This window comes from Molothrus aeneus, chromosome 5 (assembly GCF_037042795.1).
Source record: "Molothrus aeneus isolate 106 chromosome 5, BPBGC_Maene_1.0, whole genome shotgun sequence".
NCBI classification, from domain to species: Eukaryota; Metazoa; Chordata; class Aves; order Passeriformes; family Icteridae; genus Molothrus; species Molothrus aeneus.
This window is the reverse complement of record NC_089650.1, coordinates 39,610,964-39,683,052: the sequence shown is the minus strand read 5'-3', so window position 1 is coordinate 39,683,052 and position 72,089 is coordinate 39,610,964. Positions and strand designations below refer to the sequence as shown.

The following is a 72,089-nucleotide window of genomic DNA, read 5'->3' as shown; positions in this document are numbered from 1 at the left end:
ATTTCTTTCCAGATGCTAGCATGGTGTGGAAGCACAAGCAAAGCCATATTCATGGCACAGCTCTGAGTATGATCAGAAGCCAGGTGTACCAGAGAAAAACTGGAAAACATGCAGGGAGAACAGTGTGAGTGAGGGTATGGTCATCTGGAGAGGGGAGCAACGGGATTGTGATCCTAGAAATAAGAGAGGTATTAGGGTGAGGGAGAGGGGGAGATGATGGCAGAACTGACAAAGAGATTTTGACCACAATATGGTAGAGCAAAGGAGGGGAGGTGATGCTTGATGAAAGTAGGCATGAGTCAAGCATGGGACACCTGGAGGACAAAATGGTAGTTATCCGTGAGAGCAGAAACTAGAATTGTCACAGAGCACAGAGGGGAGCATGGAGACAACTGCTTATTTGTGGTGTGAATTTAAATTCTTAACTTGGACGTATTCTGTGCTATCCTACACCATTAGCCATTAACACAACATTGCAGTGAAGGCACAGGTAAATGACTTTATTATTATTATTACTTTTTTCAATGTAATGAGCCTGAAATGGTATTTCTGGGGTCTCGAAGCTGCCAGTACTACATTCTATCTCTGGAAGAGAGGAAGTGAAAAAACTTTAGCATAGTGGATTGTTCTTCCTGCTGTGACACTGTTGGGACTCGTCAGTTAAACCACTGAAATATGCTATACCCAGGGAACAGAAGAACTATTTATGATATAATACTTCTGCTGTCCAATTTCAGATGCTCATTTAATTAATAAAATATTAATCTATTGGGCTCTTGGATTTTGAGCTTTTAAAGAATGTAGATATATGCAAATGGCATAAAAAAGGTGGACTTTGAGAGTTTATTCAGAGCTCATTCACCCTCTCTGCCCCATGCAGGGTCAGTCATGTATATATGATGCTCCTTCACAGTCTATACTTCAAGATCTCTAGTGGTGGACTCTCCTTCCAAAGTCTCCTTTCTCAAGCAGGCCATTTCTCTAGTTTAAAATTTATACTTTTGAAAAGCTGTATTGATTCCTATCTATGATCCTTCCTACTGCATCAGAAGCCCATTCATTTATCCCTGTCCATCATAAGTGCTGGTATCAGATTGTCCCCTTTCTATTTGAAACAGATTTTTACTTGCTTTTACCATTTTTAATTAATTTTCAATCTCTTTTAGGGTAAACAATATTGAAAGGTCAACTAAAATCAAATATATGGTAAGTTCTTTGTCTGCCCTATTCAAGGGGCTTGATATTTTCCTATAAAAGGAAACCAGAGTGATTTGGCAGCAGTTGTTCTTGAAAAATTAGTGTTGGACATTGTCTTCTTAACTTGAAATAATTAAAAATTGTTAGCTTGATAATTTTTTCAGAGAGTTTTTTTTTTTGGGAGTCTGTCCCTCTTTCCAACAATAAATTTTTGTTTCTGTTTTTAATTTGTCTTGTGTTTATATATTATGCAAAAAAAAAAAAAAACAATTAACTGAAAATAAACTAAGTGGATTAGTTCATTGTTCCAATAATGTGGTGTTCTGAAGTGTCTGTCTTTGGTACTGGCATTCTCATTTCTTTTTAGGGAATTCTTAATTTTGAAGTTCTGCTATATATTTTTATATATATATATATATATATCTCCAAGTAAGTAGATTGTATGTTTTCTTGTCAAGATGCCTCAAATACTTGGCTGCACAGAGAACATTATTTCAGTGATAGAGCTTTTAGTTTTTTCTTGTTTTAAAAACTTTGATTCAGAGACTAGTTTTTTATTTACATGGAGTATGTGTTTGCTTGCAAGTCTCATTGTTTAAAATACAGCGTGATAGTCTATAAATAAAAGTAAGTGGGATGAGTTAACACAGACTGGTGAGGAATTTCAGACTTCTTTTTAGCCAAAGGTAATATAAAAGTATGGTCTAACACCTAAAAAAATCTTTTTTGAAAGTATAGTCAGTCGCAGTATAGACAACTGTTCTGTTTCCTTTTTTCTTCTATTTGTTTTAATAAATCACAGAATCACAGAATATTCTGAGTTGGAAGAGATCCACAAGTTATCGTCAAAGTCCAACTCCTGGCCCTACACAGGACAAACCCAAGAGTCACAAGTGCTAGCCACCATGTTGGAAAAAAAGTTATCAAGCCTATCCTTTGATATTTTGGTTGGTTGGTTGGTTTTTGGTGGGTTTTCTTTGTCTTCTAATTAATTCAAAGGTACTGATCAGTTGCTACTGGTTCTACTGTATACATTAAAACTGGCCACGTTTGCCATTTAGTAAAGTATATACAATTGTCTCTGTTGGCCTAATTTTTGAGAAAACCGAGTTTAAAAAGATGGACAGGATCAGATCAGATAAAATTTGACAGCACACAAGAAGAAAAGGCTTCCTGTGTTTAGGGCTCTGAGGAAACAGGATGTGAGATAATTAGCCATAATTTATAATATTTAGCCATATTGTTTCCTCAGCAAGAAATGGGATGGGTGTTATCCTGTCACCATTCTTAATTATTCCAAGAGTTCCCAAGAGCATTTTGCATCCTAGTACTGTGCTGTGACCAACCACATTTATTCACAGTTTTAAGACAAAAAACCCTCAGAGCTTTTAACACTATGATAATACCTAACAGTTTATAATAAAAATCTAACAGTGCACTCCTTAGCAAAAATAGCCACCATACTTTCCTTGTTCCAAATTTTTTGGTCTAGTTTATGGGATGAGGACCTGTCTAACCAATTTAGTCCATTGAACTTAAGCTGAACCATATTACATAACGTTTCTCTTCACCACCCTGAACAGGCTTACTGGTTTCTCTCAAACTTAGTGTAACAACAGGTTGACATAAATATTGTTTAAAATGTTACCTGTAAGTACCACCCTTCATCTTAGAAGAACTGTAGGAGATAGCTAAATAAAAGCAAAGTTAAATTAAAGGCACCCATGATCTTGAACTCATTGGATGAAAAGGTTTTGCTCTGGGACTGTGTATGACAGAGCAAGAGGAGGATGAGAGGGAATGAAGTTAACTGGTGTCATGCTTTAACCCCAGCCAGCAGCCAAGCCCCAGGCAGCTGCAGTCCACAGACTGAGGAACTGCTTTTATTGTGTCCCAACACTCACAGACATCAACAAACTTAGAAAACACTGCTCCTTTCCCATTTTTGTTTGTTTGTTTGTTTGTTTACCTAAAGGGATGAAAACATCTTATCTGTCAAAGAGTTTATGCAATCTGGACTATGCTGGATAACATTATAATACTGCAATCGAATAGCCTTGTTTCATGTGAATCAATATTTTTGTACTCACATGAATATCTAAAAGATTTTTATTTTTTAAACAGATACAAAATGTTCATTAGTCGATTTTTTTACATGACAGATTTGGACAGACTGATTTTTCTGAAATTCCTTATTTAACCTTTAGAGATTAAGAACAATCTTTGGCCTTTGCTGGTTTTACTGTAGAAGAGCTCCTTATATTTAATTTGAAATGCTGAATCTTTAGCACAGATTTACTTTCTCCAGAGTATTGATTAACTACTGCAGTTCAAAGGTGCTTTGAAATCTTCATCTTCCTTAATTGTCCAGCATGTTGAATCCTGCAGTGTCCTTTGCTCTTCCTTGAGATTTTGCATACACCAGACTTCTCAAAGTTTCTTCCACTTGCCACTCCTCTTGTTGAGGAAAACTGTATCCAAAACTTTGTGTTTTAGCAGTGGCAGTAGCAGGATGAACAGGAGTCTCTGAAATCCAACATACATGCCATCAAGTTGTGGTGCAAGAGAAGTTAACAAACATGATGCAGAACCGTGTCTCCAGAAAATGTCTGTCTTTTTATAATGAGAGACATTACCTTCCCCTCCTGCCTATTCTGTCCCTCTCCCAAAGGTTTCCATTTAGAAAAAAAAAATACAAATAAATCACACAATACAAATAAATCACAAACTGACAGTTCTTTACAATAATCTGCCATGCAGTTTGAAACATTGTTTCTGCTCTTTGTTGCAAGGTGGTAACCATGAGCAAAATGGAAAAGCAGATTACCAGAGATGGAAATATCCTCTTTGATTGCTCCACATGAGTCAATCAAGCTTGTCACGAAGTACCCAGAGAGCGCAGAATACAATCCATGTTCACTTCAGGTAATGTTTCGGTGCGACGGTGATGAGAAAAAATTATTTTACTTAATTGTTTTGATTTTGAGATAGTAATTTCATCTTTTCAGCAACTCTGAGTCAGCCAAGTTGATTCCCTGTGATGATTGAGTGGCTCTTTTTCACAGAAGGCAGAAAACAAATGTAATTCAGTGTGTCTCAGGTGGAAAAAAATTGCTCTGAGGCAGCAGCTCTCAGGGGCTGGGAAGCTTCTTGGAGGACTTTCAGGCGGTTTTTTCTGCTAACTACTTTTAGAGTTGTGTGTGTTTCTTTAAATGCATTCAGAAAATGTCACATCCTAAGCATAACAGGCAATAATCCAAGTGACTAAAATAAGAACAAAACTTCGCCATAACTTGTTAAAAAATAATTTCAGGCTTCAGATTATTTGCTGTATAGCTCATATGAATTACATCAGTTGCCAACACCACCACCATCAGCTTTTCCAAACAATCATTTAGTTTTGTATTATTATCAAATACTTTATCTTGACAGCATAATTAGTGATTTACTGCACCCAAACTGGGCTATGTTATTCCAGTCCCTAGACAGTAATCCCCAGCTGATCAGCCAGTGAAGTCAGCTGAGAGGTTGCTAGCTAATGGTCCAATGCAAACTGAAGTGCTGTTCACTATCTAATAAACACATTTGTTCATAGCACACTTGCTAATAAGGGCACCACTAAAAAGAACATCCCTTAATCATGTAAAATACCACTGGAGTATTTTTAGCGCATACTAAACAATCTTTTTACCCAAAAGAAGAACTAAGGATCCACTCTACTAGAAGTATACCCCACTTAATACACTCTGAGAACAGTATGTTCAAAATCATGTTGAAATTAATTATTTCTGACATTTACCCCAAAATAACACTTTAACAAGCCTCTGCTTGTCTGCAGCTGCTCAGGATGACATTATGGAAGAAGGCAGCTAGGTGGAGGAGTTGTTAATGTTATGGTGCTCATATTCATGCAGCCACCATCAAGGCTGGACTAGAGGAGGTGTTTGTTTTATGCAGTGAGTAGAGTTCTGTTGAATTGCTGAGATTATCCACAGGTTATAAAATTTAGGAGAAATATAATTATTTCTTGGGCTCATCATCCCATGCTCTGGGGTTTTTCTAGGTTGTTCTGATTTATTTTGTCCTATAGTTACATTGAAAAATATTCTTGTGACTTAAGCCACAATATTTTGCAGTGAAGCTTTTTCCACCTGAAGTTTGCTTGTCCTTTGTATTTAAAATGCTGAAAGAAAAATTTAGCCAAAACTCAAAGCATTTTCACACTTGTAAATACTAACTAAAAATAGGAAAATAACCTTCCCAATAATAATTCTTGACCACCTTCTGATACTCCCTCTGCTGCACTCTTTGGCACTGCATGCTGTGGGTCCCTGTCCCTGCTGCTCTCAGCTCTGCATGGTAGAATAGTGAAGTTGCCATGGTATTGAACCTGTCACCCAAGGAGGGCTCATGGGACACAGAAGTGGAAGAGAAAATTTGGAGTGGTGTATGAAAGGAAAAGCCATGATCTCTTCAATAGACCCAGAAGATGAAAAGAGGGACTGGATTGTAACTACCATATAATGTCAGAAATCAGAAGGGATTTGACCCATCAAACCCGATTAGCCAGCTGTTGAAGGAAAGAACGTCTTAATTATGTTCTTCCCCCCCACCTTGCTGTTACCATAGACGTGTTTAGGTGGAGTGACTGCAGGTAAATGCTCTTGCTGCCCACAACTCCTTAGTGAGATGTTGCCCTTTGTTGTCTGTGTCTTCTTTTTACATTGGATATATCCTTGTAATATGCCTACACAGAATGGTTATGTATCCATTTGTTTATCAGACAGAATTCACAGAATGGCAGAGTTCTTGTGGTTGCGAGGGACCTCTAGAGATCATCTGGTCCAACCTCACCTTGCTCAGGAAGGGCCACTTAAAGCTGGTTGCCCAGGACCATGTCTAGATGGCTTTTGAATACTCCAGAGATGGAGATCACAGCCTCCATGGGCAATCTGTGCCCTGATATTCAGAGGGAACCAGCTGTGTTTTGGGCTGTGTCTGTTGTAATGGATTCTGTCTCTGGGCACCATTGAAAAGAGCCTGGCTCCATCCTCTTTACACCTTCCCTGCAGGTGTTTGTACACACTGATGAGATCCCCTTGAGCTTCGTCTTCTCCAGGCTGAACAGTCCTAGATCCCTTGGCCTTGCCTCCTATGTGAGGTGCTCCAGTCCCTTCATCGTCTGTGTGGTCCTTAGCTAGACTCTCAAATAGCTCAATATCGCTCTTGTAGTGGGGAGCCCAGAACTGGACACGGCACTCCAAGTGAAGCCTCTCCCCAGTGAAGGATGACATCTCTCAACCTGCTGCCAGTACTTTGCCTAACACTTGCCTTCTTTGCAGCTGGGCTACTTTGCTGGCTCATGGCTCATGTTCAACTGGGTGTCCATCAGGACCCTCATGGCCTTTTCTACTAAGCTGCTTTTCAGGAAAAAAAAAAAAAAAGCTATCAAATAGAATAGTTCTATAAACTTCCAAATTTCCAAAAGAGCTAAGTAGATCCTATTAAGGCCATCTTCCCAGGTTAGTGAAAAGGAAGTGTTATAAAGCGTGAATAAAATAGCCACATTTCTGCTGAGGGAGCACATGATCTATTTTGTAGCTATTTATAACACTGAACTGTTAAGGGGAGTCAGTAATGACCTCCTCAATTCAGCATTAAAGTTGTGGCTGAGTCTATACCTGATCTGTGGCAAACTTTGTGTTTTCAAGTATTGAGGTACACTGCCACTAACATTCTAAGTACATAGTATAAGAGTATGTATTTTTGCCTGCCAACTTCTTTCCAGCTGCTTTAACGTCTATAATACAAGTGGTAAAGAGACTTCAAATGAAATTTTGTACCTTTTTAACAAAACTGAGATGCAGCACTGAGACTGCCCCTGTCCAGCAGCCAACCCCTCCAGAATGTTAGATGTGTTGAACATTCTCTAGCCCTGCAAACTCAGTGTTCCCTTGATGCCATTTTCCCTATCACTGCATCAAAATATTAGTTCGTGTGGGAGGTTGGTGTTGTGGTGGCCTGGAGAGCACTGCTGGCCTTGCATGTGGCAACAAGAAAACTCCTGTCAGCCAGCTTGTACATACTACCCCTCCCTTTCTTCCCCCCAGCTCCTGGGAACGCTTCCTGTGGCAGCAGTTTGTGCAGATTTCTGTGCTAGTTTTTGTAAAGCAGATTTCTAATTTTTAGAGGGAAAATGTGAATTTTCATTTGATTCTGAACTAATAATTCTTGAAAATTTTAAATGGAAATAAAAACTGCATTTGCTAGCTACAGTTGTCCATATTTTCTCAAACTATAGTTACCTAGATAATTGTGGGAAACGATGCAAAGTCCTTTTTGAATAGGACCTCTTCCCCAACTGAGCATCAGGATGAGCAGTTGGAAAACTCCATCGGAGAACCTTCCTGGGGCAGCTCCTGAAAAGCTACTGCAGCAAGCAGCTATTGTGCGCCTGCAGATGCAGAAGATGCCCGTTAACACAAGCAGCCGCATGGTGGAGCTAGGTTTGAGAAGACGGAGGTCAAAGCATCCCAGGAGATGCTCCTTCTGGCTTGGGAGGAGAGGTGCTGCCTCCCAGAGTGCTGGCAGGTTTCCTCTTTGTTGTCTTCCAGACATAAATGATCAGTAGGCTTTCAAAGAGAGAGCAAACACACAGAGAAAAAACAGTTGTCAACAGGGAAGAGGTTTAGCAAGCCTTTCAGCAAAACTAAACAAAGAGATTGAGTGCCAGGGAGCACAGGACCCCAGCTACACCCCTAACTGCTACAATGGAAAAATAAGATTAGGGGAAGAATTTAATTTTCTGAATGTTGAATATCGTGACCAATTTCCACCAAGAAACTGTATTTCATCAGGATCTAAAACACAGCCTATGATTTGGAATAAGGCTGCAGTTGTTTCTGTAGACACTGCTGCTGTGACTGAGAGGTTTAACTGAGCAGTAGCATCCTGCAATTCCAGGGGAAAAAAAAAAAAGAAGAGGATTACTGCAGCAACTCCTTTCAGACAACTTTTCTGTTCATTGCAATGAAATCAGTTCAAAATTAATTGTCATGTTAAGTATCAGTTAGCCACACCATTTGAAGGAGATATGGAGTTTCTCTCTTCGGATGGAGTTTTCCAGCAGCCAAGCAGAAGAAGCTGTAGGTGGCACCATGGCACTCTGCAGGAGGGCAGTCTGTGCTGGGCAGTTCTGACTCATAACTGAGCTGCTGAAAAGAAACCACAGACTCAGTGGAGACACCACTTTTATGTCATGTTGCAATCTCCCTCCCTACAGTAGCCCTCCTGGCCTCTATACATTACCATCCCTGGCTTTCCCCACCAGATATCCACTCATTCACCCTCTTCCTTCCACCCATCACAAACACTTCATTGCACAGCACTGATACCACTGGGTTTTGCTGGAGTTTTATTCTGCTTATCCTTTTTTAGAGAGGGCTAAAATCTGTGATTGAGCACAATGACTCACATAGGGAAAGGGACAACTAGATATTATTAGTTCCTATTAGGTGGCAATGCCAAAAATTCACAGGATCAGCTTTTATATGACCGGATATATGTAGCAATTCAGCAGTACTGTAAGTGAGGATGCGCATCATTTCCTGGGATTGTCAAGCCTTTGATGGAACTCTTGGAATGCAATGAATAATATTATTACAATACTGTACTTTCTTAAACATAGTGGGCATAATTAAAGTCCCACCCACAGAGGTCAGATCCATCTGACTCACTATTGTTAAGAATTAAGAGACTTCCATTTATTTTAACAATGGTTTGTTTAGAATATGAAGTCAGTGGATTTCTTGCCTTTGTGGAAGCTGTCATTTTACTATGTCAGGGACAATGTGGAATTCTGGAGTAAAGCTATAAATAGAGTACAGCTACTATTGGATCTGGTTGTTACTTAACAAAAGTTAAATTTCTTTGATTAAATCAATGAAATAATTATTTGCATCAGGGTATTATCTGGTGTAGTATATTTAGAATGGGTCTACACCTTTAAAGGTAGGATTGCTCAACCAATAACAGTGCATGAAACAATAACACCTTAAAAATCCAGGTTTCTCAGGTATTTTGCTTACTCCTTTCATCACAGTGAACTAGTTTAGAGAAAAAATTATATTTCTCATATTTATGTCAGTTTTACCATCTGGAGCTTTTACAGAAGCACAGAACTGATACACTGTATTTGTATCAAGCATTGCATTGGGGCTTTTAAGGGGATCCTATCAGGAGAAAAATAGTTTAAACTATTATTACCAATAGCAGCAGAATAATTATTAATGAAAGCCATTAGCAAAAAGCAACCTCTATATTTTGGCTGATTAGTCTATGGATTTGATAGCAGTCTGTGTAATATTAGTTTCATGGGTTTGCTGATATGGCCACTTAAATTCAGATCTTCAGAGATATTTCAGATTTCCAAACTGAAATACTCTGAAGATATGAATTTAAGGGCAAGCCTAGTGGTTGTGTTTATTATTAGGAGCCTAAATAACTTTGTGGAGTCAGAGGTCCTGCTAATGGAAACACATTAATGCGTACCTTACTCTGTTACTGTGAACAGTCTGGTTGTCAAGCTTAGAAAGAAAAACAGTGAAAACCAAAACTTCTTTTTTTGCTCTTGAAATAAGGAAAGAGAGCTAAAATGTTCCACCCAGCAATACAGAAGATAACAGCAGGCGAGTGGCTTTCCATTTAGAAGCTCATGCTCCTGCAGATGCTTTTGCAGGGTAACCTACCCAAGGTGCAGGAGGGGACAGGACAGTCGGCAGCTGCAGTGGGGATGTGGGTGGGAAGCCCTCCTCACCCTCTCAGTGAAAGAACCACAAAGTGGCAAAAAAGCAGCAATTCTAGGCAACACATCTTCTGGCTTTCTTAAGGCAAAAAAATGAAGCACACAGAGACCTGACATCTCTGAAGGAGATGTTCTGTAACCCTGCAAACCCAGTCTGCTCCACTGCCCACCACATGCCATCCCATCATTTCACCTGAGGAAGCTTAGGACTGGCAATTCTTGTCCCCATGGCCACCATGTTCTTGGTGGGCAAACCATCACCTTACTCCTGACCATATTTACTGATAACTGAATGAGGAGCAGCTGGGGCTTCAAGTATATGTTGTACTGCTTGTCTTTCACACTTGTATGAGAGAAACACATCAGCACATATTACTGCATGTGATACTGCTGAATGCGTGGATACCAAGGCAGAAGTTGCTGGCAGCATCTGGCGGTATGAACAGCCAAGATGCAGAGGAGTAGAAGGGACAGTGCTTCAAAGCCACTTCTCAAATCATTGTACAGATCTCTGCAATTTTTCTCCTCAAGCTGAAGGCAAGAAGGCAGGGTTCAACACAACACTGGAACGAGTCTAGATTTCATTCATGATTGATTTTGCTGTCTTGCTTACATAAACCACCTAATCCTGCCTCCTAGCTTGGTAAATCACAGCTTGCAGTGCTCTTCTTAGGCATCAACCCAGAGGATCATGATGAAAAGCAAATCTCCTTAGCCATCAGCAGTGTAAGACATAGAAAAAGGAAAGTAAAGAGAATTATAATGTTACCACCTCAGTGGAATCAGTTTTATCTTCATTTTTATCAGATACTACTTCTCAGATACGCAAATGCACTGTGCCAGGGGGGTGGTAAATGAGGTAGGAATTGGAGTACAGGATTTTCCATTTTAGAGGAGCCCAGGTTTCAGGCTGAAGGTGTGGGATTAGTGGGTCAGGGGCCATGCTTATTCCTGTGTCCCCAGTTAAGCCCTCAAGTAAGTAGGCAGGATTTACAAAGAGATATTGAACTTTCCAGAATAGCACTCTCACTCGCATATCTTGGCCAATAATATCAATGTGAGGCACTTAAAAATATGCTCTTATTTATTGATCTAAGCAGGAGATGAACTCTTCTGACAATTTATTCCCAGTGGGAAGAAAAAATATCTGAGACATCTGACCTTGTACACCCTCCCTTGGTACTGGGGAGGTGCAGGTTTGTCTTTCATTCTTTTGTGCAAAAACAAGGACAGTGCTGAAAATATATGGGGCAGGAGAGGAGGAGGAGGCAAGGCTACCCCTAATTCAGTCACTTCAGTCACCAAGTTATACAAGTAACTTTGGTCTTGTTTCTTCAGACAGCTGGGCTTTTTTCTTAGAGTAATTTGCTGAGATTGAAGAAGGATATGGCCAAACAGGCCCACAGGGAGGAAGGGGAAGGGTGAGCAGAAGGAGCACTAGGGAGGCAGTCATTCACAGGAGCCTTTAATCCTCAGAATCTGAGGAAGTGATGCTAGCTAAATATTGGCTGCCCTCCAACAATCTGCAGCTGGAAAACTACCCTGCTGGGGAAGGGCTGAACTAGGTGTTCAAAGCAGCCCCTGCAGGCTTCAAAGATGAAGTAAAGTAGGGTCTCCTAGGGACACAGCACCATCTTTCCTAGGCCCTCTTTCACTGAAAGCTGAATCCAGCCCTTGACAAAGCAGGGACGCAGGATCATTGCTCCAGCCTGCAAATGACGGACGGAAGCAATGCTGTCAGAGTGCACATGACCCATCTCTCTTCGACCAGTTCTGATTAGGAACCTTGCGTTTTGCAGCAGTAGCAGAACAAATGCAATCAGGAAGGCCATGTGAAATCAATTTTTATTGAATTATTCATTGCATATTTCTATGCTGTACTGAGAAAATAATTCCAAATCCTATAGTACCCAGCTACTTTCAGCTGCTTTCCTGAAGGCAAGCATGTGACTCTGGTTTCAATTGCTACTGTAAATATACAATTATTTATAAACTACCTTAGAGGGACCATATGGTCCCCTTTTGAATAAAAATGCACAGACGGAGCTGAAAAAAAATCAGTGAAAGAGAGGCATAGTAAATTGATATGTGGGAAACCATCTGCTTCCATGTGCGAGTGATGTTATAACAAACTGCAGGAGGCACAGTTCAGACAACTGCAGAGAGCCAACTCCTCCTTGATGTTTGCAGACCTGCTGGTCTTCTACCTAGCATCAATTTTGTGTTGTCATTTGCTCCAGCAATATACCAGGAAAGCTGTATTGGCTACCTTCTACGTGCCTGGGACTAACAACCCTCTGTGGTTTCTCTTGCATATGCCTACCCAGTGAACACACTTCAATTTGATTTAAATTGCTCTGATTTTTGCTAAGTCTGTGAAATTCAGTGGGTATCACTAATCGACTGTACTAAAATTAACGTTTTGAACAAGGTTACTTCTGTAAAGCAGTAAGAAAATTGATGTAGACCTAATTTATTAAAATTTTTTCCATAAAGTTTTTCCACAACTTACTATGAATTTGCTTGGATTAAGTCAGAGTAATATTTGTGTTAGGTCTCAGTTATTACAAAGGAGCTGTGAGAGCTGCAGAGATCTGGTTTATGTAATTTCTATCATAATGTTGAGACCGTAACTACCATAAATACAGGTGCCAAATGGGAGCATCATTGATGTCACTTGGGTTACACTGCAGCAATGTGAACCCTTAAATGGGTTGCTGGCTCCTCAGGGAGGGAGTGGCTCAGTACCAGCACAAGAGCAGCGGAGTTGGTTGTGGGTGTGTGTGGGCTGTACCGTGCTTTGCTCCATTCAGTGTTACAGGAGCGAGGCTGCTGACAGTCCCTTGAAAGCACAAGGGCAGTGACTGAAAGCTAAGAGTTTGTTATGGTAAGAAAAGAATGACAGGCAGGACAGCAGGCCTAGCACCGACCCCATGAGTTTGGGAACACTTCAGTGAGCCTGTCTGGCACATGCAGTGAGTTACTTTTGCTCTCCCATGGTTGGTGAACTCATCTAGGGGCCAAGAAGCTGTCTCTGCCCTTCCTGCCCAGCCTCTGAGAGCAGGCAAGCAGAGATTGAGGATCACCTCTGTGCAGGAGGAAAGGAAATCTCAGGTTTGAATTGCCCCCATGAAAATCCAACTGTGGCTACACTGCCTGGGCAAGGGAGAGAGGGGAGACACCTGTGAAAATACTTTGGATCTTTATAAAAACACAACAAAACTATAATTTTCTTTAAAAAGGCAAATGGAATGAACATTTAAAGAATACAAACAATGTGCATTTTCTGAATTATTATAGTTATTATAGTTATTCTAATAATGTAACAATATTATGAATAAGGACCAATATTACTAAAATTAATTCAAATGCCTTGTGGTTTTTTGACATGGAAATTCCATCTATGGGGCAGAGACTGAGTCAGACAGAAAAGGACAGAAGCATTAAGAAGGGAATTATAAATAAACTGATTTGCTTTATTCTCTTCCCCAATCCTCCTCAGGGCTGTCAAACACAAGACCCAGTCAAAACAGCCATCGGGCCAACATCTCCTTGCCTGGCCAGCTCTGAGGAGATGTTGAGTCTCTTGGGGGCACTTTCTTCCTTTGCAGTCTGTTTTGTGCCTCTCTTCAGAGCACATTGAACAGAGACTTCACCATCTTGACTGTGTATTGGGGGGCAGTTGGACACTGTCTCATGAGAACCAGCAGCATAAAATGCTGAGATGAGAGAGCAGCACATTACTAAAAATGAAAGCATGGCTCATCTAGAGACCTACATTTCCACACAAAGCTTTCTGCCCCTCCGTCCATCTTTCCTTACTTCAACCAATAGTAAAATTATGTATGTGCAACCTTGTCTTCCTACTCACCTTCTAGGTTTCCCAGGTGAGGTGCAGCTTGCTGGAGCATCTCTTTACAGGGTTTACCAAACTTCTTTGGCTGTAAGTCAGTCCTTCTAAAAAACATAGTCCTTCTAAAAGCACTATCTTCTGACTTGAAACAGAAAAAGCAGTAGGCATACAGTGTCTTGCAGAGAAGTTAAGGCTGTCACAAGCAATGTCAACTGGGCTGCTAAATTAAATGCACATATTAGTGCAGTGGTATGGCTATTTTTTTTCCAGCTATTGAAGCAAAACATGTGACTGTCTTATCCCAGCCCTAATGGTTTGAAAAATTATTCCCAGTGGGGCTTATGTTTGCCCTTCCATTAACTTGGTTGGGTGAGGTAGATTTGTTTCATGGGTCATCAGAAGCTTGAACATCAGAGTTTACACAAAGACTTCAGTTTCTGTGTTCAGATGTAAAACAATGGTGAAGGAGGAAATACTTTTGATAACCCAGTTTCCCTGCAGGTGAGAACAGATAGATGTATTTTCTGTAGCATGCAGTATTGCTACAAAGTTGTGAAATGCTAAACTGCTCGTGTCTGTGCTGATTTGCCTCCTGACTTGGATAAGAATGACAAATTTGTGGTAGGGATTAGTCTTCATGTGTAGCCTGCAATGACAAATCCTATAGGCAGTGATGGTTTTGCTCTGCTAACTGTGGAGATGAGGAAAAATAGCATCAATAAGTAAGGACAGACTTATAAATATGTATATATGCAAAATAATGTTTACCATAAGAACAGAGAGGATTTTGGTGCTAGTTGTGCAATTCTCAGTTGCCATCACTAGCCAATGTTGACTACCTCCTCACAGCTTGGGCCTTGTGCATTAAATGGTGTTTCACTGGGCTCTATTACCACACTTGCACTTACCTCTATTTTTTTTTTTGTATTCAATAGAGATTTGAAGTAATATTTTCCTAAGAGACCTGGAGTTCATGCAACTCCATTGAATTTTCATCTAAAGATATTCTCCTCAGTAGTACTGTCTGTTTTCCTGGGGTTTTGTTGACCCTCTGCATTGTTTACAGAGTCAGTTTAGATCCTTTTTCATTTCTTACCAAGGTTGAAACAAGTGAAATATAAATCCTTTATCAGTACTAAAAGTTACAAAGGCTTGAAACTTATACAGGATTTCTCCTATCCACTCCAACTCCTCAAAGCAATTAATATATAACTTGGTAGGAATCCATTAAAGTAGTTCTTCAGAAGTCTAAGACATTTTATCAGGTTATATAAATCCAAAGCTGATTCCATTGATTGCAGTGGGCCTCAACCATTTCCCAGCAGGGTATAAACCTTGGAAAGTCTGTGGAAATAGTGCCTGGAAATAGCTCTGTCTATCTAATTAGCAAGCTAGTCTGGTGTGCCTACCACTTAGTAGTGCTTGCTAGTACCCTTTGTGAAATAAGCTCTGTACCAGCTCAAGATGTTTGTGGCTAGATTTCTTTGCTCATAAAACTTGGCACTCGAAATTCTTGAGGGGCAATATTTAATTCTTTAAAAAATGCACAGCATTCATATATGGGTGCTATATAGGTCATCTGGCCTCTTGTAACTAGGCTGTGGATTTTCTGTCTTGGACTCATCCAGATCTTCCTGGAGGGCCTCTGGGATTGAAAATTTGCTGAGATGATCCATAGCAAAGATACATGAAATCTCTTTTTTGGCTTTGAGCCATGGAACATCCCGACGTTGGTACTTCCCCAGCAAGGCAGCAGAGGTGTTACCAGCTGTGTGTTGGGACAATGCTGCCTTTGCCGGAAGTCCATTGATGCAGCACCTATAAAGTCTGGTTGGAAACACTGCCTGTTCTTGGACAGTGGATAGGCAGGTTGGAAACACTGCCTGTTCTTGGACAGTGGGTAGGCAGGTTGGAAACACTGCCTGTTCTTGGACAGTGGGTAGGCAGGTTGGAAACACTGCCTGTTCTTGCAGGTAAATGCCCTCTTCCATAAATGCCCCCTTTCATGTCCCATTATGAAAAGTACCTCTCAGAGCTGGCTTTGATGAATCCTGCCCTTTGTGGGTGTTGTTTTCCTGTCTCAACTGTGCTAACCACGTTGTTTCCTCAAGGGTAAATGGGTAGGTAAAGAGTGTGTTGCAAGACTTATTTTCTAGCTATTAGTTTTGACCTATTTTGTTTTTTGGTATCTGGACTGTTTGCCAGATGTAAGTAAAATAAAAAATATCCCAAAAAAGATGCTTTCCAATTTTAGACAACTGTTTTGAGACCTCAGAGTGATATTCAGTTGTCTGAGAGGAAGTATTGCTTATTTCTGCAGTAAACAGAACTAGTGGTCTCTTGTGCTTGACAGAGGGTTATAATGTAAATATAGAAATGTTCTTGCTTGAATGAACTGATTTATTACTGTGCTCTCTTTTAGGATAGTGAAATTGTCCCCAGAGAGGTTAAGCTGTTGGTGGTGTGCTTGCCTGAAGTGCTGAGGTGAAGCCTGACTTGCTCTGTGCTTTAGCTGCCTATGTGGGGTTTACAGACTGCACAGGGTACATCTGCTCTGGTACACCTACTCATCATGGTCTATCTAAACTCATACTCTGATCATCCACAGGGACAAGCTTTCTCCTCCCAGTTCTCCAGAGCATGAGTCCTACCAAGAGCTGAATTTGCCTTGGTGTAATTTGGAGCAGGCAGGGACATGCCAAAACACAGTATGAAGGACAATAATTAGGTGGTATGCATTTATCTGAGCACATTTCCCACTCCTTAGAGAGCACTCTGCATCTTGGTGGGCACTGGCAGCTTTGTACAAAAGATTTCAGGCTGTTTTTTATTCTTTGGCCCAAAGAAGGGGTGAGAATATCATCCCCTCTCTGGGTGAGACTGGACTGAATGGTACAGCCAGTAATCAATCACATGTTACTTTAGAGCATCAGCATCCCGTGTGAGGATGACATGTCTGCTTTTGTAGTGATAATGAATATGTTTTGAAGCCATCAACACAGCTAGGACTCATTTATTTTGTCTTTTTTGGTCAACTGAGTTTAATTGTTTCACAACCAGAGCTCTTTGAGAAAATAATTTATGCATCTCCTAGTACCTCCATTCCTAGTGTTTATTCCATTAACTACAGGGATTGTGGATTCTGGTTAAAATAATCTGCCTCTGGACAGGGAGAAGTTGACCCTGCTTGTTCTGCACAGAAAGATGCCAATTAGTTCTTTACTCAAGTAAAAATTCAACAAAGACTTGAATGTTCCTGTGCCTGTTGCTTTACAAGATTGTTTATCAGTTTACAGGGAGGCCACGCTGCCTTTTCAAAGTGCTGCTGGAGGGCTGCCAGCAATAGTAACAGAAACTGTGCTCATTGTTTAAGTGCCACTGGATGCAGGAATAGCAGACTGATGCCTGCTTTCCTTTCATTTGGTGATGATCTAATTGCAAGAGATATATAATTCCTTGTTATGTCAGGGAAGTTGTTTCTCCAGCATCTGGTACTTCTCTGATTATCTACAAACGGTATCTGAAAATTAATAGGAAATCCAGCTATTATGTAAGAAGTACTACAGGGAACTGCTGCCTGCACTAAGCCCAAGAAGACTTCAGAGACAGCAAGAACTGGCTGTGTCAGTGAACATATAATTTTCTTTTTTTTCTTTCCCCCTTTTTTTTTTAACATCCTAGTAAATTACAGCCTTTGGTTATGGTTTGAAGAAATGTGTTCTACAAATGTTGTAGCATCTGTATGCTGCTGTTTTTACTGCAGCCATTGTACAGGTCATTAATCTGATCCCACATCATAAAAATTTCTCCACCCTCTTTGTGAGTTTCTTTGTTATCCTAACACTTTCCAATACCTTGACGCCTGACTCTGCTATGTTCCCTTATAATTACCTGGGGTAGAACAACAGTTTTTTTATCCTCAATGCACTTGGCTCGTGCAGTGGTGCTCCCATCTCTGTAACAGACTGCACATCCAGCTCTGATGGGCTGGAACTGGTGGCCAGGGAGACATCTGGGCAACAGACCCTCCTCTCTCATCCCCATCAGCTGCTTACCAGGATGAGCTCACAACATGAGCCTGAAGAGGAGAAATGGCAGCTGCAGATGCTCCCATGTCTGATACTTGGTTTTATCTCTGTAATCACTGTCAAACAACTCTGTGCAAGGGTTGTTGCCATCCAGTGATGTGCAAGGGGAATGGTTAAGCAAACCCCTCCTAAACAAGGTGAGGGGAGCTGGCAGGTTTGCCTGGGCTGTGGGGCAGGTCTGTAGTGGGCAGCAACAGGGATGGTGCAGCTGTTGCAAAGCTTAAAGTGAGCACTGCTGGGAAAACAGTGGGGTTTGGAAAGAATAATTTTTGGGAACTTACCTGAACATGAGTCCCAAAAAGTGTCCAGGAAGGAAGACCACATGGGAGCATGTCAAGGGCACGGTCAGTACTTAGTACATTTAAGGAGTTTAGTCTGAAGTGATGATCTCCACCCAAAGCTAGGTAAATTTCACCAGCTTTTCATAACTGACAAGAGGACAGTGCTTCAGGTTTGCTGCCCAATGGGCAAACATTCTCCCAAGGGTACATGTGTCCAAGGTAACCCAAAATGCTATTGTATCCCATATCTGTCTGTGTCCAAAAAATCACTGTCTGTTTATGGCCCAGCAGCACAGCCAGACCCACAACTGTGGGATGGTCAGGGGGCATGAATCCCTTTCAAAGGTTTGGGTCTGACACTGGTTTCCCTTTGTCTCCCCTTTTTCAGTTGGCAGTGGGGGCTGCTATCTTGGAAGGGGGCGGTACCCTGCCAATTGGAGTGTCTCTTTGTTCCTGTGGAGCTTGTGATTTAGCAATTTTGTATTTAGTTATTATTCACTGCTATTTTTTTGCCTGTTGCTGTTTCACTTGTTAGTAACTCAATTTTTCCACTTGTATCTACTGGTATTAGTTCTTTATTGGTGGAAATAGATTTACTGGAACTAAGGGGAGGTAACAGGTAACCCATTTTCAGAGTGACCACTTCTTTAAATTGTCTTAAACCAAGAAAATGTGTCCGGCAGGACAAAGGGGATCTGGTTACCTCTGGGAAAAGGACCTGACATTTTAAGCCAGGTAGCATTTTTAAGGAGGGATGTGGTTCCTGTCTCTGGGGTGCTTTCTGACTCATGTTGATGATACACTTTCCTCCATTTTTCCAGGACAGCAGCTTCTGTGGGCCCATAGCTCAGGGAATTCTCAGTGTGGCTTTATCTGCAGATTGACTCTCAGACAGAGCTGGCCTGTGCCACCTCAATCTTCACAGTTTACTTTCCCAGGCATATTGTCTAAGCCTCAGCTGATCAACAGCATTTTCTAAGAGTACCAATAACGTCACATTTTTCAGGCAGAGAGCTGTGACAAGGTTGAGGCACACTAAGCCAGCAGCACCATCCCTTGCCGGTGCCATGAAATTTAGTAACACTGACAGCTTTAAGAGTCTCCATTTTCCATAACTGTAAGCCGTAAGAGAAATTCATGCACTTAATATTTGCAAAATGCAGATGCTCAGTTTCCTGAAAACTTCTGTGTAACCACACTGGGATTTGTGTTAGGAAGTCAGTATTTCAGCCAGAGATCCTTAACACAACTGACTGTGAAGAAAAGGGTGCTGCTCTCCTGCACAGGGCTGAGAACAGGGGAGGAAGCTTCCTCACAGGAAACTAAACCCATATTAAGTTTGTGGTCAGAAAGTCTTAGAAATGGACTGATCATTTGTGCCTGTTCCTACCATCTCCACTTTCTCTACACTTCCTGAAGTTGGCATGAGTTCTTACTCCCAGCTCTTAGTGTAGTGGAGAATGAGACATCTTAACAGTGGCTTGAATTTGGGCTTCAGCTTGAAGATTAATTGCAATTTTACATGAATTTAAGTGAAACCAACACCCCACTTGAACAATATGGAGGAATGTCTTCCTTCAGATAAAAGCATTGCTTGCCCTATGAAATTGTAATTCTTTTTTTTTTCCCACTCACAAACAGAGACTGGTCAGATGTACTCAAGAGATGATGCTGAGTTTGGGGATACAAGCCAAAAGTAGAAGCATGGGGCTGGAAAGGAGATTGGTGTTTATAACTTTGGCTGTGTGGTTTTAGGTGAACTTCAGGTGAAGCTGTCAGACTGCACTGCAGAAGGCAACAGATATTTGTGGTAGTCTCTGCAAGCAAGGAGAAAAAAGAACTATAGCTTCTCTTTTTTCCTTTGCTCCATAAATTATGTTCCTATGTCTTAAGATATAGCTATGATAGGATTAAGTTTGGCTGGGTAGAGAAGTGTGTGCAAATGCATGCCAAACAGAGGAGACTATTAGACCAGTCCAGTGCAGAAGCTTGTTCCACTGTGCTACCAGGTTTATGGCTTTAGGATACATCCCTGGGCTTGGGGACCAGACAACGGCTTCCAAGGATCCTCTGATACACAAATGGTCTCATCACTTCTGCAGAGGAGCCTGGGGAGCTGTACTCATCCCGCGCAGTCAGGTATGCTCTTCAGTTGTTGGACTCCAGCCAAGAAACCTTTTTGTAGGTGGTAACTATAATCCGAACACTAGGAAAATTAGTGGTCAAAGGCAAAATAGTAGCACTTTCCAGGCCCTTTAAAGCTTTGACAAAGGTACTTCAGCAGAAACAGCTGCCTAAGACATTACTGTCTTTGGGTATCCTCCTCATACATCTGCTAACGGCTTCTGCTTCCATAGCTGAGAAAAAGTCTGGCAGGGGTTTGGTCACTTCAGGCACCAGTTTGACATCTTAAACCCAACTTAACACCAGCCCTTTAAGTTAAATTGCCTGATTTAACCTTGAAACAGACTGGCAAGCATTCAGACAGTCTTCTAGAAGCTGGCAGAAACAAGTACTGGCCTTGAGGAATGCTGTCATCTTCAGCAACTGCAGGCTATAGCAACCATCTGTCCAAGTTTCAGGTCCCTCTAAAACTGTTTCAGAAACTTCACCTTAATGTTCCATAGCTGTTTGTTGATGCTTTGCTGTGTATACTGAACCAAATCTAATGTAGTTGGCTTTGCAAGAGCTGCATGCCCTAAATTCAGTGAAAATACTTGGATAAAGAGTAAGAGAGCATTTGTTGTTCAAGCCATTAAAATGATACATCGTCATCCCTTTGGAAGAATGAGTATGGTCTCAACATTAATTAAGATCCCAATTTTAATGTTTAAAAACCAAGAGGTAATATAGAGATCATAGAACTTGATACATTTTATTTACACATAGAAACTGAAAAACTGTGTTGTTTATTTGGATATGAGCAGCACAAAGTTAAGAGGTGATGTTAAAAGGAGCAAAATATTACCAATGACTCACTTCAACAATCTATTAGACATGAGCTTGTATGAAGCATACATCATTCAAACAACATTGTTTATACTGGATCTGTGTGAGCCTTAGCATATGTTGGGACACTAAAACCAGGTTTATATAAACAATGAAAAGTTCAAGTCTAGTGGAAAAATACCTTTTCAGTTTATATTTTGTTGGCTATAACACTGAAAACAAAACATACACTGGTATTAATTTGAAAAGTTCTGTAGAACTGACTGTATATAGGGTTTTCCCCTCAAATTTGTGCTCATGATAAAAGCAAATGTTATTTCAAGTTTCATTTTCATCCAAGCTCATAAAGTAAACATGGAAAAAACCCACAATTATTTTTAGATGCATTTCTTAACCTCCATTTTTCAGCAGTCCAACGACCTCTGCCTGTTCACAGAGTGGGATGTGCAAGCAGTCCCTGGCCAGGGAAGCTCTTGGCAGCCTCAGGTGCCAGCATTTTGGTCTCATGAGAGCAGCAGAGTATGAGGCAGACCAGCCGCAGGACTCTGCAGGAAGGGAGGGGGCTGGAAATGGCACCAATCGCTCTGGTTGCTGCTGAACCCTGGCTTATCATACTTTTTTTTTCTGAACTACTGGCATTCTGGTGGCTGAAAATGGAAATGCCGAAGCTCTGCCCTGACTTCTGTTTGTACTAGTTGGGTAAATACACGCCTGGATAAAACACAGCATAATGCTAGGTCAAACTGCTGGCTGCAGTTTGCCATGGTTTCTTCCATAAACCCTTCTCAGCACCTTCCTCCCAACTGATCCCAGCTGAGAAGGTAGGAGGGATCTGGGTACCAAAGGGGCCCTTTAACAAGGGAGATATTTTACCCAACAGGAAGACTGGTAGACTTGCTGTTGAGAAAACAGGGAGTCATGCACTGGAATTAATCCTAGCAATTTAACTGGACCTTTTATTTCTCTTTTTACTTTAGGGATGTAATTATAATTTCAAGTTTAGGATTTAACTTGTGAACTCTTGGGAGAAAGAAAAGGATATACATTTTGCTAAGAAGCTAAAGTATTTGTATTTCTATTAAAATTATTCTTAATATGCAGAGCCTATCTCAACACTTCCATTCATAGGGGATAACCAACTGCAAAAATATACAGCATCCTATTTATTTACAATATATATGTACATAAAATTGAAATTTCCTACAACACAACTGCATAGATTTGTCTTCAGAAACATAGGTATGTGTACAATTTGTGAATTCTAAACTTTCTAGCCCAGTACCTTTTATTAATTCATTATCTTTTTTTTTTTTCACAGTTCATTACAGAAATCCTTACATTAGATACAAATAAAACATTCTTTGCTGTACGTTACAGGAAATAAGGATTTTCTGACGCCAAGGGCTCTGGGGATTTGTTTATGAAAGCACCGTGGCGTCAGCTGATAAAGCCATCTCATGGAGCTGCTGATGGAGCTGAGTACATTCTGTGGTGCCTTTCTCCTACAGGCACTGGGGTGGGGCAGTAGGATTGGAGGTGGGACACCACCACATGAAAGTTTTGTTTTGACCGAGATGCTCTTTAGCCTTAATGTAAGGTTCAAGCAAAGAGATGTATAAATTTAAACTAGACATACCATTAATTATTACTGTTTAATACTCAATATCAGAGAGCTGTGTTGCGCTTATGCATTGTAAGGCAGATGTACAGACAAAACCCACACACCATCCAACCCACACTTGCATGTGTGACCTATTTCAGGTGAAGCACAGGCTTTGGGTTCATATGTGGCTCAGAAGAGCAGCCCTCGGAGTGGATGAGCATTCCCATCCCCTGACCTCGCAGGATGACACCAGCTCTTGTGCCCTAGGCTTGCACGTGTGCCAGGCACCCCTTGGTCTGTGTCAGCTCTACAAAAGGTCTGTGCTGGTGCACAGATTTGGCATTGGCCCTCTGACCAGGAGCATGCATCACCCAGAGAGGTCACTGCCCCGAGACACTGTTCCCAAATAACAATTTATTGTGTTTTACTACCTAGGCATGTTTGCCATTGGACAGAGAAGGGCAGCTGTATTACGGCTGCTGTAAGCCCGTAACTATTTTCTTTGCAATGTGTTGTGGACTAGGAGAGGCAGCAAGGCTGTCTTTTAAGTGTAGGATTAACTCTTACAATCTTATTAGTAATCCCTGCTTCTAATTAGTCCTTCCTTGTCCCTCACCACTTGATTGTTGCTACTACACAAATAAGAATGTAAAGTTTTTTGTTGCAGTTATTAGGAGCAATTTTGCATCCAGTCTATGACATTTGCAGTGCTCACAATAGTGATAAACTCTCTATGAAAAGAAAGCATGCTATCACCTACTAAGTAGATATGGTACTCTGGTTCCTATTAATTTTACAACAGAGAAACTCCTACAGCATTTCACTGTGCTCTTAAAATCCTAACTAAAATGTGGGAACTCGAACAATCGTGGCTACAGGTTCACTATTCCAAATGAACTGAATAACAGCAGTACATTTTACAGATAACCTCATACAAATATTGTCATCCATCACTGATGTTGACAGTTACAGCAGGGTCTATTGCATTCTGTTAAGAATGTATAAACCTGATGAGAAAACAAAAAGCACGTTATTTCACGTTCATTACCACAGACATCAAAAAACACATGATTCCTTTCCATAAATATCTATAAATATGATGCCAGTAAATCAGTCTAAGCAAAATTCCCTCTTTTTTTTCTTTTTTTTTTTTTTAATGAGACCCAGAAACAAAGTCTGTTTAAAGACTTAATATTTTGGGTATCTATTTTTCAGTATATAAGACATGCTTTGGTGGTTCAGTACCTTGGGTAATTTCACTTCTATGCACACTCAGCTCATTCTCCCTATTTATTCAGTAAAATTCCAGTATACAAATAAACTGGGGAAAAGGAGAAGGCAGAATAGCAAAGAGAAGAGAGAGGAATAGTGATGGAGGAGGTTTAGGAAGATGAACAATCACTGACCCAACAGCCCTTCAAGTCGAAGGAAGTTGGGTGCCAAAACTCAATGGTTCATATTTCAAACAGCAGACTACAGACTATTGGGGGGGGTGGGGGGAAGGAGGAGGGAGATGTCACATATGGGATCTTGCTGGAATCCTGTGCAGCAGATCAGACCTCTAGCTCATACCTGGATACTTGAAAATCTTTCCCAGGATCTTGTCTCTCACAACCCCCCAGTGCACAGCACTGTGCTGCTCATTAATCAGTAGTAGAAGAAAGACAAAGGGAGAGGAAAGCAGGAGAGCCTGGTAGCATATTAAGGATAACACTGCACAGCATTCTCAGGTCTGAGTTAGGTTTTTAGGATAAGATCCAGAGAGATTATAAGGCACCTCAAAACCTGAAATGCAACCTCAGCAAGCTGAGTCAGAGAGTGGAGTGAGATGCTGGGCTTCTGCTGCAGTGACCACTGAGGGTTGGGTGCCTGCAAAAGGAAAACCATACATTTACATCCCAGGCTGAGAAGATGCCTGGAATGAGGCACAAAGAGATAGGAACAAAGCACAGGCTCTTCTCCCTAGAGCTTGCCTAACATCTGGTCTTGTAGGCTATGGTAAGGACTTCTCTGAGAATAAGGGCAGGGATCAGTCCCATAAGGGGACAGCACAGAAAGAACCAGTGACCTGCACCATCACAGATAAGGGTCTGAGACCACCCACAGGAAGGTCCCTTGTACCTTAGTGCATGGGTTCCAGGTAGCTCAGCAGTTTGTATGTTAAAGGCTGGGCTAGGGGGTGCTTGGGAGAAAGAATGATGCACCAGAGACCTTGCTGGGAGGTTTCCAGTTTTGTTCTTGCTGCTGGGCTACTCCAAGTAGTTTGGAAGCTTGTGGAATCCACTCTGCCGTATTTCTGGATCACAGTGAAGTAGCATCAGAGGCAAGCACCTCACTGCCCATGCTAAGGTACAAATCTGGCAGTCTGGGCTTAGTAGGCTTAGTTTCTGCAGCATGAACAATCTGCATCTCAATGCCCAAATTTCTAGGAAGGCCCAAAACTAACCTCTCTGGATGTTATCTTTAGAAACCAACTTTCAGAGTCCTGAGATGCGTTCTGTGATCTCAACTCTCAGTGACTTGAAGTGATAGTGAGGTGTTACATTACAAGGTAATGGCAACTGGGGCAATTCAGTAGCTCACAGAAATCCCAAGATCCCAAATGCTCTATCCCTAACCTTAAAAAGAGTAAGTTGCAATGACAGGTTCCTCACAGCTGATGATGGTCTGCTTCCACAGTTACAAAGGTAGCTGTCAATGAAGCAGCTACTGAGAACAAGAGGGTCACTGCATATGGACAGGTATGGTCTGAGCATACCAAGGGCATCACAGCCCTTGGGCATGAAGCGGGGATCCCTCCAGCAATCAGTTCTTTCAGGGGAGCCACGTTCATATTCTGAGACACTCCTTAGCTCACATGGTGAATGACATAAAGTGAACATGTTTATGCTGCTGGCAGTGCACTAATAGAAGATGCCTGCTCAGGACAGTGAGTGATCATCTGCTTAGCTTTTGAGTCTCTACATGTGGTTCTCTACACCAGCTATAAGGCATTAGGCAAATGCTTATTCTGTGGACAACTGTTGCAAGTTACAGTGTTTCTGCTAGTAGAATATCTTCTAATTGGTATGCAGAACTAATGAAAAATGTAAATGAAATCTTTTAAATATAAAAAGTATTTCTGTTCAGTTAAATAAATGTTGCAGATTTCAATTTCCGTTAGAAATCTAGTAGTTTGGCAGAGTGAGTCAAATCCTGCTACCACTGCTATCAAAGACCCCACTGACTTCAGTGGGAGGAGGGTAAGACACACGAGAGGAGCCAGTCCCTACAAGGTATGGAAAGGGCATGATGTATGATTAAATGCATAGGTTTTGATAAACTGGAGCTTGGTATTTTTTTTTCTGAGACCAATGGGGCATTACTAAACAATTTAATGCTGAAGAAAATGCAGACTTCTTATGGAAATCTTCAAATGCCTGCTTCTCTTCAGACTCAAGTACTCATGGTTTGGGGTCAAGTTCTGGTCAACTTCCAGCTCAAGTGTGACAGAGGAATAGTGGCTGGTGGTGGTGTCTGTCCTTCTCCTGCTCCCTGGTCCACATCACAAAGACACACACACACACACAGACACACACAGTCTGTTCCCCAGAGCCATGAATGGACCAAGCCCTGGGCCTGGTTTGCCCCCAAAACATCAGAGAAGCACCGGATTTAGGACCTACGCTTACACAGCACTCAGCTACGCTCTCATGGTGCTTTTCATGCCTGTATCCAGAATGCTACACTTAACCCAGTGAGGCAAATGGTGCCTGGAACAAACAAACCAACAAACCAGATACATACAATTAGAGAGCAGAGTTTTGGCTAAAAGAGGGGGGAAGGATGTGAACGGACAACACTCCAGTTGGAATTGATAGCAACAAGCACTGCTGCCCTAAAGGAGCAGAGCTTGTGGCTGGAGGGCTAAGGAAAATAATGGAACAATGCAATTCATGTGTGGAAGAGGGGAGACTAATTGCGACGAATTTCTATAAGTGATGCCCTATATAATCTCATGGACAATTAACACAGACTTTTTGCTGATCAGAGAGTAACACGCCTGCTGGAAGAATGGGTGTTTTCTGCAAGAAAATACTCCCATGACAGTATTTTCAGTACTGGATAATCATTATTTGGATTTGATTTGAGTAAACTCACAAAAGGTGGAACAGACAACAGAACGGATGGTTGCGATTTTGGTGTGTAGCAAACAGGGGTATCTTCTTTTGAGAAGAAGGTGAACTTCAGTGGCCTTCAGCACTGCCTCCTGATTGTACCCAGTCATAGATGACCAAGGGAATGCTCACCAGGGAAAACAATACCCCCAGTGCCAAAAAAAGATAAGCCTGAAACAACAAAATAAAAAGGAGAGAAGATTAACAAATAAAAAGACAATTAATTCAAGTATGTTAACTTCTCTTAAGAATATGTACAAGCTGATGTAATAAAGTCATCAGCTAAAATGAGCTAGCACTTCTGGTAAAGACAAGACCAACAGATAATTAAACAGATTAGTGCCATTAATAATTACTTGCTGAACACGAAACTAATTTTTTTTCTCCTTTCAATTCCCTTCTTAAACACTAATCACCTCTAAAGATGATTAAGTGGGTCTGTTTTTAGGACTGATCAACCTGCTCTTTCCAAAGCCTCACAGTAATCAGTATATTCTTCCTGTCGGATATGTGTTCATCTAAGTTCAGACCTTCCATCATGGGATCTGTGGATGCAACCAAAGTGAAACAAGTTTCCTACCTGTTTGCTCAGAGAAGAAAGGTCTAACTGTACAATGATTCCAGTGCATGCCCCATTAGACTGGGAATACACAGGAGTGTTGCATCTTTTCAGCTGCAGCACTCTCTGGAGCTCACAGGAAATCTTTCCAAGGTCCATTCCTATTTGCTCAAGCATGCCAAACAGCTAACATAACACTTCAGCTGGCTTCTTCGTGTGGAACCACCCTAGGTCTGACTCAGGTCCATTAAAACCATGAGGAATACTGCAAATAGAGCACTTTGCATGCTTTCTGGATCAACACACAGAAGCAGAGAGAGCTTGCTGCACTGAAAGGCTTGTTGAAGTGGGCGCCCTGTACCCTGCTGACAGCTGCTTCTGCTTGCCAGCCAGGGAAGTACCTCATCCCACAGAGAAGGGTCTCCCCAAAACACAAGATGCTGTGCATGGCACGGCCCCTCCACCAGGGGACTCCCAGGGTAAGCAAAGGAGAAGGGCAAGCACAGCTGCCAGCTGACTGAAGTACAGAGGGAATGTAATGTAAAGGAGCTCACACATATGTTCAGATTAGGTCTGCTTTGCACCTAGCACATTAAAGAGAATGACAAGATGGAGGTGTTGCATCGATGGGAATGGAATTCATACCCAAATCCTCTGAGTCAACTTTGATCCATCCTGCTGTGTAATTTTTAAATACAACGATGAAGGAAGAATGAAGATCAGCATGTTGGCAGAAGTGACCCCTGCAAAATTCAAATGAAAGAGTTTTGTTAACTGTCAGCAACAGCTAATTATTGCGTTGCTGATTAGCAACTGTTTTTTATTAGGAGGACAAAACCAGGATACTCTACCTACAACTCCAAAAATATCCTTCATGGATGGGATAAAAATGACTAACAGGTTGATGATAATCAAAAGAACCAAAGTAACAAAAATATGACGGCATAAGTCAAATTTTGTTTTTCTGGCCATCTCGAATAATGACGAACGCACCTGTAGTGGGAGAGAGAGAGGAAGTTTTCTGTCAAGAACAGTCTATGAGCTTCCCATGTTTATTTTAATTGGTTATTCATGTGACAAGTGCTGCATAGATCTGTCAGAAATTTTGGGTTGCCTGAGGTAATTTTTATTCCAGAACTGTAGGTACATGTGCATGTGCAGTAGGATATTCCTCTCTTTCTAACATGCCTTTTTGAATCCTTCTGCACTTTAAAAAGAACTTCACCTCTGAGCCTGCTCCAGTAAAGTGATGTGACATAAGAGAGGATCCTTGTGGATTCAATTTAAAACAGATTTAAGACCAAAAGTGATTCATTTATTTACTGTATAGAGAACTTCTCCAGAAGTTAGTGGGCATCTGGCATGAGAAAAGACTAATCCAAGCTCAAGCTCTTTTTGTAGCTGCAACGCTCTTGTCTCAGCCACCACTGGATTGTGGTTTGAGGAAATGTGCTGTGTACAGCTGTTACCAACTTCCAAACCATGTAGACCTTTTTACTTACAGTGAAAAACAACACTGGCACAGTGAGAATCACTGCCACGATCACAGCCAAGCGCACAGTCAGGATGAGGATGTCATCTTTGCTCTGGTATTTGTGAAGCAGATCTGACTGCACATTCTCTATGGGAAAGACAGTAAGGTAAGTGTTCTGGCAAAAAGGCAATTAGTCCACAAAAATCATTGCTTAACAACAGCCTTCTTGAACAACAAGTGATTTATCTGTAAACAAAAGAGTATGGAATGAAACATCCTTGAGTTAATACAGCACTTTAAACAAAATCCCAATGATCCCATTATTCCAGATTAATTCTTTGGAGGCCTGATTTAGGAATGCATTTCAATTCATGACAGCACATGCCTGAGTCTAAGGTAATTTTCACTGTAGAAAAGACAACAGTGAGACATACACGAAAGCTTGCTTACATATATACATTTATACAAAAATAGGTGAAGTGAAATTAGCTATTTTTAATTGGTTCTGTGGACTTTTTTAAAGTTCCAAATGATATAAAAATAAACACATGCACTGCAATGGCTGAACTTAACATAAACTGCAAGGTCTTGAGCTAAATTCGTTAAAACAGCAAATAAACTTCCAGCAAAAAGCAGTGCCCCTGTTCTCAACTGAGAACAAAGCCTATCTCAGGTCAGCTCTCAGCAGGACACTCTGACATTTGCACTCAAATCCTTCAGCAGCTCCTCTGAGGGCTGCCAGCAGAGCCTGCAGCTCAGCTCCACGCTGGCCAGCAGCCCCAGCAGCCAAGACAAATCACAGGGGGTGCTTAACAGGGAGGTGCTGGCAATATTTTAATACAACCTCCTGCCAAAATGTTGCCTTGAAGCTGTGATAAATAGTGCAGAGCAGGTCTGCGTGTACTAACCAGCAGGAAAACCAAGTTGCTGAGGGACCTACATGTTTGCTTTGTAATTTTTAAATATCCAGGAGCAATAACCTAAAGGGGTGGCTGTTAAGCATGCCACCAAACACACTTGCTGCCCCTTTTTAGGCCCTTGTTTCTGCTTGCTAATCTTAGAAAGCTGGTGGTAAAACATAACAGCTCTTAAAGGGAACTCAGTGGCCACGTCTAATTTACCATCTTTGGCACTTGGGAAAACCTCATGTATTCCTGGAGGCAGAGGGATCTGTTCTGTGGCAAAATGCCTACACTCCCCCCAGGGCGCCCTTCTGGGTAGAGACCACAGGTCAACACCACCTAGGCAGTGCCTGAATCCCCACCAGGAGAAAGAAAACGCTCTCCCACCTCCCTGCAGATCAGGAGTGGGGTTTTCAAGCCGGGCACATGCACAGCTTCTGCAACACAGAGCTTACTCTGCTCCTGCAAGCACAGACTGCAACTTCTGTACCGCTCACGGGCTGCAGCCAGGTAGGAAGTGAAGGGCAAGGCTTACAGTTGAAGGTCTGTTTTCCTTTCAGCTAGATACACCACAGAGCCCAACCACACTGTGACCTTTTAGGGGAAGAAAAACACCTCTTTTCTGTAATTCTGCAATGTAAATATAGTCATCACTGCAACACTTTTGAGAACACAGCAAACAGACAAGTACTATTGGTGTAAAGAAGAAATGGTCACAATAAAAATACTGTTCTTACCCAGGTAAGGGTAGAGAAGAGGGTTAGAACACTGTAAGTGAACATATGAAAGGTAAGATCTTTTTGGTCTCAAGGGGAAGAATGAAGGAATTTTATGGAGGAATTCTACATTCCCTCAGTGTCTTTTTTGCAGCCTGTCACTGCAGTGACACTGCAGAAGCCCCAGCAGAGCTCTCCACAGCTTCCACCTATGGGCTGTCAGTGCTGGAGAGCAGGGATGCCTAATGTGGGGAGAGGCACACAAGACACCCCAGGGATTCCTCCGCCATTCCCCCTCAGGAGGGCCAGAAGGACGCAGCCCCTACCTCCTCCATGGACTCCAGACCCTCGTCCTTGAGGGATGTGGGAGCTTCCCAGAGAGGAGCGCCACAGATCTGCCTCCTCAGATCCCTGGGGCAATCACATCAGAATCTCCTCCCTGCCAAAGCGAAGGGGTCCATGCTGATTTACACCCACTTGCTCCCTGGGGCTGCTAATTTGATGCATCTCTACGAAAATGTGTTAGATGGGAGCAGCTGGATGAGAACGGCTGATGCTGTTGTCACTTGCAGCCTATTTGTGGGTTCATTGGGAAAATTAGAACAGATGACCTCAAGTTACTTCAACACATGTATACTCAAGGCCTCATAATCAGAATGAGAGTTTGAGAAAGCAAATATGAGATTTGGTACACCTTTGGAAAAAAAAAGCCACATTTCATATTTACTTGTTTTTTTTCTCTTGCAGTTGATGGCTCACAAGGGACATTATCATGAATGAGGAGGTTGTAACAAAAATGCCACTTAGAATAGGGTGGTGAAGACTGATGGGTGACTCTGAGGTAAAAGGCAAACATCAGCTTTGTCACCTGTCTTGTAACCCCTTAACGGTCCATGGAAAAAACACTACTTTTCAACATTCTCATGATACTGGAATATGGGAGTTCCTGGGCAACATTCATATTTTATCTTACTTTACTTAAGAATTGTGCCTTTAGGGCATGCATATTGTATCCTTTAGTGATACAATATAATTTGTTTGTTTACTGAATTGATATGCATGGAAAGAGACAGGGTAGGAGTCTCAAACACTGAGATAATCATCCTTCGGTGGCTGAGCTGGGACAACACTCAAAGCTTCCCCACCTTCACTGCCAGTTTGTTTAACCAAGACCTTAAGAGGTCAGCTCTAGGGACACAGAGAAAACATTTGGTCTGTTGCCTCTATGACGAAAGTGTTACTAAGAAAGTGAAAAAGCTGTGATGGCCAATTTGTTACTTATTTCCTAGGACCTGCTCTCAAATCTGTCTCAACTTTTGCAAATATGCATGCTTCAGCCATTACCAATGCACACATCATTCAGGTGAGGACCTTGGAATAAAATAAAATCTTAGTGGGGCCCAGCTAATCCTCAATTCTGTAAAACAAATCTCTCCCTCATATTTTGAAAATGCCTTTTGCAAATAATACTTTCACTTGTGCATTTCATCCACAGAGAAAGAGGAGAAAAGGATTTATACCTACAATATGAGAACTACAAGGAAAATTATTTGGAAAAGTATTTTAATATAAGTGGATGGGACTTTCTTTTCCAGCTGGGATACACTGTTGATTTTACATGTATCCCCTTTCTACTCCAATCAGTAAAGAACCCCATACTTACCGTAGAAAGTCAAATAGCCAAATATGGCAGTCATAAAGTACATCAGAAACATGGCAAAAAATGAGATATTTGAAACCAACTGCATTTTTTTCTGTGAACGGCTGGAGAAAGAACAAGAAAAGAACACATAAGAATGGTTGGGCTGGATTTTTCCATAGCTGTTTCAAAATGTATTAGGTGTTTGCATAAGCATAGTAATTCTGGGGAGACTCATGAATGCATTTTCATTTAAAACAGAAACTCACTGACAGCTGCACAAGGAAGAAAAGGACTGGGGAAAAGGACCCTTCTTGGGGCTTAAGTGAAAAAATAGTGGGTGTGACCTGTGGATCTGCTCCATGTCTGTACCTGCTTAAACAGTGAAGCCATGTGGAGACAGGATGACCCTGAAACACTTTGGTAATTAAATTAAAAGGTCAAAATGAAGGAAGCATAAAATTATTAAGAGAGGAAAAAAGCCCCAAAATGTTTTGAATGACTGCAGAGAAATATTTGTGTCCCCATGGGCAGAAAATACTGGATTTATGCTGACCTGTAAAATAGATTAAGTGTAAACATTTAATCTTTAGATATTTATTCTGAAGTATGAGCACTCCAGTACCTAAACTCAGACTTTTAAACCCACACAAGGTTGCCCTAACAGGTACCTGGAACCTGCTCAAGTGACTTGAAATTTAAAGCACCCAGCAAGTGTCTGAGGGCAGTCATGGGTCTGACAGACCCTGATCTCTCCCCTGGGGCTCCCCCATGGCCCAGGACCCCACTGTAGCTGCCCAGAGCTGTCAGCAGTGTCACAGCAGAGCTGGTCTCCAGCTCCCCACAGCCCATCCTAGCTGGAGGTGTCAGTGAGACAGCAGTACCAACAAAGGTCTTTTAGTATCAGTAAGGCTGAAAGCACTTTTATTTTCCTGGTACTGCAACAGACTTTCAGTTGCACTAAAGCTGTGGAACAAACACTGTTAGCAGAACACACGCCTCTCCTGTGCCAAATATCAACTGGCAGAACTTGGCTCTCCCCAGGCTGCTGTGTATTTCCAGGGAAAACTCCCAAGTATTGCATTATTCTCCACCTCCCTCGCCCCTGCTCCAGGGGCACAGCATGCCTGGGAGGACAGATTTCCTAGCTGACAGCCACACTTGATGAGTGTTACTAAAGCACACCTCTGAGTGGTACAAATGACTCAGAGCATCTCTGTGCTAACATTTTCCATGTAAAACAGGTCAAAACAATAAACTGTTTAAAAAAAATAAAAAAGGCTTACTCTTTAAGTTCGCTGTAAATCGGGAGGACTGATGGGTGGCACACAAATGCAAAAGCAATGGTGGGCAAAGCGTACACGGTCTGTTCAGAGAGAATTTCAGAAAATAAGTTAAGAAGTATTTTCCCCAGTGGTCTGAAGAAATGTTCCATGTTCAACTACCTCAGCTCCAAGCTCGCTGGACTCTTCAAACAAACACTGAGAGCCTTTCTGAGAAGGCAGAAGACCTGTCACTTAGCATGTGTTTAACGAAATGGGGAAACCAGCGCGCTTTCAACAGGAGGACAAAGTCTTGCGTTGGTGGCATCAGCGCAGCACTGACTGTGCTCACAGAGCACAGAGCTGGCTTTGCCACGCTGCTGCTGGCTTTGCCCCCTGGGATGGGTCTGCCTGCCCAGCTAGTGCCACCATCACTAGCACAGTGTCACAGTGTCACGCGTGAAAGGGACGTATGGTGGGTCACGGCTACGCTACCCTGCCTTGGCATGGAGAGGGGTGCACACCCATGGGGCTAAGGCTGAAGTCCTGAAGAGGAAGCCCGTATCCAGACTGTAAGAAAAGAGAACACGAATGCAGAACTTACAAAGAAATGGATATTTCAAGGTACCAGACTGAATCCCTTATTTCACAGGCCAACAAAAGGACCAGGAGAGCTGTGGAGGGAGCATGCTTTTTCTTGGGGAAAGAGAAAGACCATTATGTCACCAGAAAGGGCAGAAGGCCTCCAAATGGGACCTCAGCCCCTTCTCCACTAACAACTTGGGTGGGTTTCAGTCCTCAGCCAAACTTCAAAAATGGTATCAGTGCTCAGACACTTCCATTCTCCTGAGGGAGGAGGTATGAGCAGAGGTCACATACCTGAAATTATAGGTAATAATAGGTCCTCCTCTAAGGACAACATGAGTCTATTCTACGTGCAGCTCTGTCCTGCCCTCTGAGATCTGCTTGTGCTGGTCACAGGCATCCCCTTCCCACACAAGACATCCTATGGTGCACCCCAGGCCTGACAGATTCAGTAAATGTGCTGGTTGCTCTCCGGAGGTCCTTCCTTGCCCAGGCCTTTGCCACCTCTCCCTCACTCACAGCACAGTACTGTTGTGGAGTCTCCATCTGTAGGGATATTCAGAAATTGCCTGGACACAGTGCTAGGTGGCCTTACCTCAGCACAGAGGTTTGACCAGGTGATTTCCAGGTCTCTGCCAACCTCAGTTGTCCTTCTGTTCTGTGAAACTGTCCCGTCTCTCCTCTCACACACTGAAGCTGCTAAAATGACTGGCAAATTGTTGGCCCAGAGGGCAAGCCTCTGGAGTTCAGCTCCTAATTCAGATGGACTGATCCCTCCGAGGTGCCTCCATTGGCACTGAGGCAAATGCTGACACTCACTGAAGAAGAAGACTGCCCTTCAAAATTTACTGAAATATACCTACCCCTAAGCTGCCATGGCACAACAAGTTAACTAATTCTTGGTTCATCATGATGGATCTGGGGTGATGGTTACCCACAGCCAAAGTGTTTCACTTGGCTTCTTCAACTGAAGCTGGTGGGTTAAATTTTAAAAATATACATTTTGCACACCTCTGCTATAAATGCACATTCCCTATGAAAGCGACTAAGGCCCTGAGGACCACGCCCTGATGGATAAGGTGCTGTTTCACTAGGAACACTGCATCCCAGCACAGCTGACAGGAGCCATCCTCCTGCTCCTACACGTAGAGACAGCTGCCCTCTCACATTCTCTTAGACCAACTTTTTCTGCAGCTGTGTGGTGATGGAGGGAAGCATCCAGCTGAAAGGCAACCAAATTTTTGCTGGATTACCTTTCAACCATATCCTTTTCACAATCCAGTTCACTGCATGGCTACAGAAACGTGTACCCTGTTACAAAGAAGTGGTTTGTTTGCAAGACATAGGTTTTGGGCTTTGGATGGAGATGTGACCTACTTAGCCTCTACTGAGCAACATCCTAAAGGCACAGTTGCAGCATGGATAGTAAGCAGCAGTGGAAAGGAAAAATCTCCTGAAGAGAGCAGTTATTGTCCAGTGGTAGCTTGGGCTCATAGCTTTAACACATCTACTGCCAGGGCAGGACAAGACTGCAAGGGGACACATTCACCATGGCATCTCTGTAACACTGGGCAAGGACACCCGTTGTGCATCAACCACTGGATCACAGGTGGAACCATGGAGAATCAGGCCCTTTGTGGTGCTGATCAGAATAAGAATATGGGGTGTAGGTGCATATATTATGTGAATTAGAAGTAAGTATTATAAAAAGAAACATACCTTGGAATTAAAGATAACATACTTTGGCTTACACGTATGTTCTGAGCTATTTGATAGGATAGATGATGTTGCATTTAGCCCTTGTCCATCACAGGGAATTTGAAACTTCTTGTAAATAACCTAGAATAAGAGGAGAAGATAGCTAATTGCTAAAATAATAATGAAAAGCAAATTAGAATTGAAATATCAGTGGAATTGTGGGCATCCTGACCTGCATCAGCAATAGTGTGGCCAGCAGGACTAGGGAAGTGATCAATACCCTGTACTCAGCACTGGTGAGGCTTTCCCTCGAGTGCTGTTTCCAGTTCTGGGCCTCTCACTACAAGAAGGACATTGAGGTGCCACAGCATATCCAGAGAAGGGCAGCACAGCTGGTAAAGGGCTGAGAGTGAGTCATAAGAGGAGCTGCTGAGGAAGCTGGGGATGTTTAGCCTGGAGAAAAAGAGGCTGAGCAGGGAACTTATTACTCTCTACAATTGCTTGATAGGAGGCTGTAGCCAGGTGGAGCTCAACCTCTTCTTCCAGGTAACAAGTGACAGGACGAGAGGAAATGACCTTAAGTTGCACCAAGGGGCATTCAAACTGGTTATTAAGAATTTTTTTTTAACATGGAAATAGTGGTGAAGCATTGGAAAGACTGGCCAGGGAACTGGTGGAGTCACTATCCCTAAAAGTGTTCAAAAACACGCAAGTGGATGTTTCACTTGAGGACATAGTTTAATGGTGAACAAGGTGCTCGGTTGACAGTTGGACTTTTTCAGTCTCTTCATCGCCAACACCTTAACAATTCTGATTCCAAGTGATTCATCCAACAAAGAAAGCAAGCTGAACTTACCACTACCAGGAAAAATACCATGCAGCTTAATGAAAATCCACTGGTATAGCCAAGGTATCCTGAAAGAAATTAAGAGGAAGTCTCATACAGAATAATTTTATTAGTCTTATCTTGGTTTTTACTGCTTTTTGCTTCTGCATGGAAAATTCAAATTTTCCATGCATCCATCCAAATTTTCCAAACATTTAATATGTGTTGTGAACTTCTGGGCAGGACAAGAGCATGTCCTGTTGGTGTGGGAGTCTCCCAAAGTCTTTCAAGTCTCCTAGCTTTTGGGCAAGCCTAAGCTTTGCTCTGACCTGTTGTGACTTCCTCAGGGTCACCTTTACCACAGTTTAACTAACTTTAGTTTTAAAAGAGGCTATGATAATTGAAAAAAACCTGAAAGTGTGCAATTGCAATCTGAATATGACTCAGGTTCCCTGAGTCATGTCAGCTGAGTCTCAAAAAAGAAGATCCCAAATGGACTTTGGTGCCAAATGTTACCAGCATGGTTTTTAAAAAGTACTGTGTACCTACTGCCATTGCAGCTGGATTCAAACACATCTCAAAATGCAATTCTCTGTACATATCTTACTTCAAAGTCCAATACTTCCAATTAACCTCACCAGTAAAAAATTTCATGCAGATAGAAAAGTAACATTTTTTGTAATCTCACCAGTTGTGAGCTTGTTTTTATGGGCCACACATAAAATTGAATTACCTTATGAAATGAAGACCGTCTTAACTATAATTTGTAAAATCAATTTCCACAATTGTGTGGATAAAGCTGGTTAATACTGAGCTCAATCACTGTGATAATTTAGGCCTACTTGTTTCAAAATGCACAGAACACAGATTATTTCTGGATCAGGGAGGCTGCTTAGATAACAATGAGAGCATATTTTTCTTATTATAGTTGAATTGTCAGTTTGGCCATCAGTGGCACAATATCTGGGTTCCTCTTTTTGATTCTCATGATGGCATTTTCATCTTACCTAAGTTCTTCAGGAGACATAAAGGGAGGATTATAAAAAGCGTCACCGCGACAACAAGAATCCGCCCATCCACGTACCATTCCCTGTACAAAACATTAAAAAAACCATACCATGAGCACATCCTAAACATTTTCTGGTTTTCCTCACTCAGTCATCCTCTTTGATTGCTATACTTACAGAACTATCTTTGGTCTCCTTACCCTACAAGTTCCTAAAAAAGGAGAGAAAGGATCACATCTTGGCTTTGTAGACACATTAGGTATCCATGGCACTGCTCTGACTCAGGTAGGGCAGATTTCCAGAGTCACCAAAGTATTACCCTACCATGGAGATCAGTGTGTGGGTCTGAGAGGCAGAACCACCACCTCTGTAGCCTGACACAAGCCACCCTGCCACGACAATGAAAGATCACACAGTGGGCCAGAGAGCCCAGTGGGGCTGAGGGGCCACCACAAGTCATTTGCCAAACCACCCAGGCACGTGACTGGAGCAGCAAAACGGGCTCCAGCAGGCTGGCATGCACTAGCTAGCCCAAGTCTGCATCTCCTCTACCAAAGTGCTTTGCATCCTACTGTAAAGAAAGAAAGAGGAGAAGGGGCAGTGTTAGTGATCTTCTGTATGGCCTATTTCCATTGCTTGGTCCAGTACAGTAGGAAAGCCTAAGAATGGAATCTCTATCTCTACAACCTTCTCTTACACTGCAGCACACCATATAATCCAGTGCAAGGGGTATTAACTGGTATAAAAAAAACCCCTCTACTAAAGTAGCTGGCAAATGCCAAAGAACGATAAGGGGCAGAAATCTTAAATAAAAATCTTATAATCTTATAATATTTATATTTATATAAATATTCTGCAGTGCTCATATGCTAGTAGCAAAGAATTTCACTCTGTGGACCTTGTTTCAGGGGCAAAATCATGTAAGAGACTGAGAACTCGTGGAAACAAATAACATCTTTAACTAGCATTGTTCCCAATATTTCAAGTGTTGCCTAACACTGTAAAATATTGGATTCTATGATAAGAGTTTTGTATACAACAAAATTCTTCATGAAAAGCTGGTGTGCAAAAAGGGCAACTAAAGTTTCATTCCCTATTCATCGTCTCCTTCCCAATTTTGTCTTTTATTAACTCCCTGAGATATTCCTGTGAAAATCTACTTTGACAAACTTAAAGGGTATCCAATGCTTCAAAGCTTTTGTAAACATATGCTTAAACTTTACTATACAATGTTAAATTCTACAGTCTGAGTATCAGAACTAATTCAACTTACGAAAAAGTTTCTTCTTTTCCCATTAGAAACTTTATGGCAGAAGGCAGCTCATTTTTGACTATGAAGAGATAGCTCAACATTGCTGGAGGAAGAATTAAGATAATTTTAGAAAATGGGTAAAATAGTTTGTGGAACAAGTACTGAGAAGCATCCTTAACCTTCTCCCTCCCACATCAGTGTCTGATGATAGAAAACCCCAAACTATGACTGACTGTAAATTACTGATCACTCAGTAATGCAGTATTTTTAAAGGGCTGCATGCAAAATGATAGCCACAACTATATTGAGGAGCATGAAGGTCTCTGGATGTCATGGAGAGAAGGAACCTGACTTGTTTGCAGCTGTAAAATTATTGAGATTTTCCTAGCCTTTGTTTTTCAATATTCTTTATTTCCTTTACCTCCAATATTCTGAAGAGATGTAGATCCAAAGACAATCATTTTCCCTGGGGTACCAAAGATCTGCTCACCAAGCTTTTCATACACCATGCAGCCTGCATGAGAAGAAGAGGAGAAAGGTAACAAACACACTACTGAAAGCTGTGGAGTCAAAGCATTTACGATTCCTTTTCAGCCAAGCACCCATCTATGCAGCCAAATCCACCATTTGCAAGTAAATAGGGAGCTCTTGTAATTTCTAGGGCTGAAAATTATGTAGGTATATTTTCCTGACTTCTAAAAATGTTATTGTTGGTTACCAGTCATTTCTGAAATGGAAGCTCTTAAAGAGTCTTTTAAACACTTTTAATGAGTCTGTCTGTACCCCAAGTGACATGTTAAGTTCTGGTATCCTCATCCCAGCATAATAAGTTTTGCACTTGCAATGAGAGTAATGTAGGAAGGCTCCCCTCCAGAAGAAACCCAGCACAGCAGGATCCACAAGTCAGCCCAGGCAGCCTGGACACACACTACTGCCATTCTGCAGTTCTGCTTGCCTTGACTGAATGATCAAATGAGGACAGCCACTGGTTTAGAGGATCATTTATGGCTTCTAATGACAAAGCCTCAACTTGTGAATTCTCAGTGTTGTATGTTTTTGGTAAAGCAGCCAAAGGTGTAAAAGATAACTAAAATTTCTTTTCAAATATCTGTCAAGCTTGTGAAACTCCTCTATTAATTAGTTTGTGTTTATGTTAATTTTTTTTTTACTTGTCTGTGATGTAGGCTGATAAAAAGAGTAGTGGGCATTGTGAACATGGTGAGATACATAGGAACAGAAAGAGAAATACTGCAGATGTTATACTGGGCAGATGATTTTTGGGATAGATTTTTAAAATGCATCCCATTATCTGGTTTTCTCTATATTACCTTACAGGTGACATTTCTGCTTTAAAGTTTGTGTAAAAAGTAAGTCTGAGCTTAAATGTACCACCAACACAGAAAACAGGATTTAAATTTTGGGTGTAATGGGACACAAATGTAACCACATTGAGGAAGCTGGACCTAGTTGAAATAGGCAGTTGCTGACATTATACGTATTATAACAGTAATAATGTATGTCCAAATTGCATATTTAAATATTACAGTATTCTTATGCACAGATTATTTTTTAAATATGACATTGTTAACAAGGAAACATTGTTAACATTTAGACATTGTTAACAAGGAAAGAGGCTCTTGGACTTCAGAACACAGTGTCATTTGACATAATACTGTAGGCAACTTCCAATTTCTGTGTTGAGATAGTGTATCTGTGTTACAGTTACACTTCTCTCTGTGAAGGAACTGTTCCCTTTTATTTTATTCTAAGAAAACTCCACCACAAAGATTATCAGGAGTTTCACACTAACCACTAAGGACAAACTGTATTTCCAGGTAAGTTTTACCATAGGCAAAGATACATTATATTTCATTTGCAATGCAAAGAAACTATATGAGTTGTTCCTTCTAGCTCACTGAAGATAACATTTCTGGGCAGCAGAATTCATTCTTTGTCACAAGTATTTCTCTTTACAGTGATGTTGTTCTCCATTGCCATTCCATAAATTCTTCAAATTCTTGTTAATTCTAGGCTTCTGACTCAAAGTGTATCAGGCCTTCCTATTGTGTCAGCAAAGTGATAGAAAATCCCCATCTTACACAAAGCACCTGGCTTCATTTAAACACTTGTCACTTCTTGATTTTTACATTCTACTGAATGGTGTAGCATCTTAAATTACCTGTTTCCTTTGAACACACCAACAGGAGATGTATTGAATAAATAGACAGCAGCGTGACCGAAATCAAAAGTAGCCTAAAAAGGAATGGAAAAGAAGGTTTACCATATGAGATGAGGTCTGACATTGCAATATTTCATGTCAAGTCACGTTCCTATCGACTCTGAGATAATTTTTTATTCTCCTGACAATGCAATAAGCCCTAAAATACATGTGATTCACATCCTGCTTGCAGTTCCACCACAGAGGTAGAATACTCTGCATGGAGAGGGATACAACCAAATAAGACTTAGCAGAGCTGCAGAGTTACATCTCCTCATATTGAAAAAAGCAAAAATAAAGATGTTTTATCAGAGAGGAATGAAGATTTATCAGAGCACAGACAAGCCAGGTATGTCACTCAAAATCCATTCTAAGGTGCTTTTTTATTTTCTGGAAGCAGAGTGAAAATTTAAAGCAAAGTCCTTCATTTAAGGACTTCCATACCAAATGGAAGAATCTTTTCCCAGGACATGTTTCATATGCTACCAAAGGGGTGCCCAAATGGCTTTTTATGTCCCTCACAGTGCCCAAGGAGGAGGAAGATGCGGGGAGTTAAGGCTAGACTGGCTTCCCTTGGGAATAAAGGCTACAACCTAAGGCTTGTACGTTGTCCAGGTAGAGATTCATGTTGCCTCACTGATGTCAGTCCTGGTCTGACATGATCCATAATTTAACTTCACACAGAAGAATTGCAGGAAGTAATGACCAAACTGTTTGTGTAGGGAACTTGCTGGCACAAATGATAATTAGTCAGTGCCGGGGGCCAAGTGCATAAAAGCACATTTTCTCATTGCTCAATGTCTTTAATCCAAGCACCATGTGTGCCTTCCCCTCCAACACTCTGACACACAAAGACCTGATGATGTTTTCATGATGTGTGTGAAGAGCATTCAGACAATCCGTTGGCAATCCCTCCCTTTATTATGACAACTACCCTCTGGACACCAAGAAAAACACGACTAAAATTCAAGAGAAAACAAACTGCTGCCATAGATAGGCAGCAACACATCTTTTTTATAGGAATACATAGAAAGAACAGAATGAGAAGCCTCCTCCCCCACTTTTTTATTAGTTTAGACTGGAAATACTTTCGTGCCAAATAATGACCAACTAGTTTCTTGGGGCCAGAGGAACAGGGAGAAACATAAAGAGGTGATAGGAGGAACTGTCCTTTCGCCAGCAAAGAATGATGGTTGACAATAACAACACACTCTTTGTACAGCCCTAAGGGTGTTTCTCCTTGAGAAGGTGGAGAAGGAAAGGAAGATTGTACTAGCTGAGGTCACTCTGGTCCATTTTTTATGGATTTGCTAAGCCCTGCTGCTGCCTGTGTTCCCTGCCGAGCCGTTCCGCCCCTGTCTGCCTACAGGCACAGCGCTCAGCCCCAGTGCTCAGCTGCAGGGGCTGACTCACTCCCAGCCCCAAATGGCTACAGCTCTGCATGCCAGCATCCAGTCTGTCTTAATATTAAAAGCTTCTGTTTTTCAGGCACTGAGCTCATGGAGCCTTTGCAGTGGTAAAAATAACACTCCCAAGCAGCCAGGTATTTATCTGATCTGTTGTCCTTAGCTCCCCATAGGGTTCCTACAGACACTTGGCATTTTCATTAGCACTGTATGAAAAACTTGTTTGTCCTAGGACTGTGGTATGGACAGGAATATTCGTGCCAGAACCACCCCTTGGAAAGGAATGAAAATGTCCATGCCACTCGCTCTGCACAAATTCAAAACAGAAGCAGAAGAGCTTGCACTGCAGTCTCAAAAGCACTCCTCTACTTTTTATTTTGTCTGCTTTCAAAGAAGTGCTGGTAGCTACGGAAGCCAACAGCAGATACGAAAGTTACCTTCCCTCAAAAGAATAAACATTTTAGGCTAGGGAACTGATACAGTGTTGGGAAGAACAAAGTGCTTCTGTGATGCCTTCTGCTGTCTTCTCCCAGATACCATATTTACCAGGTAAACCGAAACCTGTGCTGTCCCTCCCCTCTGTGGAGTCCCAGGCTTTGGGGCTAGAGCACCTGTGAGGATTATGCAGTCATAAGAATTATTTCACTGAGCAGTTCTGAACCCTCAAAAGGTGCAGAGGATGGAAGAGCAGAGGGTTTGCTCTCATACAGCCTCCCTGCAGGTCTGCCAGCTTTCCCTAAAACACTGCAGGACTTACACTGCAGCTTCCTGGCCCCTTCCAGACACACCCAGCAGAAGTGGCTGCAGTGTGAGACTTCAGCTGTAGTCTCATACTATTCCCAATCTAACAAGCCCCTCTGCCTCAGCAAGGTGTTTCAGATCACATGCAGAGCTGGGTTAAATGCAGGTTGAAAATACCTGGTGCTCGGCCAGCCCATATTTCTCTGCAATGTGATCCATCACTTTGGTCCTGGCTCTCCAGGATGAAACCACAAACAACCAAGAACTGCTCCTGCCATCCCCAGGTAGTCCAGCTCATCTCTAGTTTTCCAAACTTCTTCTGTTATCTTTCTACACCAAAGTTTTCTCTCCTTTTGCATCCTGGAAATGATGCTGTCTTTTGGTCTAGGCAATAGTTATCAATAACACTGGGATGAAGTTCCTCTGAGTTCCCACCCTCAGTAATTTTGGCCAGTAATTTTGGCTAGAAAGTATAATGCTTTGTGATGGCACTGTTAAGCAAATAAGATGTGTCATTGCCATGTTTATTTTGCACATCTTTTGCTTAGGATATCAGACCTGAATTGATCCAGATGTTCATGGCAGTACACACTTCACACTGCAGGAGCCCAAAAGTTGTGAGAGTGGAAATCAGGCTGGGTCTGCTTTGTTAGTGCTGAAAATGCTCCTTTCATTTTTCTGCATCTGCAGAATTTTCAGCGATGGTGCATGCCAATACTAGATAAAGCAACCTAGAACCTTTCCAGAACTGTGCTACTCAAAAGCAGTGAATTTAAGATCTTTCTCATGTGCAAAAAGCAGTGAAAGTATTGTTAGGACTCTAATCACCTGCAAAGCAGAAATGATCTACCTGTGACAACGACAGCAGAACTATACGCTTATGGAAAAAATGAACTGAATTAGCATGTAAGAAAAAATCTATCACTAATGGACTAGGTTTAATGCTGAGATTATGGCATGAGAGCAGAACATTTAAAGCAGTTCAACTTTCAAGCCTAACTATAGACACCATGTTAGGATCCTGCATCTCCAGGCTTCAAAGAGGGAAGCTCTACTAGCCTGCTCAGGAAGATGCTGCTAACTTACTTCCTTTGATCTCAGGTGGCTGCTCTATCTCAAGGCCAACAGATCTAAAGGCATCATAAAGCTAACAAAAACTATTATCCACTTTTAAATACACACAGTTAATTCTATAGAGATCAATGCTCTCATTTACTGAATGAGACCTCCACATTCATGTTTGGCAGTTTTTTGTACAATGTGTTGGTACAGATCTACACACTCACCACTCGAGTCACCAGTAAACCTTGCTAGAAGTTTCTCTGGTGTTCAGGTCACCTGTCTGATCTATGTCACTTAAAAGAAACTGCATTTTTACATCCTTTAGAACAAACAAATGTCACCTAACTCTCATAAAAACTGCTGAAAGAATGAGAAGAGGATGGGATTGTAAAAAACTAAAGCAGTAAGGACAAATTGAGGCTGTTCCTCTGCTGAGAGCCTGTTAATCAGCTTGTATCAGATAACAAGCCTGAAAAGATGCAACTTCTTTTTCTCTCCTTACAGCGATGCCTTTTCAGGACTACCTAAAAACAGAGGCCTAAGGCATCAACAGCAGTTAGTGCAACCACCAGTTTGTACTCTCAGAGATGGAGCATGGGTTAGAGCAGGTTAGAGCACTAGGTAAAAAAGCAGCAAAAATAAAACAAACTCTTCACGTTGCTAACGAAAGATGTAAATTACAGTCCAGCCTAGCTTAGTGACAGCACAATAATGAGACCTTCTACACTCTTAAAGTAAATGGATTAGCTCCTTTGATTACTCCTAGATTTTACCCAGCCACAGCCAACTCTAAGCTAGCAGCATGGATCTAGCTATCCTGGCACAAAACTCCAGAGCAGATGGCTATATGTACCCCTTTGGCCATCTACTCTGCTTTATACAGGGCTCAAATTATGTATTTCCCAAAATCCCAAGAAATGGCAAAAGTTCTATATTTTTAGATTTGACATTCAAGAAATGACATCTCTTTAGAGCAATCTGTAAACTCAATAACTATGTTGAATTGTTCTCAAATAATGTAAATTATTGTATTTCCTTCCTCAATGAACATTTATCATTGAAATCTGCACACAATTCCCAACTGATTTCTTAACAATCACTTTTCAAAATGAAACGTCTCATACTGAGATCCAGAATAACACTGTCTTAGTCATTCAATGGTGCTGTTTCATTTTTAACTATGAAATTCTCCTTTATAAAAAGCCTCTTTTCTTTTTTTTCTGGAGTTAAGTAGTCTACCTCAGTTCTTTTCTATACCAAAATCTTGGCTATATTTATGTTGGCTTTCAAGGACTCTCATTAAAGAAACTGTGGGAGTGAGATGAAAATATTATATGTAACATATAAAGGAAATAAATGTTCTTGGTTTTAAAAAAGTGTTTATTGCACTATGCTTTGAAGAAAGCTCTGGAAATCCTGTGACAGAAGTAAGAACTAGGTACTAACTCATCACTGCAACTGTTACTATAGAATATTTTTGATGTCTATGTAGCTTGCAGAGCACAGGAAAAATCCCTGTCTAGGTCTGTAGTAAATAACATGGACTTAATTTTTTCTAGCACTACAAGTGGTGGTTTTTTCCGCAAAAGCATGTGACTGAAAAAAAGATGTCTGAAACTTGTAACTAATATTTTCAGGCTTGAATGCTGTAGTTGATTACACATGGACTATAAATCCCTCCACTTGCTGGCAGTGCATGCATTCTTTAAAAACAGTGAAATTCCATGGAGCTCAGCTACTCACCACATGAATACTTACAGAAAAAGGAGAATTCCTGTGTTGGCCAAGGCAAAAGCAAGACCCAAAATCCCACTGCCCATAATTGCATTGCTAAGGTTGAAGACAGACATTCCCAGTGAAGTAGTTCCTGGGATCTGGAGAAATAAAGACAGATGTGTCAGCAACAGCTTGGAACAGAGCAGGGAAATGCACCCCTGCTTCAAACCCCATGTTTTGTGATGTATCAGAGATAAGTTACTACTGCTATGAAAAGGATTTAATAAAAATTTTTTGAAAGAGGAGAAAGCGTTGCTGAACTCTGTCACAGCTGCGCTGCTCGCTGCCCAATAGGTTTTGTAAACTGACCTAAATGGTACAGGCAACACACAGCTCATACTGCACTTTCAGTTTTAAACCCCATCTTCCACTACACCTGAGAAACATCCTGGATGTGTAATTCATATATGGCAAAGCCATAAGGAACCACCACATCTTCCTGCCCAACAGAAGCCAGGGGGATTCCCTGGCCTCAACCCAACCAATATGCTCGGGGGTTTTATTTATGTGCTGATCCCAGGCAGTTCCTACTGGAAATTGAATTCAGTTACAGTTGTGTGTGCCCAGCACTTTTGAAGACAACATCTAAAGGCCTTTCATATACACAACATGCAGATCCTTTTGACAGGGAACAGAGCAGTGAGAGAGACTTACATATTCATCACATTTCTTCTTCTCAAGGTGGCTGTTTGTGAGACTTCTTCTGCTTTCTCGATCCGAAATAAACTTGCTGAAAGAAGTCAAAGGATTTATTTCCACAAAGTGCTTAGAAAATATGAACACAAGGTCCTGTGAAGCAAGTACAACAAGAAACCAGACTTCTTCCCCTCCCTATCAACCTCAAGACTCCTGGGCACCAGCTCAATTACTTCCTGTCTTGCCAGGCTGGAAGGCCCCAGGCACACGGCCCAGCAGGCAGTGGTGATGACCCTCCACAGAAGAGGAAAGAATAACAAGCATCCTGGGCACTGAGGATAAAATCAAGCAGAGGAAAGAATAACAAGCATCCTGGGCACTGAGGATAAAATCAAGCAGTTACAAGTCCTAAGTGGGGAACTTGGGACTGCAGCTGCCACTGGCCAGAGACAAACCCCTGTCCTCTGCATCCTCCAAGGATTATGGGAGAGGCTCATATTCTTTTACATGATTTTTGAGTCGAGATTATGTTTGTGTACTGATACAAGAAACCATAGATTAAGATCGGACCCTATCTGCTGAGCATCCAGTTGACTAGAAACTGTAAGCCAAATTATACTCTAAATTCTGTATTATGCTACTTATAGATTGCACTGCATTGATTCTGCTTGTTAAAATCCTGTGCCATTCTAATAATAAATTCTGTGCTACACTAATCATAGCATCCTGCTAAAAAATAAACCTTTAATCTATGTAACTATGAATTACTGCCATCATCATTCTGCCAAGGATCCCTAAAAGATGTCACTGTCTCCTCACTGTCAGGTGGTACTGCAAAACCCTACATTGCTACTGAAACCTGTCCTGGTTTAGGGCAAATTTGGGAGAAAACCTCCAAAAGGATGCCTCTAGAAAGCAAATTCAAGTGGGCCCTCCCCCAACTGGTTTAGGAAAAGATTTCCTTGGAGGAAAGTGGAAAAATCTGTTTATTTAACAGGCAAAGCATTCAATAGCACAGAAAATGAACATTATTAAACAATAAAACCTCTTGCCAATCTGAAGAGATGACAAACTCAGAAAGTCCTTTTTGTGGGCTGTAGCTCAGCTGCCCCAGTCTGTTAGCAATCCCTCTTTGGCTGGAAATGTCACAGGCCAGGCCTGGTCCCGTGGGCCACAGGTGTGAGCTGCTGGCGCTCCTCTGGGTGTTCAGTCCAGAGCAGGTTTAAACAGGTCCAAGAAAAAGAAAAACCACAGTCCAGGAAACTTCTCTGCCTCAGTGAGCTAAAAACTAGCTAAAAGCAAAGGAGAGCTCCGTCTTGCCATCTGTCCATCTGCAGACAACACAGTCCAGGAGAAGGATGCAGGGGAGCAAGTGCAGTTTCTGACAACAAACTGCACACTTCTTCTCTCCCCCGCTTCTCTCTCAGAACCAGTTATTTCTGGGCTAAACAGACAAATGGGGATACAAGCATCATAAAGACACCCCAGGACACTGCCACATAGGGTTGGTATGGCTGGAGTTAAGAGGAGGAAGATGTGACACACATGCCACTGCTGGCTGGACAGTCCTGAAGCAGGCAACCTGCTCTGTTGGTACACTGCTCTGGGCTACTGGATTTTCATGTAAGTGTCTTTCAAAACTCAATGCTGAATTCATCATACTGCAAAATTAAACGCTTCTGTGCAGGGAAGCATAGAATAAACAGCTTTTCTTTCTCTTTACCCTTTGCTTGTTCTGTGTCCTTGATAAATCCACATTTAGGAACTTACTGTCCCCCTGTGGCAGTGTTGGCATCCTTGAGATTTACGACACTTCTGATTTGGATGTGCTGTTACTTTCTCACAGACCTTCTCTTCAGCAAACATGTTAGTTTGTATAAAGCATTCTTTCAGCTTTTCATCTTTTGAAGGTTTATGCACAATTAAGTCCCTGGCATCTTTGCTAATCCACAGATGGTTCTTAGTCTGCACTGGCTAATGCCTCAGCCGTGGTACACGTCACATACCTAACCAGGGGCTGTCACCAAGTGTCAGAGCCCATTTTAGCTGTAGCTACATTAAGCTGGCTCTTCTTAAATTGAAGCAGACAAACAACACTGAACACAAACAGCAGCACTGCTGGTCCTTTCCCACAGTGGGAAACATCTACTGGCCAGGAATGTATAGTTCAAACTGTGACTGAAAACTTTACATCATCTCAATACATCCAGCAGTATTCAGGCTGGTAATAAATCCGTGAACTTATAAAGACAGAGCTTGAGCAAACTTCCCTACTGCCCCAGTTGCAGCCTAGTTACTGCTGATATGTATGCTAGCACAGCTTCTAAGGCTATGCCAAAATCATGCAGCTAAAATGCTGCTGACTTGGCTTCCACAGCTGACACACTGGGCCTTGTGTCTTTAACATTTTGTGTTTATGCCTTAAATCCAGGCATAGATGGCAAAATGTAAGTAGTATTTTAGCTGGGTTTTTTTGCAGTTTTGCCTCCTGCCCATTGGTCTGCTTTGACTTCCTTTAAATCAAAAAAGAACTATAGGCTTCTCCTGTATTTTTTAAATACTAACTTCAGCAACTAATTTGCTGCAAAATATAGATATGATGTCAGATTTACTAACACAGTTGGAATAGATGGCTGAACCTTCCCCACCATTTTATGAAGTGAGAAGCAACCACTTCTAAGATAGACTGATCTGAAATTAGCTTTCCAAAGCTCACCTTGTAGGTATTTCATCCTTGTGGAATAGAATCTCTACCTGATTCAGAGCATGTGCTTTTTCTCTTTTATGTCTGTTTAAAGCCCATCTCTTGAACACAGGCAGCAGAGTGTGAATGGCTTGAAAAAGACATTCCAGCTCTCTCTCGAAACACCCTGCAGGCAATTTGTACAGGCAGGAGCACAGAGAAAAGTTTTGTCTCTTTTGGATTTGTAACTGCTGCTGGGAACATCTGCAGACTTTGCCTTCTTCTGTTCTTTATGGAGATCATGTGTCATTTTAGATTTTGTCAAGAGTTATGATAGAAGTCACTAGTCCGCTCCCCCCAGTTCTGCTCATCCCTCTGCAGCCAGTTCCCCCTTAATAATTACAAAAATAACAAATTTGTGCACACCATTATTATTGTCTTCTGGTATTAAACTTTCATGAAAATTATTGTTAAAAAACAAATACAGGATAAAGACAACACTTGAGTAACATTGCTTGAATATAAAAGTGACCATGGGACTTTCCATTAGAATACTTCTGACAGAATAAACAGCTTCTGCAAAGTTGGTATCTTCCACAGCCAACAAACATGTTATTTCCTTCTGGATGCAACTTTGAGAGAACTAGTCTGATTTGATAAATTGATCCAAAGTACTTTCTTCTGAGTTAGTTCAAGAGTAAAAATGGAGTGCTTGTTGCCCAGCTAGGCTCCTCATCCACCCCACATCAAACTGCACTTTTTGCCATTTTTCTGTGTGATGTGTACAGGAGGGCAGAGTCAGACATGGGAATGAGGGTACTAGGACCCCAAACAATGAGGGATATAGCACTGAGCCCAGCTTTCTTATGGGGGACTTCCCAGCCCCAGGATGGCTTGCTTGGACAGCCCAGCAGTGCTGCAGTACAGGGGGATGTGGGCTCTGCCTGTGCTGCATTTGCTGTTGCAGGCAACTTAACCTGCAAGTCCAGAGCAGAAGTCTGCCTTGGGACAACACTTGGTGTGGCCATACCACATGACAGAAAAGTTTTCCACAAATGAAAAATATTACTGATCTTAAATGAAATAAAATGAAAAGGAAAAAAAAAAGTACAGTGGAAGGTAATCCAATGAATTCAGCAGAAACAAATTATATCAAGTTATTGCTTTTTATAAACTTTTTTTTTATTTATTTCAGGGTGGTTTTTCTCCCTTAGAGCATATGAAAGGAAACATATGCTGGAGTACTGGAATTTCTAGTTAAACTGTGCCATGCATCTGCTCTGCTTAATAGATGTGCTTAGAAAACAAGCCATTCATTGTCACAGAATGCTGTATTTTTGACCTTTACGAAGATGACACAAATTAAGTGAAACGCCTGTTTACGCCGCCTCTGCCAGCCCTCCCAAGGATCAGAGGCCAACTGTGAGAGGTGCTGTGGCAATGCACTGTAGGACTGTCTGTGCCATCAAAGCCTTGAGACTCCCTGACAAGCATGAAATCCATTTGCACTGTTTGTTGTCTTCATTTCAAATGATGCTTTACCCAACACTGAAAGACATAACCTGTTCTTACATATTTCTGCTTTCCTGTTGTGTTTCCTGTATGATAGCTGAGCATGAACAGACTATACAAAACTTTTCTGATACATTAATGAAATATTCTGGCCAAGATACAATGAGCTCATCCTTGTGATGCATGAAGCCTCACAGCTGGCCTGGAAAGAATATCTTAATCTAATTCTTTTCCTGGTTTGATTTAGTGCAAAGTAGAAACTTAGCCTTATTGATAAAGCAGTTTAAAAAGGATGCTGTTTAACTATGGTTTCCAAATTTAATTTATTTAAGGACTTCAATGAGAAATGTTTGATTAAGGTGATACCCCCAAGCTAACCACTTTGGCTAAGCAGAGTTAGCCAAAAACCATTTAGCCATCTCAGATATGTTTAAATATAATTAAATTAAAATGGTATTTTATAATGCCTTAAACATTTGTTAGGGAAAGCTAGTTTTGCCAAGATGACAGAACTTTATCCTTAGGCAGCTTCTTAAACTACATGCTAACTTGAGCAGTGGCAAAGATTTCCTAGGCAGGCATGAACAAGAAATGCAGAGGAAAGCTTGATGTGACTTACACTATGAAACTTGGACCAGATCTTAGCATACCTACTAACAACCTTGTTAACTGAACAAGGGGTGCTGATAACTTACTAGCAGCTGTAAACCAAGACAGGCATTCAGACATCAACCTCTTGAGAGCATTGTCATAGTTATAGTCAAGGAGTAGGCTATCTAAATACTGATTTACAATTATGTGCAGAGATGGCAAGGTTTATAGCCAGGAGACATAGTTAAAAGTCACAAAATCCATGTCTGGGTTTCATGCAAATTTCTGAACTGACATTTTCAGAAGACATTCCCATTCAACATCTGCATACAAAGAAAAAGCCCTCTTAGTAGTACAGCCTCTTCAAATCAACATCCCCTCCCTACATATATTTAGGCCCAGAAAAGGCTGGAAAGCCAAAGGAACATACAGGATTCTTTTCCAAGATCAAGAAATATTTGGAGTTTACAGCCAGCTTTGGAATCAGCTTGTGCCTGGTGTTACCATCCAAAAGACCCTTAAAAATTTGCTCTACATTGAGCTGGAAAAACTATGTCCTGAGAGAAAAAAAAGAAATTAAATACAGAGTGCAAAATCAAACAGGTCGAAACAATAAAAAAAGTAAGTTGGTTGAAAATTAGAGATCTAATCTAAAGCTCAAGTGAAATCAACAGAAAAAGTCCCACTGATTTTGATGGACTTGGGCATTTTACAAGGCCTCACATCACGTGCCAGGAAGCACAAAATGTGTTGCTCCCTATGCCTGTTAACCTCTTACTCCATGGAAAAAAAGGTGTCTGCCAAAATAGCTATAGGAAGGGACTAACCACATCCTTTCAGGATGCACGGGTGCAGAGCAGGATATGCCTGCTTGCTCGTCACACAGGATGGCATGGAGGTGCTTGCACAGGGCAGCAACTGTGGGTGGCTCAGTGACAGCCTCAGCCCCAGGGCATGCTGGCAGGGCTGCACTGGTGCCAGCCTGCTGCTGCACTGGAAGCTCTGGTCCTTGCCAACTGCCTTGAAACTCTTGGTTTGGACATGGAGGGGGACATGAACAAACTGGGATATACAGGGCCAAATAGTCATGCATGGGATGCAAGTAGCTGTCCCATGAGTGCCTGGGCAGAGGACTAAGAAAACTATAATATGCTATATCCTATAGACAAATGATAGATCCTCTTCTGCAGAGGAAGTAAGTTCTCCAGAAAGGAATAGAAAATTGTGAAATATGTTAACCTGCCCTAAGAGCCAGAACAGTAATCAGAAATTCTGCCGCTGAGTTTCTGACCCTCTTTCGTCACTCCACTTTTCTTCCTCCTTTTGCAGGCAGTCTGGATCCAGCCCAGATCTTGTCACACTTACTATGCCCTAACTCCACAGAGCACATGGTGACCACAGAGGACCAGGCACATACAGCACGCTCCTTCCCCACCCTCCATAAACATTCACTGACAATGAAGCGCCAGCAGGGTTTTTCCCCATAACAGTTACTGATGGCATCAGCCAAAGTGCTGGGGAGGCACAGCCAGCCCGGTATAGCCACCCCTTGTCTCAAGGATATAAATCCTCAACAGCCTCCGGGGAGTGAATTTACCACTGTCAGCCCCATAGCTCCTCTCCTTACAACGTGAACCAGCAGGAAAGCAAGCAGGTTCATACTGGAACTGTTTTGTTTTGGCAAACTTGGCGGGCTTTTTGTCTTTCTCTTGCTTTTTTTTTTTTTCAACAGAAGTGGTTTGTGTTTCATTTTGGCACTTTCCATCAAAGCAGTTGCATCAGAAAATTCCTGACCAGCTCTAATCTTCATCAGCGCAGCTGCGCTGCGGTCACAGCACCACCCGCCCTGCCGGCGACGGCCCCAGGACTTCCCCTCCCCGGGGCTGGCACCCTCCTGCCCCCACCCCCGCCACCAGCCGGGGCCCTGCCCTGTCCCACGGTACGGCTGGCTGCTTTTGCTACTTGAATGGTGTGGACAATGCTGGGTGCTTATTCCCACACCAGTCACCAACATCCTTGTCCACCCATGCAGTTGCGAGTCTCACAACTGACTCTAACCTCGCCTGGGAAAAACCAGCTCTGAATTTCATTTTAACTCTAGAAAGTGAGTTTCTCACGTAGCTGGAGAGGATGCTGCCAACAGGAAGAAAAGGCAAGAGAAGAATATTTTAAAGATCATAAAACAGGTGGTGGCAGCCCCGCAGAAGGGATCGCAACAATGTGCTGGCACAGGCTTCCCAGCAGGGCTGGATCCCTATGCAGGCACTGACTGGCCCTGTGCTCCACCTTGGTTTGCAATATTTGAACAGGAAGTTTGATCAAAACAGAGCTTCCTATTTTACAGCTCACAAAATACAAACAGGGTCTGTCAGCAGGTCTTTGCTGTAAACTGGACGGCTCAGCACCTGTTGGAGGCTGGCAGGAAGGGCTGGAGAACTGCTCTCTGGAGAAAAGGCAGCTCTTCAGAAATGACTGTAAGCTTATAGAAAAAGCCAACAGCCTAATAATTGTATTGATAATAATTGTATTGATAATAATTGTAACTAAGAATTTTCACCAATATTGGTGCATTTTTTTAACCTTGATCCGAGTTAGGTGTAAGACACAGATTTTACCATCTTGCCACTTCTGCCTCAAGGGAGCAAACTGCTGCCCAGTTTATCTTGTCAAATTGCAAACACAGACTGGAACTACAACTGCTGCCAACCACACCAGAAGCTTGGATACATGGAGGTGGCCAGACAAGCTAAAATTGTCATACCAGAGATGAAAAGTCAACTAAGAGACTTCCTCAAAATTATGCCATCATATTGTTATTACTTCTTTGCTGTGTGGAAGCAGACATCTAAAATTTTGGCTTTTTGCTGCATTATATGTTTATGAATTTTATTAGACTAATTTGAAAGATTCAAAACGATGAATAAATTGCTACTCTGTTTGCTTTATCTGCTATTGCAGCCTATGCCCAACAGATGTTACGTATGAAATTCAAATTACATCTTCAAATGGAGCATGACTTGGTAATGAATAATTCAAGATACATACTGAAAATTAGAATGCTGTTTTTAAACAGGGTGTTTCTTAGCAGAGGCAACGTCAGTGGAAAAATACTCACCTATTTATCTGGCCATTTTCCACCTCTGTGAAATCATTTGAATCATTGCTGATGTTATCATCTTCAGGGACAGTCATATTCTGCAATTCGGTCAGTTCTAATCCAGCTTTGAAAGGCATGCTGGGTGAGGAGCTGTGCCTATCCAAGCGGATCTTCAAATACTAGTGTTTGGTTGGTATCTTGTGAGTAAACTGGAGCCACAGTGTCCACAACCTAAATAAAACAAAAGGAAACAACCCAGGATGTATACCAAAACCAGCAGGCAACATCACCAGGAAAAACCAGTGAAACCTGCACCGGAGGGACATCCATACCAACCAATTTTGTACTGTTATATGGACCTCATTTAATTATCTAAATATATTGCTGAACAATAGTAACCTTGTATGTCTTAATGAGATCAACCTCACTAACCTTACAAATTTACCCTGTCCTGCAATCTATTGCTGAAGACAGTAATTTTTTTTAAACTTGTGAGCAAGCCCAGCCTGTTTGTTTCAGGAAAAAAGATTAACCTCAAATTAAGGACTAAAAACTATTTGCTTGTCGAAGTCTGTCCCAATTCAATATCTGGTGTTTGTCCTCTCTGTGCTCTCCATTCTTACTTAAAAATATAAAATACATGTCCATGCTGATTCTAAGTGGGATACAAAGAGGGATAGAGTTATCCTGGTACTCTGTGCTACTAGCACATGTATTTCAACTTGTTAAGGATTTTTGGGAAAGCACAGGTGCAGTGGATGCTTTGTTCAAATTTTTGGATGGTTAAACTTGTTATGAACAAGGAGAGAAACAGAAAAAACCAAAATCCCTAAGCTCATGTATCACAGAAAGAAAGAGCAATGTATACCTTGTGTCAAGCAGTTATTATCTAGAGACCAGGTGATGTCTCTTCTGATAGATGTGTTCCATAAAAGCACAGAGAGGAACACCAAAGGCAGATCAGAGAAGCCTGCTACAGTGACATACTTCCTCATCAGCAATGCAAAGCAACCGAAAGACCAATATTTTCCTGGAGTCCAACCACCCTCGGCTGAGCTACAACTCCAGCGTGGTAGTGAGGCAACAGCATGTTACTCACAAACAAGCTCCTGCACCACAACTCTCTCAATTCCCATTTTGTGAATGAATTTCCTGCAGTATTGCCAAACAGCTATTCAGCCTGGGGTACGTGGTGAACCCTCAGACACCAGATTAATTTGGGGATATTTTAATTCTCAGGGCTACCTCAAAGCCATCGAACTGCATGCAACCAGAGGCACGAGCATCCCCAGGCTCTTGCAGGGCGAGACAGGAGGATGTAGTTCACTTGTTCAGTTATGACATCTGCCTGTTTCAAATTAAGTTTACAGAAGCCAGTACTTCTGTTTTATACCACATCCCCACCACACAGAAGATAGCTTTGCAAATGAGCAGCTTTTTCCCTGTAAATTCTTTCTCAGAAACGCCATTTTCAATTCCTCAAGAGCCCATCCTGTCCAAAGTTCAGGTGCCAAGTTTAAAGGCTACCCTCGAGGCTAACAGCAGGATCCCTTCTCTTCAACTGAAGGAGCAGCTAAGCATGTGATTATAGTGGCAAACACTGCCTGGTGGAAGGGTAGAGTTTGGGGTGTGTGAGCTGGGTACTTTTCAACTCCTCTGCAAAAGAGATTTCCACTACAGATAGCAGGAGAAGACTGCTCAGGTATTAAAATGTTGGCACAATAAAATATTAAAAAAAATAAAAATTGATTTAGGCTACTGATAAATAAATGCAGACTGGCAAGCAGAGGGTGGTTTTAGCATTCTGGAACAGTCTTCCCAAAGGCTGCAGGGATATAATAGTCTACCTATTTTGGAAGAGAAGCACAATCTTTTTATAAAAGGATAAAGCCACAGGAGACAGCAACTGCTGAGGTGGCAAGGACCAAGCCCACTGAATTCTGAAGTTTCTTGTGACCATGAGTTCCTAAAATAAACAATTTCTTAAGAGACCCGGCAACCTCTGTACCAGGATCTGGGTCCCCTGGCATTTTAAAGCCTGTATAAAGGTTCAGCTGAGATTCAAGCAGAGAAGCTTTTCCTTTGGGCACCGTTATGCATCATGATGCCCAGGAGGATTTTCAGAACTGCCTTGACATTGCCTGTGCTTAATAAATTCCCCGTTAAGTGTTTCAGAAGCAGGTGCTGAAATTAGCAGCCGTGTGAGGTAAGCAGCGCACCGGAGAGCGGCTGCACAGCTCACTGACGTGTGGCTCCAGCTTCGCCCTCTGCCCCTCTGTCCCTGAAACACTACAGCACCAGACTGGCAGCAACACAGCTCCCTGCTTCATTCCCAAGGAATCTTTGCAGCACAAAAGTGACAAGCTTTGTCCGTTTCAATCAAAACCCTGCTTCTACAGAAAACTAATTGAATGGAGACTCTTCGAGGGCATGTAGTGATAGGACAAGGGGGAATTGCTTTAAACTGAAAGAGGACAGGTTTAAGTTAGATATTAGGAAGAAATTCTTCACTGTGAGGGTGGTGAGGCACAGGAACGGGTTGCCCAGAGAAGTTGTGGATGCCCCATCTCTGGAACTGTTCCAAGGTCAGGTTGGATAGGGCTTTGTACAACCTGGTGTAGTGGAAAGTGTCCTTGCCCATGGGATAGGAGTTGGAATGAGGTGCTCTTGAAGCTCTTTTCCAACACAAACCCTTCCATGATTCTATAGGACAGAGCAAAATCTTAGAGCAAACTGAAGCACCAGCAAGATTTCATGTTTCAGACAGACAAGTTGCTCCTGAAGCATCATAAAAGTGGGCATATCTCTGAATATGTGTCAGGTTCTTGCTAGGGTAAGTGATTTACTAAAAAAAACACCATAACAAAAACAAACAAACAAAAAAATCTTGAATGAAATAATGCATAGCACTGCCAAGTATGAGAAAACCTGATCTCAGCGTCAAAACATGAGGTGGGTGAGGAGAGAGTGGTGGGGCTGGGAACTGAAGTTTTCATTGTCATGGCATGAACTCATCACAGATCTCTGGCAAAGTAAAACCAACATGTCCTCTGCATCTCCACCTATAAAATTAAGATGATAATAGCAACACTAACACTCAGTTTGTGAAGTGCTTGAAGATTTAGAGACAAGGGGTGATACAAGTGTGATACCAGGAATAAAACACTATGCAAATGACAAAATTTTTGCAATAACTTTTATCTTAGAGATATACAGTGAAAACCCTCTGTCACTGCTAATTACTCTGGGCACTCTCCACAGTCAATGGAGTATAGATGGTCACATGAATTTCATCCCCAAATCACCTAAACTTCAAGTTCACTCATGTGACAAATCACAGAGCCTAAATAAAATCTAAAATCCCAAAGGGTTAGGGATCATGTCAAATAGCTTAATTCCTTACAAATCCAGTGTCCACTTCAGACCTGTCACTTGGCCTCTACAGCAGAGCCTGCTGCTGGGGGACAACCCCCTGACCCATGGGAGGGGTCTGCAGTCACACTGAGCTGTTTCCTGCAATTGCAATAGCTTTGCTCCCAAAAGGAGATTCAGTGCTGGGATAGCTGAGCAAGTTGCCACCTCAAGTGTATGTGCCACTAGTGCTGTGAGAAAAAAATCCCAAAATTGCTTCAACTAATAAAAATTCACCATATGTTGATACTGAGCTTTAATGGAAGCAGTAGGGTAATATTTGTACTTTTACGGCCTTTTCATTCAAGAAATGTCTTAAAAGACATGCAAATAAAAATGCTATGTTGGCAAGAGTTCTTAGGCTGAGCTTTATTCCTAATTCAAATTGAAAGACAGTAAATAATGACATTAATAGTGACTGCAGAAATTCCAATCACCTCAGCCACTGTGCCTACTACTCTGTCCTACTACTCAGCTTTTAACCTCTTGAAAGGAAAACCTCCAGAGACCCACAATCAAACCTCTTCTTCCAGACACATACTTAGTAAATCATAAAGGACAAATCTGAATTTTGCTCTTGCTTCAATTTTTTCTACTCAAATGGGCAAGCACTCCTTCTTGTAAAAGGCATCAGCCAGAGAGAAGACCAGCAAAGAGCTAATGACTCTTCAAAACAAACCTCAAGGATCTGTGTTTGGTAGCTGACCCAGCTCCTCTGTTCAGTAGAAAAGCATTGCTCTGGCCTAGTAGCTTGGCTTTCTCTTTAAATATCCCATGATATGTCCTGTAAAAGCCATTACAGATAATTTATTTGCTGTGTGCTCCTTGCAGAATAGGGGAAAGATTACAACTGGTCACAACTTCAGGAGGACTATGAGATGACACAAGAAGATAAAATAAGCTTATTATTTTCAAGGACACAGAGACCTTCACAAGCCATTAAAACATATTCCAGGAACTGTAGTAATTTTTTCTGTTGACTTGTGAAACATAGAAAAGAAAATCCCTACAACTCCATTTTCCTGGACTGTTAAAATTCCACAAGAGCAGTAATGGGATCAAAAACTTTATGTTTGGAAAAAATTTGATAATACAGAAAATCTCTTTCTTCTGGTTCATGCATGAATCCTTTCTAGGCCATACATGGAAGAGGTATAATCTCAGAAAACACTTCGTCAGAAGCTGTGTTTCTAAAAAGAACATCATCATTCCTGGTAGTAATCACAATGGCTTAATTCATTCTTTTTTCATATCCTGTAAATGACACAGTTCCAAAACTGTAATCTTAAGGCACATGGCTGCTCAAAAGCTGACCCAGTACATGAGAGGCATTTGGGCAAGTGGTCAATCTGGACCACATCTAGTCCATCTCTGTGTATGGTTTTTGCAATATGCCCTTTCATTGGGCACTTCATTCACTGCACACTTCCTGCAGTCAAATGGTCTTGGGGCTGGTAAATATCCAAAACACACTAAGCACTTTCAGCTATGGAAATCGAGATAATTTGCTCAAAAGACAAAATGCAACTTTTGTCAACTTTCTTCTCAAAGAGAGTATTGGCAAGAAAAACTTGGTTAGTTACAAGTCATCAGAACCCTGCACTCGAGTTTCACACAAGCTGTTTTTATTCCTGCAAAGCCTGAGATGTGATTCTTTGGTCACACTTTTGAAAGTTTTTTCAAAGAAGAGCAATATGACCAGTAAGACACCATGGATATAAATAATGAAACACAGAGACTGAAACTCTGTGTACTAACTATTCACTTAAATGACAGAAAGCAAGAATAGGCTTTATACGTAACAGTATCACACTGGGAGGCAGGGAAGCAGCTATCAGCTTTTTGTTCTGCATTGGTGACACCTGACATGAGGGACATAAAGCTCCAGACTTACTCCTCACCTACAGAAAGGACAAAATGGAGAAATTACAGAAGAGCCACTGAGATAACAAAGAACTTGGAAATTAGACTGACTCACATCCACTGAGCAAACATCTGCAGTGCTTGAAATGTCATTGCCTCCAGCTCCTCAGCTCTGCCCCTCTGCAGCAGACTGCAGCCACAGGAGCAGTAGAAGGAACCGGGTTCACCCCAGCCCCAGTGGTGTCCCAGCTGGGTCAAGGTGCCACACAGAACCAACAGGGTGCTGGCACTGTCCTGCCCATTGGGGCAGTGCCAGGATGAGGGCAGCGTGGTGGCCAGAAGGCCTTGGTGCAGCTGCAGCCATTTGCTTGGTGTCTGCAAGCCACCACCTCTCATCCCCAGGCTCCTCTCTCTCACAACCCCCACAGCATGCAGGATGGAAACAGTTAAAAGATAAGATAGGGGGTCGGAAAACAAGTGTCAGAAGTCTTGGGAAGGAAGCTCAGAAAAGGGTGCCATAAAACAGAAGTGATGAGAACAAATGTGGATAGTCAGCCATTCTCTTGGTAGTGCACGACCTTGTGCTGCAACAGGAAAACGTTCCTGCTCTGCCCCATCACTCTCCACACTGCCCTTCCATGCTGCCATGAAGAAAGGGAAGACAGTCCCAAATTAAGTTTCGACAGGCTACTCAGCTGATCAAAGGCAGGCAAATAAGAAACCATAAAATCCCAGTCTGATTCACCAAGTGATTCATTACTTTAGGCAAAACACTTAAAGATGAGCCATAAAGGAAAATGGTCTTGAGTACATTTTTGTTTTGAGCCCTTCCCAGTCAAATTAGGAAAGGCATTTGGCAGAGGAATATAGTCACATTTTTTCCTAATTATATTTCTTTGTGAAATCCTCTCGACAGTCTTGGTTTTCAGAAGAGATCCCACAACACACCGCCACAAATAAATGCGCTCTTGTCTTCCACAGAAAGTGGAAATTCTGTATGAGTGGGGCTTTATGGGTCACTGCAACAAAACACACTATCCAGATGTATTTCTAAGGGTTAAACAGCGGCTTTGAAATTTCCATTTAAGTAAACTTTTGTACTACAGAAGGAAGAATCCTTTGTATAAATTCATGTGTAACTCACTTTTCCTCTGCCCCAGTTTACAAGTAATTTCTCCGCCTCAGTTTTCTTCACTGTAAGAGACTTGAAGCAATATTTAACTGATAAGCTTGGGCAAATATTTTAAGCGCTAACTGCAAAACATGAAAAAGCTGCCATTTTTCCCAAGAGCAGCTGCTCAAACTTCTTGGATTGGATTAAGGTCACAGCAGTAAGTATCCATCAGAAAGAAAACTGAATTCAGGCTTAAAATATTTAAATATTTCCATAACATCCACTTGTCTTCACAATACAAACTTGTAAGTGATGGTTATTATCATGTTAGTTGCTACGCAGATTCCAACAGAAATGAGCAAGATGCTAAAAAGAAAGAGAAGAGCACAGGAGAGAGTCCCATTTCTGCTCAGTCACCACTCTTACACTGCTAAGAGCAAGCTCCCAAAACAGCAAACACAGACAAAATGTAGGACAGAGACCCAGGATGAGCAGCCTCCAAGCAGGAAGGCCGAGAGAGCACTGCCTCCCCTCCCACCCTTTAAAACCCTTGTAAAAAGCAGGATTTGGGCACGAAGGACAATTGATTCTCCACATTTTACAGCAGTCTGCAGAAAGCCTCAAACTCTGGGGATAATCGTCTTCACACGGGTATGTGCAGCTTGGTGCGCACTGCCAACAACCGTCTCCCATCCTCACCCAGCCTGGAGAGCCCAGTTGGTCCAACTACAGCATAAATCGTCTCAAGTGACGAGACAGAGGCTGCTGCAGTGTGCTTCAGTGAAGTGCTCTCTCTATGGTGCCTCTTAAAAAGAAAAAATCCGACCTTCCAAAAAGGCAAAGTCAAATAGGAGTCATTCAGCACGACAGTGAAGCAGATCCCATTTTAGTCAGTGAATTTCCACTGAGCCTCAGCAGAAGGCCTCTGCTCACCAGCAATATGGCAGTTCGGAGATCTCATGCAGGTTTTGCAAAGCGGATCTCAGCGCCATTTCGGCAGGGGCTCCCAGCCTGGAAAGGGCAGTTATTGATACCTATATCCTTCAGCAACAGATGGAATGTCCTTTAAGAGGCTTTCTAAATGAAGGTTTTGGTAGCAAATGAAGTAAAATTTAGATGGAGGATGCTGTTTCTTTCTCCCCCTGCAGCTGTTTTTATTTCTTCTGATCTATGAAGGTTATCCTCAGAATGTAGGGGATTTTTGCTTTGTTATGTTTTTTATTCCTGCAATGTATTTTATCAACTAAAAGGTATCTTTTTCTTACACTTTACTTCTAGAACAATGTCTATTCTATGTTATTTTGCCTTTCGTGCACAAGTAAAAGCCAAACAAACCCGAAGGTGAAGGAAGCAGAGCACAGGTTCCTATTTATAATTTGGACTAAAGGTTGGTAGATACGCCCCACAGCAGTCTGGGATTCTGAATAGCCTGCGGACATGAGGTGAGTTCAGCTGGTAGCGCAAGAAAACTATAGCTTCTCCTTCCATAAAACCAGCTGCCAGATCCAGGGTTTATTTCAGTCCTTCCAATGTCACATAAACAAAGCACGGCTTTACACACCTCATCGTCTCCTCCCTCACAAGGAAACAGACACATCCTAGCTACAGGTTGCATTACGAACTCCGCAGAACAATGGAACAAGCCCCCAGCCGCAAGAGCGAGCTGGACGTACACACACGTGAGCCAATGCAACCCCGGGCATTCACCCGGGCCTCTTTTTGTTCTCGCCTCGGCTCACGAAAAGCGACCACCTCAGCTGTTACTATGTATTTACGGGCACCACGCACACGCGTGCGCGCCATGGGCCCAGACTGCATTTTCCGAATACCGTAAAACTTGCACTGACCCCATGGCAGTGCTGGGTTTAAGGGAAAGGAAGGAACGTTCTCGGGCACGGCTACACCGCGGCCGCGCACCCTGCCCGGGCTGCGGCACCCGCGACCCGGCCGTCATAAGGGGCAAACTCATTTATTATTACTACATTCTTTTTCGCTGCCAGCGGAAGCCCGTAGCCGCAGACTGCCAGGTTTTTGTTTTATTTCTGCGGGTTTTGTTTGTTTGTGGGTTTTTTCCACAAACTGCTGCCCGCCTCAGCAGTCGGCGAGGGCAGCATCGCCTCCCGCCTCCGGCGCGGCAGCGCGCCCAGCCGCGGGAGATGCCGCATGGCCGCCCGTCCCCTCGTCCCCTCCGCCCGCCGGGCTCCCCGAGCCCCGCCCGGCTCGCTGCTCGCATTTTTAGGGTTTGCGCTGGGCAGCACCAGGGGCGAGCAGACACGTTTCGCAGGGGATGGGGGAGGGTTGCGCACACGGCGGGGACAAAGCGCGGGCGGCGGCGGGCTCCGGGCTCCGGCCCGCGCTGCGCGGCCGCGGCGCCGAGACAAAGGGGGCACGGGGAGCCGCGGCCCCATCCCTCCCGTTGCATTAGCCGCTACAGCCTACCTTGCCCAGGAGCCGCGGGGACCCTCTGAGAAGCGATCCACCTTTTCCGCCGGGATCCGACTGAAGAACCCTGATAAATAATTATAGTGATAAAAATAAAATAAAATATAATTGAAAAAAAAAAAAAAGAAAAAATAAGAAGAAGAAGGAGAGAAAGAGGCGAGAAGGGGGGTGAATGAAACTGGCGAAACGAAAACGACGAGAAAGATGCCCTTCCTCCTCCCGCCGCGGGTGTGTGCATGTGGAGGTGGGCGGGCTGGCGGGAGCGCGCCGGGCGCGCGCCGCGCGGGGCCGGGGCCGCGCCTTCAGGTGCGGGGACTCCGCGGGGCGGCCGCTCGCACGGGTCCGGGCAGGGCACCCTCGGGCCCCCCGACACGCACAGCTCCCCGGCCGCATGGACCTTCAACACCTTTCCTTAAAAAAAAAAAAAAAAAAAAAAAAGTGATTTTTCACTCTTTTTACAAAAGACAATAATTTTTTTCACGCCACGGTTGGAGAACCCCTCCTGGAAGGCAGGCTGGATTTTTGTGACTTGAAATGGCTACGGAAGATCTGGCACTATTGTGTTAGCCGATTTCCTGTTGTGTCATGCAAAAGGTAAATGCTGCCATTTGTGCAAGAGGTCGGAGTATTTCCTGCTGGGGCAAGACACCTTCCTTAAAATGAACGGCGGAATTCAGTGCACAGATGATTTGCTGTAGCTTGTTATTTCCATCCTAATACCTAGAAAGCATTGCATGAGCTTTTTGGATTGGAAAAAAACTTTTTAAGAACTAACCTGAAGCAAGATGGTATTGCAGCTGTCCTTGGCTGCCCTCCCCTACAGAACACATGACTTGCATGGGATATCACAAGGCAAAGAATGAAAGGGTGATGGAGCCTGTGGGTTTGGGTGCAGTTTGCCTCGCTACCCATGAACGGTAATGGCTTCTGGGAAGCTTTCATGGCAACTCTTTCATAAGCTTCTTGAGGTGCTTGCTCTGGAATTTCCACTGCTGTGTCTCATAAATGTCAGGCCGAAAAGGCAGATGACACACATGAAGAACTGTGGTTTTCAAATTGCTGATTTGCATATAGAAATTGGATTCCTGTTTTGGTGCTTTCACAATTTTTATCTTTTTTTTCTCCAGTAGAGCAGTTCACAGAATCATAGAACAGTTTGGGTTGGAAGGACTTTTAAAACTAATCTAGTGCAACCCCCAGCAATGAACAGGGACATCCTCAGCTACATCAAATTGCTCAGAGCTCCATCCAGCCTGTCTTTGAATGTTTTCAGGGATCCACCAGCACTCTGGGCAACCTCTTTCAGTGTTTCCTTATATCTAATCTTTCCTTATATCTAATCTAAATTGACCCTCTTTAGTTTAGACCCTTGTCCTATTGCAACAGGCCCTGCTAAAAAGTTTGTCACTCTCTCGTATAGGCCCCCTGTAGGTACTGAAAGGCCACAAACAATAAGGTCTCCTTGGAGCCTTCTTTTCCCCAGGCTGAAAAACACCAACTCTTTCAGCCTTTTCTCATAGGAGAGGTGTTCCATACCTGTGATCATCACCAGGACCCTACTGCTCCAAAGCTCCTGTACTGAGGACCCCAGAGTTCTCTGAATGTGCTGTGCAAGCAGTAACTTAATTAACACCTATTGCACCCTGCTAGGACAAGAGCCATACCATCCCAGTATTGAGAGTGAAGCCTGAGGAAGAGCTAGCTGAACAAGGGCATTAGGGCAAGGGCTGATCTTTCAACCTCACTCGTGTGATTAAACCTCTCACATCAGAATCATATGCAGCTCCAGAGAAATTTAAGATTGACAAAAGATGTGGGACTGGATTTCAAGCCAGAGGCTTCATTCCCCACCCAGCCCTCAGTGCAAGGTACCGTGCCTGAAAGCAGAGAAGCAAGTATTTGCAATTCACTCGGACTCACTTAGACTTATATATGGTAAACTGAAAATCAATCTCTCCCCCAGATTATTGAATAAAAATATGTATTATATAGTGGATGAGGTCAGGTGGTGTTACTGTGGGGAATAAGAGGAAACTACTTTGTTTCTTTAAAACAAAATATGTATCAGGCTATCAGGTGAATGATCATTGATTTGATGTGTTCTGCTACCTCCTTTCCTTTTATAGTTACAAAGGCAGGCTATTTGATTCTTACCTTGTCATGTGCATTCTTAGAATGGACGTAATTCTTTTTAATAGAATTTCAAAAAAAGTCTTTTTAATATATTTTAACCAGCTCCAAAAAATTATAGTATTTCTCAGGAATGGAAAGTATTTTACTTTGCATCTTTAGTAGTTTAAATTTCTCCAATCTCCCTCTCAATATCTCTCTGATTTTTTTATCACTGTTGGTTCTGTTTGCCTTGATATGCTGTGAAACTTTGATGCTTGTGGCAAGCATCTTCTAGTTCTAGTTTTATGGTTTCTTGTAGGCTTTTTTCCAACAGGTTTTCATGGCAGTCACTCCTTATTGACCCTATTCACGCCTCCTGTGTCTTTCTCTTTATTCTTTTCATTCATTATCTTGCTCCTATTCCTGGTTTAGAGATATACTACAAAATTCAGGAATTTGCTGTAATATTTTTCTTTCTGTTGCCCATATTAAACTGGTATGAGATGGTTATCCATCACAAATCTCTTCTTGGATGTCTTTCAATGCACTTTTATCTAGTCAAAATGGATCCTCTTTTCTTTCCTCTGAAATAACCCTGAGCCTTTCTCTGTTTGTGGTATCACCATTCTCATCCCGCTTTTGTTCAGACTTGCAACTTCCAAATATCCTTTAGATTATATTTTGCCTGCCTAAAATGAATCAACAGCCATGTTCATTTTCAAAACTACCCTCTGAAGTGCAATGTTCTTCCAGAGTCTGGAAAATTCCCTTCTGTACTCTCCTTCAAAAATTTCTGCTTATTGACTAACTTACACTTACTAATGGAAACTGCTGGTATGCAACAAAAAATATATCTACGTAATAAAAGTGAACTTAAATCAAAAGACACCAAATACTTCTTTGGTTGACTAAATTATTGCACGTGTGAATATTTGGCAATTTTCTTCATGTAGTTTCAGAATGCTGTTTGATTTGGCATGCATTTCATTGAACGTGGGGCTTGTTTGGCTTCTTTGTTGTCTTTTGCTTCCAAATTGCAGCAAAGCCTACCAGACATTCCAGACACAATTCTTGCACCTGAAACAAAGCTGATGACAGAGCATCATTAATTTTGTATGATTATCCATTCAACTATTTTACCCTCAGGCAAATATATGGCTGCAGCCCAGGGGAATGGAGTTGCTGGAGTTGGAGGTGGCTGTGCCTGGGGCAGAGGAATTCACGGCTGATGTGATGAGGCTGACAGGTGGAGCTGGAGGTGCTTACAGAGGGTTCTTCACCTCTATTTTAGTACATCCGTCATTGGCATGCTTGAACTCATGTGTTAGTGCTTGTGTGAAAGAGAGGAGAATAAAAGAGAACAGATCAAAAGTGTAAATCCAGCTGAAGGACAAAATCCTGTGTTTTTCAGAGAAGGTGCTTGCTGCCAGAAAGTGACCTTGAACCTCTTTAAAGTCTCTGACTGCCATTCAAGAATAGTGATGAAGCAAAGGGCGTAAGCAATGGCTATTTTTGCACCTCAGTACTCCATCTAAATCAAGTTGAACTAAAATGCACATAGAATTTCGTGCCTTTTTTTTCCCTCACTGTTTTTATTTTTTTTTGGAAAGAGGAATTAATGTCCATTTCCTGCGGAGAGCCAAGAAGCTTAGGTTTGATAACACAGTGTCTTAGCCACGGGCCTGCTCACAGGAGGGGGCAGTACTGGTCCTCTTAAAGGAAGTAATTAGACAGGGAGATCCCTTTCTCAACAAAGCTGCACAGAGACCGTGTGCTCGAAAACTCTTGGAGATGTGCTGCAAGGACAAACAAAATACTGATACCTACCTGGGCTGGGTGTGGCTCAAGCCCAAACACACGATGGGGCTTGCTGAAGTGAGTGAAGGCTTTCAAGGTGGAAGAGTAAGCTATTTACTTCACAGTACAAATTTATTCCTGGAAATAAACGAAATGTTTCAACAAACATCTATGGATTCTCTAGTGCTGCTGCGCCAGGATTTGCTAGCAAACAAAAATGTAGGTTTTGGGGATATCAATCACCATGTTAAAAGCCTTCTGGTGCTAGCAGGGTCCTGACACTGAGTCTGTGACATTAGCAGAGGAGGATATTTTGCCTAGCAGCTGGGCAAGGCAGAACATCATTGACTGTGATGCATAATGTACGATCTGTACATGACTGGTCTTGCGTGATACTCCGAAAAGAGCTGCCCACACTTGTCACAGATTTTGTGAACACTGATAGCATCAACTGTGTTTAAACATGTGTTCAGCCGCCTCCAACCCTGCATGTTGAGACAATCAGTTTTCCAGGGCTGTGAAATCTTGCATGCATGTCTGTAATGCTGTGACCATGAGATGTTATCACTTGTTAGTTTCCTGGCCAAAGTACAATATAGGACTGATGATGAGTAATCCTGGTTTAATAGGAGTTGTCCTCTGCTCTTTCTCTTTAGATTCAGGAATTCACACAACGAACCAGGTAGTTGTGCTTTTTCTCCTTAACTCCTGATCATCTACTCTAACTCTTTTTTTCGGTCAGAACAAGTGTTTTACTGTGATACAAAGTTTTCAAACTTCTTGCATGAGGCTAAGGAAATAGCAGTGGCTAAAATAAAAGAGATTTACAATACGATAGATGCCTGCAGTGATAGTAGAAGTTTCATTTAAATAGATTTTAAAAGTAGGTGTAACAAGATGCTCTTTTATTTACTTGCCTTTAAGGTGTTGTTCTTGACGTCAGTTTATAGCACTATAGACCAATTTATAGATCTGAATAGACCATAAAACTTTGATCTTTTTGAAATGAGTAAATTTAGATTTTGTGGTGACCAGGATGCTGAGCTGTGTTACAACATAAAGATGAGATCCTCTCTTCTTTTCCCCAGAAAAGAATGGGTTTTGCCATTCCATTTGTAGAGAGAACTTCAAGGGCTTGCTTAGTATTTTGAGAGATAATACCTGTGATCTTATGTTGTCAGAAATTGTCCTGGCAAATTGCAACTCCTAGTTTCAGCATATACAGCATAGCTATTGAGAATGGGATGTGTCTAGAAACATGAGATAATTGAAAACTGTTGTGAATTAAATTATACTAAAAATACTTAGTTATGTATTGTATTAAATTATACTAAATATAATTTGTTTAATCTAGGACTGGGCTGCTAGTGCAGAGCCCTGTAATTGAATTCTCCTCTTTTAAAGAAGATAGATTAAAAGGTAGATATATATAGATATATATATATAGATATATATAGATATATATATATATATATGAAAGAAAAAAAAAGAAAACTTAGTTGAGAATTTAGGTGCCAAATATTATATATCTAAATCCATAACATTAATTAAAAGCTTTTGAAGTTGATGAGCATATCTCACTGCTGCTTAAATACATGGGCATGGAGGAAAATCAGTTTCTTTAGAAAGCAGAGCGCTCATTTACCTTACTATGTGTGAAATTAGGTGCTGACTTGTGAGTATCCAGGTTGTATTTACTGATCTTAGTGTAACCCTGCAATAACATGATCTGCTGACATCATGGTATCATGAAACATCATGAAATGGGAGAATTTGGAAAAAAAGAAAGAATTGTTTTTTGACAATTCCTATGTAATAAGATGGCGTAAGATTTTCAGGATGGTGGAAAAATGATGAATTCTTTAAATCACAACAGTAAACAAACAACTAATAAAGCTTAGATTTTCACACAAGAAATTCAGACTCAGGGAGTAGAGGACTACATTTTAAAATGATATCTGTTAAGAACACCTTCATGGCCAATATTTTTTAAAAGAATAAACCAAAACAAAGCTATTGACATGTCTGAGGGCGTTTCAGGAAGGGTGGCTGGAATCTGACAGAAGTAGTCAGTTTATTTGAAATCTGATGTCATTAACACATCTGTAAAACCAGACAGATGCCTCATATGGTACTCAGGACCCATCTCATCCTTCTTCTGGTAATTACATTAGCTTTTGCAATTCTGTAAAATACAAACAAATTCAATATTCATTAAACGTAAATTAAATCAGTGCAAGCAGAATTTATCCCATCATTTACAGGGCTTTGGGTATTGCATATTCCATGCAAGTCCCAGATTGTGACAGTGCTATAGGCCAAGGCCATGCTGTGTGCATATGTGTTCAGTGGTTATTATGTGTGCATGTGTTTAATGACATGTTTATGGAGGAGTAAAGTTCCATAGAAAAAGCATTAAACTAATAAAATTAAACACACTGGAATTTCATGTTATAAATATAGCAAGAGTTCCTGATCTGCCCAAGACAGGGAAGTTTCAAGCCTTGCTGGTGTGGCTGCTTCCCCTGGGCCTCCCGTGCTGCAGGGAGCTGGTCAACACCAGCCTCACAGACAGGCTCTGAGCTCGAGCTGCAGATGAGGAGAAAAGGCAAATAGCAGACAAAAATGTCAAAGTATGCAGCTCTATTAGCAGTCATGCTTAAACACATTCTGAGATACCTGTGTGGTAACCTATTTCTCTCTCTGGTTTTGGGCTTCGTGTAGCAGCTGTCATTACAGTAATGAAGTGATTAGATCTGCTCTGTTGCCTAATTACAGGACTAGAAGTGGCATGCGTTCCTGCAATCTAATTAAGTACTCCATATCTGAATCCTCTGATTTCAAGGATAGTGTTTGGGAAATTATCTTTAGAGCACATAATTTTTTTTTTAAGTGCATTTGATTGAAGTGAGGGGTCTATCATATTGTAGAATTATTGATTACATTAAGTACTTTAAATTTACACAGAGTTTTTCATCTCAGCATCTCTTAGTATTTTGCCACAAGGGGCAAGTATTATTAGTCCCATTGCAAATTGAAAACTTGGGGAAAAAAAGAATACATTATTCATTTAGGACACCCATCAAATGTTACAGCAAGACTAGCTAGTTAAAGACTAGATACCTTTTTCTTTAATGTCCTCAAGAGGATGCAAGAGACCTTTTGTTGCATTTCTTTTGGATAAAAGGATCTTCCATGCAGGTCCTGGTGCTATAGGTTTTGGGTAGAAAATGAGACTGCTCACGGTCTCCAGGTAGATACAGCACCTGCAACTTTTATTTCCCAGAACATGCCCCACTCTTCATACAATTCTATATAGTCATATTAACAATAGAAGCACAGTGTTACATGAGAGAAGACATCACATGTCTGCCTTAATTACTGATATTTACCTCTCAGAAGGGCTGCCTTCATACCAGCTCCTGACTTCTTTGGGATGGACAACTAAACCTGCTCCTTACCAGCATCTGTTTTATTGTCTTCCAGCAGCTGTCTATTTGCCCATCTAAAATGTATTTCAACACTGTGGGCTTAAATCCCTCTCCTGTCAGGGCTTACATCCCATAGTGTCCTGTGTGGGACAGTTGGTGTGACCAGAAGTTGAACACCTGAGTGAAGACTGACTGCTTTGTCCTGCAGCCTCTTCAGACAAATGTGTATGTACTAGCAGAAGATGCTGTTCACTTAGCAGTGCTTACAACTAAATGTGTACCCTCTTACAGAAACAAGATGATCATTATCAGTGGAACATACACAACTCAAGCTTTGGCAGAGGCTCTTCACACTGGAAAAGGGATTCAGTAGTTTTGATTCCCACTGCTTTCACTCATCTACAGGTCCCTCCTGTTTCACCATCTGTTTCATGTTGCTTAGTCAGAAGATGAAGAGAACAGGTAACAGTAACATTTTAACAAGACTGTGTCAGAGGTAGAGTGCAATAAAATTTCAAAGACTCATGTAAGAGTCTAAATGTTGGTTTAAAAAGATGTATCCTGAGGAAACTGATAGTAGAAAAAGTTCTTAGAAGATCAGAGTGCAACAAATGCTTTGCCAGTAGATCTGGTGTATAAAGCTCTGAGTAACCAGAAGACAAAAGATATATTACAACATGTAGGATATATAAATTTACATTATTATTTTATAGCTAAAATTTAAAGATATCCTAAATATATTCTATATTATCTGATCCAATGTATAATCTATATTATCTTGTATAATCTATATTATCTGATGCTACTATAGCTCTTATAATAAATACATTTTTTAAAAAATCCTGTTTATGGGTTTAGAACTTGTATTTCATGCAGCAGCTTGACTGTAGTTTGCTAAGTGTACCTAGTTCAAAATGGCCATTTGAAAACACTGTCTTCCTAAAGCCTTGCCTTGGCAGAAAGCCATAGCCTGATCCTGCAAATTTTGTGCTTTCAGGTACTGAAGTCACATTGGAAATACTGTCATGGGCTAGTGTACAAAGCCCAGTGTGTTTTTAGTATTACCATCATGGCTTAATGCCGATGTAAAAGGAAGGCATAATTGCATTTTGCAAATGTGTTCTGAAATATTAATGTTCATCACAAATGCTACCTGGTTCAGTCTGTGGATGCTTTTCTTGAAGACTGTAGTCCAAAACTGCTGTTTTCAGAAAAGGTTGTGGTGCCAGTTTTGCAGAGTCCATCACGCCTCTATGCGTGGGCAGGGGGGCTGTGAGAAGTGGCCCTTTAGGCAATCTCAGTGTTAGGGCTGGCCAGAAGCTTCCTGAAGATAATGAAGGCAGGGA

At 41.9% G+C, this 72,089-nt stretch overlaps 1 protein-coding gene across 2 annotated transcripts; it reads right to left on the bottom strand.

Annotated features, from left to right (window-relative positions):
• Positions 1-21,027: 21,027 nt before the first annotated feature.
• Positions 21,028-63,525, bottom strand: SLC38A1 (solute carrier family 38 member 1). Of its 2 annotated transcripts, XR_010783708.1 has the most exons (17): positions 63,401-63,525; positions 54,592-54,804; positions 46,709-46,784; positions 46,037-46,152; positions 41,031-41,104; positions 39,273-39,365; positions 38,873-38,954; positions 37,600-37,682; positions 36,623-36,681; positions 35,788-35,907; positions 33,508-33,587; positions 32,246-32,346; positions 28,993-29,111; positions 28,342-28,483; positions 28,136-28,233; positions 26,915-27,102; positions 21,028-23,781 (listed from the first exon to the last, which is right to left on the bottom strand). XR_010783708.1 is itself a non-coding variant. In XM_066550258.1 (16 exons), the coding sequence occupies exons 2-16, from the start codon at positions 54,708-54,710 to the stop codon at positions 27,001-27,003; spliced, it is 1,464 nt and encodes a 487-aa protein (XP_066406355.1). In that variant the 5' UTR covers positions 54,711-54,804; positions 63,401-63,525; the 3' UTR covers positions 21,028-27,000. The 2 variants fall into 2 exon arrangements, 1 of the variants encoding a protein (XP_066406355.1); XM_066550258.1 differs by having other exon boundaries at positions 21,028-27,102.
• Between the last annotated feature and the right edge of the window lie 8,564 nt (positions 63,526-72,089).

Bases quoted from the DNA above. Each gene is read 5' to 3' on its own strand.
- SLC38A1 (XM_066550258.1), bottom strand. From the start codon at position 54,710: ATGCCTTTCAAAGCTGGATTAGAACTGACCGAATTGCAGAATATGACT. The intron at 39,366-41,030 runs GTAATTTAAGAT...CTTCTCATGCAG, and splicing joins GGTGTGTTCAAAGGAAACAG to GCTGCATGGTGTATGAAAAG. The intron at 32,347-33,507 runs GTAAGCCTTTTT...TTCTTTCTCCAG, and splicing joins ATTTACAGCGAACTTAAAGA to CCGTTCACAGAAAAAAATGC.